Source organism: Populus trichocarpa, chromosome 2 (genome assembly GCF_000002775.5).
Source record: "Populus trichocarpa isolate Nisqually-1 chromosome 2, P.trichocarpa_v4.1, whole genome shotgun sequence".
Classification (NCBI taxonomy): Eukaryota; Viridiplantae; Streptophyta; class Magnoliopsida; order Malpighiales; family Salicaceae; genus Populus; species Populus trichocarpa.
Window position 1 is genome coordinate 17,833,848 of NC_037286.2, and position 72,089 is coordinate 17,905,936.

The 72,089-nt window shown below is 33.6% G+C and overlaps 2 protein-coding genes across 2 annotated transcripts; both read right to left on the reverse strand.

Annotated features, from left to right (window-relative positions):
• Nucleotides 1-18,971: 18,971 nt before the first annotated feature.
• LOC18111312 (monothiol glutaredoxin-S1) lies at nt 18,972-19,575 on the reverse strand. The gene has a single exon (XM_006389626.3). The coding sequence runs from the start codon at nt 19,467-19,469 to the stop codon at nt 19,161-19,163; it is 309 nt and encodes a 102-aa protein (XP_006389688.1). The 5' UTR covers nt 19,470-19,575; the 3' UTR covers nt 18,972-19,160.
• Nucleotides 19,576-48,121: 28,546 nt separating this feature from the next.
• LOC127905028 (monothiol glutaredoxin-S6-like) lies at nt 48,122-48,723 on the reverse strand. The gene is made up of 2 exons (XM_052450872.1): nt 48,637-48,723; nt 48,122-48,403 (listed from the first exon to the last, which is right to left on the reverse strand). Exons 1-2 carry the CDS (start codon nt 48,721-48,723, stop codon nt 48,122-48,124), a joined length of 369 nt encoding a protein of 122 aa, XP_052306832.1.
• Nucleotides 48,724-72,089: the final 23,366 nt, after the last annotated feature.

The following is a 72,089-nucleotide window of genomic DNA, read 5'->3' on the forward strand; positions in this document are numbered from 1 at the left end:
AGGACGCAAATCCCTACTAATTTGTAGTAAAAAAGCGCAAAAAGGAAACTGCAATATTCTGATTTTGTATTGGTGCTTTACGTCTGATTTCTTTCCAGTTTTAGAGGATGGTGTGGCTCTTTTCTTTCCTTATATAGGGCCAGCTGCTCCCTTTGAAATGAGGCAACAAAAACGTGGTCTTCAGCTCCAAAAATCAGGCGTGATGAGAAAGGAAAACAACAGAGAAAAAAAGGAAAGAAGTCAGCTGGAGGGTGCAGCTACAAGGTCTTATTTTCCTTATTCGGTGTGGTAAAAATCCTGTCAATTATGATGATCCAACCCCCCTCTCCAGCTTTCAATATCATTCTTCAATTCAATCCCTCATTTTAACACTTTTCGATTCAGTCCTTGGTCCAAAAAAAATCCTTCGAATCAATCACACGAACTTGGGCTATATCCTTCCCGCGACAGAATTTTCTGCCCTCATGTTAGATATTCAAATGGGAATATCTTGAGCTTCTGATATCGAAATCAAGTGATTCAAAAACCCAAATTCATCTACGCGTCTAGGACTAAAACTTTGATGAAGGAGTCGAAGTGAGATAAAATCTTTTTATAGAACAGAAACTGGCAGTAATCTAGTTGGTCAAAAGGGATCTCCGGGTCTAACTCAAAAACTGACGAACGCCGAGAATCCTGATATGACTAAGAGTATTAACTAAGAACAAAAATCACAAAAACTAGGCCAAAAATAGAGTTTTTTTAGTGCAGAATCGGGTCAATATCCTTCTCGCGGCAGAATTCTCTACCTTCACGTTAGATATTCAAACGGGAACATCTTGAGCCTCTGATATCGAAATCAAGTGATTCAAAAGCTCAAATTCATCAACGCGTCTAGGACTACAACTTTGATGAAGGAGTCGGAGTGAGATAAAATCTTTTTACAGAACAGAAACTGGTAGTAATCTAGTTGGTCAAAAAGGTTCTTGATCTGACAATACTGAGCATCCAAATCTGACTGAGAATCTGCTCTAAGAACAATGATCCCTAGGACCTAATAAAGGTGTACGTCAATTTTTCAACATGTAATGAGTGACAGAATATACCTAGGATGGTCAGATATCGTACGAAACTGAGTTAGAATCAGAGCCTAAGTTGGAACAAAAAATTACGACAACAGCAGAACCGTTTTTTAGTGCAAATTCTGAGGGATTTATTCAACCTTAAAGACTAGATAAAAAAAAAACGAATTTAGCATTATGAAGACTCCTGATCAACCTAAGAAAACCTGATGATTTTGGTAGTAAAGGGGAAGGATAAAAAGAGCAGAAAACAACTCAAATAAGGTTTAAAAAAAACAAAATATTTCTTTCTGTGCTTTTGTCAATCTTCTGGCGAATATGAGCTAAACTCCTACACTCTGTTCAAAAGAGGTATACACCGTCTCCAGCACGTGGGGTCCAAAATTGAGTAACAACAGATGCCCCCTCTTTACAATGCTTACGAAGCAAAACTTGTCAAGCACTTCGCGTAGTAAGTGTTGTAAAGATAAACCGTCTGATCCTGCTAAATCTCACTGCTTTTCCTAAACAATGGTCTCCCTATCAGATGACCTGCCTATTTAAGATTTCTAGAAAAACTTCAATTGTTTTTTTTTTGAAATGGTCTGATTATCGGGTGACGTACTCATCCTAAAATTCTTGGAAAACTCCACGCTTTCCTAAGAAATGGTCTCAATATTAGGTGACCGGCCCATCTTAAAATTCTTAGAAAACTCCACGCTTTCCTAAGAAACAGTTTCAATAGCAAGTAACCGGCCCCTCTTAAAATTCTTTAGAAAACTCCACGCTTTGCTAAGAAATGGTTTCAATATTAGGTGACCGGCCCATCTTAAAATTATTAGAAAACTCCATGCTATTCTAAGAGACGGTTTCAATATCAGGTAACTGGCCCCTCTTAAAATTCTTTAGAAAACTCCACGCTTTTCTAAGGAATTGTCTCAATATCGGGTGACCTGCCCATCTTAAGACTCTTAGAAAACTCCACGCTTTTCTATGAAACGGTTCAATATCAGGTGACCGGCCCATCTTAAAATTCTTTAAAAAACTCCACGCTTTTCTAAGAAACGGTTTCAATATCAGGTAACTGGTCCCTCTTAAAATTCTTTAGAAAACTCCACGCTTTTCTAAGGAAGGGTCTCAATATCGGGTGACCTGCCCATCTTAAGATTCTTAGAAAACTCCACGCTTTTCTATGAAACGGTCTCAATATCAGGTGACCGGCCCATCTTAAAATTATTAGAAAACTCCACGCTTTTCTAAGAAACGGTTTCAATATCAAGTAACTGGTCCCTCTTAAAATTCTTTAGAAAACTCCACGCTTTCCTAAGAAATGGTCTCAATATCGAGTGACCTGCCCATCTTAAGATTCTTAGAAAACTCCACGCTTTTCTAAGAAACGGTCTCAATATCAGGTGACCGGCCCATCTTAAAATTATTAAAAAACTCCACGCTTTTCTAAGAAACGGTTTCAATATCAGGTAACTGGTCCCTCTTAAAATTCTTTAGAAAACTCCACGCTTTCCTAAGAAATGGTCTCAATATCGAGTGACCTGCCCATCTTAAGATTCTTAGAAAACTCCACGCTTTTCTAAGAAACGGTCTCAATATCAGGTGACCGGCCCATCTTAAAATTATTAGAAAACTCCACGCTTTTCTAAGAAACGGTTTCAATATCAGGTAACTGGTCCCTCTTAAAATTCTTTAGAAAACTCCACGCTTTCCTAAGAAATGGTCTCAATATCGAGTGACCTGCCCATCTTAAGATTCTTAGAAAACTCCACGCTTTTCTAAGAAACGGTCTCAATATCAGGTGACCGGCCCATCTTAAAATTATTAGAAAACTCCACGCTTTCCTAAGAAATGGTCTCAATATCGGGTGACCTGCCCATCTTAAGACTCTTAGAAAACTCCACGCTTTTCTAAGAAACGGTCCAATATCAGGTGACCGACCCATCTTAAAATTCTTAAAAAACTCCACGCTTTTCTAAGAAACGGTTTCAATATCAGGTAACCGGCCCCTCTTAAAATTCTTTAGAAAACTCCACGCTTTTCTAAGGAATGGTCTCAATATCGGGTGACCTGCCCATCTTAAGATTCTTAGAAAACTCCACGCTTTTCTAAGAAAGGGTCTCAATATCAGGTGACCGGCCCATCTTAAAATTCTTAGAAAACTCCACGCTTTTCTAAGAAACGGTCTCAATATCAGATGACCGGCCCATCTTAAAAATTCTTAGAAAACTCCACGCTTTTCTAAGAAACGGTTTCAATATCAGGTCACCGGCCCCTCTTAAAATTCTTTAGCAAACTCCACGCTTTTCTAAGGAATGGTCTCAATATCGGGTGACCTGCCCATCCTAAAACTTCTTAGAAAAACTCCACGCTTTTCTAAGAAATGGTCTCAGTATCGGGTGACCTGCCCATCTAAAACTTCAAAAGAAAAAATCTTACCTCGAGGAAATAAAGCAGTGCTGGTTCACAATTCCTATCCTTTTCCGTAGTTCTGTTGACCTGAGATTTTGGACCTCAGTGGTTTTCCCAAAAACTTTGAACTATTTTGGCCTTCGTCACACCTTCTCCTGCCAGGTTAGTGTTATGACAATATAGCATGCATGTTTTTTTGTTACCTATTTTGGAAACATAGGTCCCCCTTTCTGTTGTAGACTTATTGAGCTCTTGTTTCCATTTGTTTGTCCGACTCGTCCTCTTGAAACAGAATATGCTCCACGCGCTATACTTCCTATCCTCTTGGTGAAGAGCTCTTTGGTTCCTTATGGGGCCCTTTCTTGCTCCATTGAGTATTGTCTTTTATTATTATTTTAAAAGGAAAACTCAAAAGATTTGGTTTTGTTCATGAAAACTGAAACTTTCAATGCAATTGGCAATTCTCATAAAAGATGCTTTTTAGAAGTTTTTATAATGATACCCCTTTGGGCTTTGGTTCACTATGGACCCCTATGTGCACTTTGTACACTTCTAGCCCCTAGTGTGGTGTGCATAAATATGTCAAGTTTAGATTTGATTTGGTTCCCTCCAATTGATGGAGTCATTTTCTTAGTCATGTGTAAGAAAAGAGTTTGTTTAAGTAAAAGATTTCAAATGCTATGAGATCATGCTTTTTATGAAGAAAGGTTTTTTTACAGAGAAAATTCATGGCCAAACTTTATTTTATTGATTGGGAGATTACGGAATACATCAAGCGTAATATTTCCTTACAGAGTCAGAATTCACTGGCCTAACTAGATCTTCTCCATCCATTCTAGATAACAGCAAAGCTCCTCCCAAGAATGCTTTCTTCACCACGTAAGGGCCCTCATAGTTCGGTGCCTATTTACTCTGATCTTCTCCTGGTAAAGGCGATATTTTCTTCAGTACCAGATCTCCTTCGTGGAATCCTCGAGGTTGAACCTTTTTGTCGTATGATTTGGCCATCCTTCTTTGGTAAAGTTGATGATGACAGATTGCGGCTATCCTCTTTTCACTGATTAGATTCAGTTGTTCATATCTAACTTTTGCCCATTCTACCTCTTCCAGCTCAGAGTCTACCAGTACTCTCAATGAGGGGATTTCCACTTCTAAAGGCATAACCGCCTCCATTCCATATACCAACGTATACGGGGTGGCTCCTGTTGAGGTTCGGACTGCGGTGCGATACGCATGAAGGGAAAATGGCAACATCTCATGCCAATCCTTATAGGTGACTACCATCTTCTGAATAATCTTTTTGACATTCTTGTTAGCAGCTTCTACCGCACCATTCATCTTTGGTCTACATGGCGAAGAGTTGGAATGCTTGATTTTCCATTTAGCGCAGAGTTCTATTATCATCTTGCCATTGAAATTCTGGGCATTATCAGTTATAATCTTTTCTGGTGGACCATATCGACAAATCAAATATCTCTCAATAAATTTCTTCACCACTTTTTACGTCACATGAGCAAATGACCCGGCTTCTACCCATTTTGTAAAGTAGTCGATAGCCACAAGAATAAACCTATGACCATTGCTGGCTTTTGGGTTTACTGGTCCAATCACATCAATTCCCCACATCGCGAAGGGCCATGGAGATGTCAAGTTAAACAGAGGAGCTGGAGGGGCGTTGATTTTGTCACTGTATACTTGGCACTTATGACATTTTCGGACATAGTCGATGCAATCCTTTTATATTGTCATCCAGAAGTAACCGGCTCTTTGTATCTTCCTAACCATTATGTGTCCATTAGCATGGGTTGAGCAAATCCCTTCATGGACTTCTCGTAACGCGCTTTTTGTCTCAAATTCATCCAAACATCTCAACAAAGTCCCGTCGGATGATTTCTTATACAAAATATCCCCATCAAGATAAAAATCCATTGCCAACCTCCTCAAGGTCTTCTTGTCAATTTTGGATGCCCCCATGGGATATGCCTGGTTTTGGATGAAATTCTTGACATCATAATACCAAGGGTTTCCATCCATTTCTCTTTCGACTGAGCAATAATGAGCTGGGTTATTTCTGATATTGATGTGTACTGGTTGTACCTTGTACCCAAAGTCTATTTTGGCCATAGATGCTAGTGTAGCCAAAGCATCTGCAAACTGGTTTCCTTCCCTTCCTAGATGGGTGAACTCTATTTCCTCAAATTCTTCAGCCAGTTTAGACAGGTATTCTTGGTAAGGCCTTAACTTCTCTTCCTTGGTTTGCCATTCTCCTTTTACTTGGCAAATGATCAGCATTGAGTCTCCATACACATCTATCTTTCTGATTTTTAGCTCCAATGCAGCCTCTAAACCGAGAATGCAAGCTTCATACTCAGCCGTGTTGTTGGTGCACCCGAACTGCAGCTTAACTGAAACCGGATACTGCTTCTTCTCAGGAAAGATTATCACCGCACCCCCTTCGTTACCACATACATTTACAGCACCATCAAAGTACATAATCCACCAATCTGATTTCTCTTCCTCGATTGCAAGCACATCTTCATCGGGAAAGTCAAAGTCTAATGACTCATAATCTTCCATAGCATGGTCAGCTAGGTGATCGGCAATAATACTCCCTTTCACGGCTTTCCTTGTCATATATACTATGTCATACTCAGCCAATAGAACTTGCCATCTTGCAATTCGGCTCGATAAATAGGGTTTTTCACAAATGTACCTCAACGGGTCTAATTTGGAAATTAACCATGTAGTGTGATACAACATATACTGACGTAATCTCTTTGCAGCCCATGTCAGTGCGTAACACAGCTTTTCAATCACAGTATACCTAGACTCACATTCAGTGAACTTCTTGCTCAGGTAATAAATGGCCCTTTCCTTCCTTCCGGTTTCATTGTGTTGCCCAAGCACACATCCCATTGTTGTTTCTGTTACTGTTAGGTACAATATCAATGGCCTTTCTGGTACAGGAGGAACAAGCAGGGGCGGATTCAACAAGTACTGCTTGATTTTCTCAAAAGCCTCTTCGCACTATTCATTCCAATTTCCAGGGTTCTTCTTCCTTAACAAACAAAAGATCGGGTCACAAGTCATGGTTGATTGGGATATAAACCGAGAAATGTAATTCAACCTTCCTAAGAAACCTCTCACATCCTTCTCAGTCTTGGGAGGTGGCATAGATTGAATAGCCTTTACTTTGTCGGGATCCACTTCTATCCCTTTGTCACTCACCACAAATCCCAACAACTTCCCAGATTTCACCCCGAACGAACACTTCGCCGGGTTAAGCCTCAACTTATATTTCCTTAGTCTTTCAAAAAATTTCTTCAATATTTGGACATGATTCTCTCCCTCTCTAGATTTAGCAATCATGTCATCCACGTATACTTCAATCTCTTTGTGCATCATGTCATGAAACAAAGTCACCATAGCCCTTTGGTAGGTAGCCCCAACATTCTTTAAACCAAATGGCATGACTTTGTAGCAAAATGTTCCCCATGGTGTTACAAAGGTTGTCTTCTCTTATCCTCTTGCGCTATTTTTATCTGATTGTAGCCCGAAAATCCATCCATAAAGGAATATGTGGAGCTGCGTGCTGCATTATCAACTAACATATCTATGTGTGGTAGAGGGAAATTATCTTTAGGGCTAGCCCGGTTTAAGTCCCTAAAGTCCACACAAACTCTGATTTTACCTTCCTTTTTGGGTACCACCACTATGTTTGACACCCATTGTGGATACTTGACTACTTCCAAAAAACCAGCGTTCCATTGTTTTTCAATTTCTGCTTTTACTTTGATTAAGACCTCCGGATGAGTTCTCCTCAACTTCTGCTTAATCGGTTTGCATCCTTCCACCAGTGGTATCCTATGTAGTACGATATCCGTATCCAAACCAGGCATATCCTCGTAGGACTAGGCAAAGACATCTATGTAATCTCGGAGCAGTGCAATCAATTCTTCTTTCTCTTCAGGGGTGATCAAAGTCCCTATTTTCAGCTCTCTCTTGATTTCTTCATTACCCACATTTATGGTTTCAAGTTCCTCTTTAGCGGGCCTCCAAGCCTGTTCATGTTGTTCTATTAATTTTGTGAATTCCCATATGTTTTTCTCCTCCCACTCCTCATCTTCTACAGCTACTATGTATTCTTTAAAGTTTGGCCATTCATTCTCAATGTAAAGTGCAGGTGTTGTTGTGGAGGATCCACTTTCAGGGTTCCTGAAAGCGGGAAGTGATGTGTAAATGCATAGTAAGACATCAAGATGAATTTTTGAAAATGCATGATCTCATTAAAAGGAAAAGATTGGCTCAAAAACAAAAATAAAATCCAATTGACATCTTGAGCTTCGATTGTCAATGAATAAAAACAAAATAGAAAAAGGTAAACAACATAGATAAAACTATAATCCAACAATCATTGTTGATTATATTTTGTGAACCAATGGAGCTTCTTGGGTCTCCCAATTCTGGAACTTCTCTCCTTCGGCTAGCTTTTGAACAAAAGTCTTGGCGGTAAATTCTTCTAGAGTGTAGATGGTTAATTGCGGTAGCTCTTCATCCCTTCTTCCAGATTCAATTTTCTTAGCAATATCCTCGACTTGATCTTCCTCCAAAGTGTTTATGTTCATTGAAAAAAACTTCTGAAGAAGGTTTCCATGTCCCTTATCAGGTTGTATCACATATGCGACCTCTGGAAAAGAAATCCTGATTGGAGGGATGGCTAAACTTTCTTCTTCAGGCTTCCTTCCTTCAATCCTAGCCATTCTTTTCTCCCTTCTTGCACCAGCAGCTCGCTTGTAATCCTCTTTCTTGGGCTTATATCCAAGCCCAAACCTCTATTCTGCAGCTTTCAGCTTAATTATATCAATCCATTCAAGTCTGCCTTTCTCGATGTCATATGGGAAAGGAATCTTGTGCTTCAAAAAGCTTTTAGCGGCCATTTTGGTGGCCTCTGAGATTTCTGGTTTCCTCACCACAGTGTTCTCGGGCACCCACTCGGTATTCACAACTTCAAATGCATGAAGGTTTCCATCCTTACAATCTTCAGCTTCAATGAATGGAACCGCCACATTTCTTACCATTGATATAGTCTCCTCAGCCTTAACAGTAACCAGAACACCATTGGCAATGTACTTCAAACATTGATGCAGCGAGGAGGAGGTGACAGCTCTCGCAGAATGTATCCATGGCCTTCCTAACAACATACTATAGGAAGGGTGGATATCCATCACTTGAAGGGTTACTAGAAAGACTTGTGGACCCACAGCTAGTTCGACCTCAGTTGTCCCTATCACTTGCCTTGGCGAGCCATCGTACGCTCTAGCCATCATCATACTGGGTTGCATGTGTGAGGGATCTACCGGCATTTCATCCAGCATATGCCTTGGTAACACATTAAGGGCTGAGCCATTATCGATGAGAACTTTACCAATGAGACAATCTTTGCATCAGACTGTGACATATAAGGGCTTGTTATGTCTCGTTCCTTGAGCGTCAAGTTCATCTTCCGTAAAATATAAGTAATTGGCAGCATGGATCCTCCCTACTAGATGCTCCATAGTTTTTTGTTCAATATCTTGGGGTACGTAGGCTTCATTCAGTACTTTTTGCAAAGCATTACGATGCGGCTTGGAGCTGAGTATTAATGACATGATGAAGATCTTGGCAGGGGTTTTCTTCAACTGATCCACTATACAATACTCACTATGCTTCATCAATTTTAGGAACTCATTTGTTTCTTCCTCAGTCACAGGTTTATTTACCTCAAGCTATTTATCGAGGTCCAACACCTCCTTGCCTTTAGCCTTTCTTTGCTTCTCTAGTTCTTCGGGTGTGAAACAACGACCACTCCGAGTTAGCCCACTTATCTCATTTCAGAACAACGACAAAGGAGTTTCGATATTCAAGGTATAACCATAATCTCCGGGCATCGCTCCATAGTCTACTTTGTTTGCATATGAGGGCTTAGTTAATACCAATTTCGAGAGCCCTTCTCTAGTTCTTCGGGTGTGAAACAACGACCACTCCGAGTTAGCCCACTTATCTCATTTCAGAACAACGACAAAGGAGTTTCGATATTCGAGGTATAACCATAATCTCCGGGCATCGCTCCATAGTCTACTTTGTTTGCATATGAGGGCTTAGTTAATACCAATTTCGAGAGCCCATTAGCTGTTGATTGGACTCTGCATTTCCCCCGATTCTCTATCATCTCTATCTCTTCGTTATCTTTTGCAGCCTCAATCCTTAACTCTCCTAAAGTCAACATTCTCACAACCTTTTGATGAAACTCAATGCATTAATCAATGTGATGCCCTTTCTTATTATGGAATGGGCAAAAATCATCTTCCCTCATGCAATGTTCAGATGGTTTCTCCAAATGTCCAGATTATACCAACATTTCATACAGCCTTGCCATGGTCACTTTTAGCACCTTCTTTTTGCTACTGACCTCCATAGTATTCACTCCACTACCACCTACAACATGTTTGGGTAGAGGGTTCGAGTTCACATTAGGCGAATCTTCAAAAGTGACCCATCCGATTTTGATCAGCTGCGATACCCTCTTCTTAAAAGCTATGCAGTTTTCGATGCTGTGACCCGTATTACCAGCATGGTATTCACAAGTCAACTCGGGGTTGTACCAGGTAGGGAAAGGCGGTTGCATAGGAGGTAATGGTAGGGGAGCTATTTGCCCAATACTTAGCAACTTGGCATATAACTCCTTTAGGGTTATTGGCGAAGGTGGTAATTGTTCTTCTAGTTGTCGGTTGTCTCTCCTTTGGTAATTGTTTTGGTTATTGGTGGGGAATTTTGTTTGATGGGGTTGGTTTGGGACGGAGGGTTTGGAAAAGTTGATGCTCGTGATTTGGGAGGTAGGTGTTTGGTAGTTTTGGTAGTTTTTGCCTTTCCCTTTATAACTGTCTTCTAGGTTATTTACCTTAATTTCCTTCTTCTTCCTAAAAAAACCCCCTCTTCTCTATAGGTTCCGCAATTCTCCCACTTCGGATTCCTTGCTCAATCCTTTCAGCAATTCGCACAGCATCATAGAAATGCTAGGCTGAGCTACCCATAAGATGTTCATAGTATGGGGCCCTAAAAGTATTGGCAAACAGTGTTACCATCTCCGTCTCTATTAATGGAGGTTGTACATTGATAGCTTGGTCTCGCCACCTTTGAGCATATGCCCTCACGGACTTTTGAGTTCCTTTCTCTATGGTAATCAGACTGGTCCTATCAGGAGCAATCTCAAGATTGAACTTGTATTGTTTTAAGAAAGCATCCGTCAGATCTGTCCATTTCTTGATCCTAATGTTGTCCAGCCTCATATACCAGCTGAGGGCCGATCCTGTCAGGCTATCCTGGAAGAAGTAAATTAGCAATTTATCATCGTGGATAACTTCTGCCATCTTGTTATAGTAGGAACGAAGATGGGTCTTTGGGCACTCCATTCTGGTATACTTAACAAACTCCGACACTCTAAACTTCTTTGGAATTACGATGTTAGGCACCAAACATACTTCAGCAGCCCTAATTGGGTCAAATAAATCATTTCCTTCAACTGCCCTTAGCCTCTCTTCTAGCGTAGTCTATTTATCATACCCTACATGATCAGAGAATCTAACGTCCTGTGGATCCTTGCTTGTTAAATCAATTGTAATAGGGATTTGGATGGGCCGAGTGGGATTAGGATGCTGCTTATATGGTGTATTTGCCCCCACGTTTATAGGTGCGACAGAGATTTGAGCTGCTGGTGGTGCTTCATCAGGTTGAGTAGACGTTCCCTCTCCATATTTGGCTCTCAACATTTGCTCGAGCAAACTGGTCAGGTGCGCTACATCATTCCGAACTCCTTCAATCTCTCTTTGATACTGAGCTTCTAGTTGTGACCTTTCTTTGTTTTCAATCCTTTTTCTTTGTTGAGTGTTGTGGATTCTAGAAGGGGGACCTATGTTTCTTAGTCTAGAGATGCGTGTATAGATGTATGAGAAAATGCATGATTGTGATGAGAATGCTTTGTATATTGGGTATGGATGCAGCCTTCTTGTGAACGAATAATAGCCACCACAACAACATAGATTCTCTTGTCACATTGCTAGGAGTACTGCCTTTCAAGTCGTTTGCTTGAATCATATTTACCAAGAGACAGATTTTGCATAAGAAGATGGGTCAATGCCCTTTTCATTAATGCTTGATAAGTTTATTACATTTATAAATAAAAAAGGAAATACAACATATTAATCCCTTTCCTCCATAAACTCTCTACCCAAAGGTAAAAAGGCAAAGTCGCGGTTCTCAATCTTCCCTAGAAAGGCATCGGTTTCAGCTAGGCTTCGGCGATAGCGAATGATGTCCCCTCCCACATTTCGCGCATTGATTCTAATAATCCGAGCATGTGCAGCAGCTTCGTCCATTTGCTCATCTGTCTTGGTCATCTTTTCTATGAGAAACATATTGGTTCTGTTTAAAGCAGCGTTGTTGGCGTCGATTTGATCCTTGTGTTTTTCCATTGCTGCTAGCTTCTCGTCCAAATACTTCACCTTTTCACGTTCCTTGTCAAGTTTTATCCTCATAAATTTTATCTCATTCTTCTTAACGGCTAATTCTGTTTCAATATCCTCAAAACCTTTCCTTTTACTTTCTTTTGCAATCCCCATCGAACGGCTTCCCAACTCCATATATTTGTTGTTCAAATCCTCATACTTCCCAATCCTATCCATCAATTCGAACTGGACTTGTGCAAATTTTTCTTGGAAATATTTTGCACTTCCCTGGCAATCGTTAAAGTCAATCTCCATTGCTTCAAGTTCAGAGCAACTTTGCATCCAATCCAAACTCATCCCTCTTAGCTCTTTCTCACTTCTTTCCCTAGTAATCTTCTCCTCGCCCAGCTTTAACTCAAGCTTTGTTATTCGCGCATCTTTAGATTGTATTTGCTCATCTAGAAATGCTCTCCTTTTATCTTCTTTTAACATCATTTCTTCCAACATTGCCTTATCGTTTCTACTTTTGCTCAACTCTGTTCGAAGTTTTTCCACTTGTCTTCTCAACTCCTCTTCATTATTGACCATTTTCCTCTTAATAGGCTCTTCTACAGTTTGGGGAGATTTGACTCCTACACAAGGCATGGCTGAAGCTGCTAAATCTCTCCATCTTGCATATCCTTCACTTACACTTGGATCCTTTAAACCTTCTATCTCAACCAAAACTAGATGCTTCCAATCTTGTTTGATGATCTCCAAAACTTCTTGTGCAATGGGATCTTTGAACAAACCAAAGAATTGAGCAATTCCCATAGTCCTTGGAACAAACTGCATGCCCCCAAGTTGCCTTATGACCAGGGCAAGAGCATAACTCACATAACCTGTAATCCCCACCAATGGCACCCAACGTCTCTGTCCACAACTCATTAGGACTTCCACTGTCGTTACCCATGGGGCTCTCCACTTGAAATCACTATTAGGCAAACCTTTTAATTTGTCAACCCAACCTTGGTTGTCTAGATCTCCCCATTCTTCTTCTTCTACCAACTTCAGGGGTCTTTGGGTGAACCACCAAAAATTATTGAAGACAGGTTTTTTTGTTTCGACATGGCTAACCATCCAGATATACAACAACTGCATGCAACATCTCATTGCTCCTTTTCCGGTCCTCCTACAATGATTAAGCGTCAAGATGGTTTCAACTAAAATAGCAGCCACTGGATTGATTTGTGTATTCTCATACTCTATATAAGCAGCAACGGCCTCCAAACTCACTACACTCGTCTGACTTGGGAACAACATAAGGCCAAATATGCACAAGGCAATCAATCTCTCTTTTTCTAATCCTGACTTCTTTTCCAGTTCAATTTCTAGCATCCTCCATTTCAGACCGGTAGCATTCTTTTCCAAAAACTTTTCCAAGTTTGAGATTCTGAGCAGTTTTGACAGTTCGGGAATGATCTTGTCAGATCTCAAAGGCAAATAAATCCGATACAGATTGTTTGGAAACTCAGTCAACATCCCATATTCCTCCATAGTGGGACATAGGTCTATGCTTCCAAAAGAAAAACACCGGTAGTATGGATCCCAAAAATGAACTATGGCTCGCACAGCTGGGCTTAAAACTTATACCCTTGCAATTTCCATCAAACGTCCGTATTTACTAAAAAATGCATCCTTATCCACATTCTGAAAGTGAGTCGTTAACTTGTTCACCTCATTCATAATGCAATTCAGGTTCTTGATTGGTGACATCTTCTTAGCATCGCTTCTAAGACAGTCTCCTTCAGTCAATTGTGACAATTCAGAATTTTGCCCATACTCTATGATGGAAGATTTAGTGATGGTGGCCATTTCGTTCACAAGTCCTGCAATTCAAGATGCTTTGGGGTTAGACTTGTTTTGATGCAAAAGATATTATGGAGCATACAACCTAATGATAGGTTCTAGTTCCTTTACGTGAGACATAGGGTAAGTTTACTACTTGGTCTCTAAAAAAGGGTCTCTTGCTGTCCCAGTGATTGCCCTCGTAAAGGCAATATGGGGGTTCAGCAGATAGTGGGATGGCACATGTACCAATCACTATCAGTCTAAACACTCAGCAAAGAGTTGGGGTTTACACAAACTTAAACCTTGACTCAAGTCATAAGGCAAGCTGCTAGTTCCCCACTTAACTTAAAGTTAAATGTGTGTCCTCAAAAAGATAATAATAATAATAAAGTGATGCATAATTATACCATGTATGACAGAATGTAAAGATGCATGCTAAAACTTTTAAAACAAAGTATCATTCATATAAGAAAACAAAAACCAATAACACATAGCATAAACAAACAAATTATCAAGCCTAGTCCTACGTCCCCATTGGAGTCGCCATCTTGTCGCACCCTCGCGAGCGGAGCGCGGTGTCGCGACGATCCTCAATTGATTTCGGGGTCTTTTGTTTTATTGTAAAAGGGGAGTCGCCACCTAGTATTTGGTCACTAGGAACCCTAACTGGTCTTTCAGAGATTCTAAGGTAAGGGACTGGTTGCGTAAAGGGAAGGTATTAGCACCCCTAGTACGCCCTACCTAAGGTAAGCTGCTTGGTGTTTGGTTTGCTTTATAATCTGCTATGGTGTTGGTGTTTTCTAATCCCATCAGTTTTTCTAGGTTTGATTCTCACTAAATTTATTAAGATAGAAATCCAAGGAGATTCCATGTGCTTAACAAGCTCATTTTTCCCTTGGTATTTCAAGAGTTTGCAACTCGTAAATCACAAGGAGGAGAGACAAAAATTTAGAAATCTAGGGTGCTTTAAAAATCTATTTTTTTTGTCTTAGTGTTTTATACTCTCACGGCTCGTGAACCGTGGAGTAAAAATTGAAATGTCCTCGATTATAATCAAGGCTTCTTTCAAGGATGTGTGCGGATTTATTATTCCTAGAAAATTATTTTGGATATTTACCACTCCGGGTTTCTTTATCCAAATATTAACAGTGAATAATAACCAATTATTCCCAATAATATTTTGGATATTCGTCCTTTAAGGATTTCTTTATCCAAACATTAGCGGTGAATAATAGATGAATTCCCCCCTAAAATAAGATTTTTATATTTTTTGGAATATTGGCCAATACCCTTTGGAGTTTTACAAACATGTTGTAAAATCCAGAAATGCAAGAAAATAATTTTTTGTTGTGTTTAAGAAATCCATGCGAAAACACATTTTTTTTAAAACTTCCAATATTTTTTGTATATAAAAAAACGTTCAAAACATGTTAGGGTGTTGGCCGTATGCAACACACAAGAAAACATTTTTTTTATATATTTTTTTGTCAAAACACAAACATCATAATTAGACGTAAACACCAAAATGAAAAGTAGCAAGCCATGATTCATATTACAAGAACTACGAGAAACTTGAAACAATTCGTAACAAAAAATCGTTCAAAGCCAAATCAACTTAAAATGTTGTACACTGGAAAGGACTAAACCCGTATGCATGAGGGAGCCAAAGTTTTGAAACTGAAATTTTTAAATCAAAATCCTACTGCATGTGACCATGACTCATGACCTATTTTCTTTTTAACAAACCGGGAGAAAAAACTTCCATGCTAGTTTCATACCAAAAAAAAGAAGAGCTTGGGACGGCATGCTTTTATAACACATATATATATATCATGGACTAGAAACCAAAGCAAGACCTGGCCGGCTCTTTCAAATAAAAAAAATGGAAGGACACGAACATAAAAGGGAGTTGCTGATGAAGAAAACAACAGCCCCCTTCCCCGGTTCCTTAATTCTGAACCAGCGAAAGAAAGGAGATAAAAAAAGAACACCAAAGGCTAGCCAAATCTTAACATAGTCACCCATCCAAAACTCAAAACTACGGCAGGAACAACACAAAGCAAGTGGGCATTGTACAGTCTAAAATTGAAAACTAATGTGCAAAACAAAAACAAAAACAGGTACAAAAGATTTAAAGGCAGCAAAGGAGGGGAAAGTTAAGACTTACCTGCAGGTATCACTGTGTTCTTTTCTGCAGAAGATGAAATAAAACCAAGCAAACGTTGCTGTCAAGGTTTTAGCAGCAAAGCTCCCTCTCCGTCTTGTATTCTTTCTCTCCTCTTTCCTCACAATAACACCAGAATGCAAGAATGAAAGCTCCCTCTATTTGCTGCGTTTTTTACTCTGCCTCTCTTACGTTTTTCTTGTCTGTCTTTGGCTGTTTCTTTCGCTGCTCTTTTCTCTCCGTTTTTTCTCTTATTTTTCTGCTCTCCTCCCCCTAGTTAGGTCATTAGAAGGGCTTACATATAGTCTAAATATGTCTCTATTTAGGAAGGATTCAATGCATTAATCCTAGGATGCAAATCCCTACTGATTTGCAGTAAAAAAACACAAAAAGGAAACTGCAATATTCTGATTTTGTGTTGGTGATTTACGTCTGATTTCTTTCCAGTTTTAGAGGATGGTGTGGCTCTTTTCTTTCCTTCTATAGGGCCAGCTGCTCCCTTTGAAATGAGGCAACAAAAACGTGGTCTTCAGCTCCAAAAATCAGGCATGATGAGAAAGGAAAACAGTAGAGAAAAAAAGGAAAGAAATCAGCTGGAGGGTGCAGTTGCAAGGTCTTATTTTCCTTATTCGGTGTGGTAAAAATCCTGTCAATTATGATGATCCAACCCCCCTTCTCCAGCTTTCAATATCATTCTTCAATTCAATCCCTCATTTTAACACTTTTCGATTGAGTCCTTGGTCCAAAAAAAAATCCTTCGAATCAGTCCCACGAACTTGGGCTATATCCTTCCCGCGGCAGAATTTTCTACCCTCATGTTAGATATTCAAATGGGAATATCTTGAGCTTCTGATATCGAAATCAAGTGATTCAAAAGCCCAAATTCATCTACGCGTCTAGGAATAAAACTTTGATGAAGGAGTCGAAGTGAGATAAAATCTTTTTACAGAACAGAAACTGGCAGTAATCTAGTTGGTCAAAAGGGATCTCCGGGTCTAACTCAAAAACTGACGAACGCCGAGAATCCTGATAAGACTGAGAGTATGAACTAAGAACAAAAATCACAAAAACTAGGCCAAAAATAGAGTTTTTTTAGTGCAGATTCGGGTCAATATCCTTCTCGCGGCAGAATTCTCTACCTTCACGTTAGATATTCAAACGGGAACATCTTGAGCCTCTGATATCGAAATCAAGTGATTCAAAAGCTCAAATTCATCAACGCGTCTAGGACTACAACTTTGATGAAGGAGTCGGAGTGAGATAAAATCTTTTTACAGAACAGAAACCAGTAGTAATCTAGTTGGTCAAAAAGGTTCTTGATCTGACAATACTGAGCATCCAAATCTGACTGAGAATCTGCTCTAAGAACAATGATCCCTAAGACCTAATAAAGGTGTACGTCAATTTTTCAACATGTAATGAGTGACAGAATATACCTAGGATGGTCAGATATCGTACGAAACTGAGTTAGAATCAGAGCCTAAGTTGGAACAAAAAATTGCAACAGCAGCAGAACCGTTTTTTAGTGCAAATTCTGAGGGATTTATTCAACCTTAAAGACTAGATAAAAAATAAAAGAACGAATTTAGCATTATGAAGACTCCTGGTCAACCTAAGAAAACCTGATGATTTTGGTAGTAAAGGGAAATGATAAAAAGAGCAGAAAACAACTCAAATAAGGTTTAAAAAAAACAAAATATTTCTTTCTGTGCTTTTGTCAATCTTCTGGCGAATATGAGCTAAACTCCTACACTCTGTTCAAAAGAGGTATACACCGTCTCCAGCACGTGGGGTCCAAAATTGAGTAACAATAAGCCCTTCTCTCTTTCTCTTTTCTCACATATTTCTCTCTTCTTCTGTTATGTATTACTCACCTTGTGCTGCTCGTTCAGTGCCTATTTATAGGCAAGAATGGTACCCTCAACTCCAGCTCCTATTCAAAAATGGTAGCTGCCAAACTTTGACATTTGGTAGTTTGCACATGAGCTTCTACATTTGTCAATGGACGGTGCAGTCCTTAATGGTTGCTGCACATTAATGGCAACAATCCTAACAAGCAATCCTATAGCTTGATGGAACCAGTGCAGATTAAGAACGTTAGGATTTTGTTCAATATGTTAATGAATTAACATTAAAAGCTGCAGCCATTGCTGGTTTTATCGAGCTACAGGATTTCTGAATAAGTAATTGACTAAAGAATGGGTGCTTCATGGGCGACAACTTATAAGAACGGTAATCCAAGAAAAAATTGATACCTGTTTATTAATAGAATCTTTGTGCCTTTGGAAGGCTCCCATTGAGTAATTCAAGATGAAAATTGGGTATTTATATAGAAGAAGAAGAAGAAGAAGAAGATTGGTGTGACTTCAACAAGATCTGATCAAATGGATATCTAGGAGGCATTTGACAACCATTTTCAGCCTTGTTTGGCAATAAGTGATACTATAACCTGGGATTTTAGCCCCGATTGTAAACAAGCTACTTTGAGGGCAAATACATAATCCAAGACATGGTTTTATTGTCTAGCAAGCCAGTCGGTTACTAAAAAAGTATTCAATCAACGATACTTTGAAGACAAATGCACTCTCCATGGTTCATATTATGCTACACTTGGAAAAATGTGCAGTCTGCTCCGTACAGATTGTATGGCTCTAACCATCTTCAGGAAGGAATGCTAAATACTTCATACTCTAACTTGTGGTTTTTTTGCAATGAAGAACAGTTTTGTTTTTCTTGTTTTGTAGTTACTTTGCGGCGTAAGGTTTTCACCTGTTTTGAGGTAAGATAAGTTGCTATTTCGATAATGTAATTTCTCATTTATGAAAAAAAAGGTTGAAATGGAGTACAAGTCTTCCCAACCCTTTGTCACCATCAGCACAAAACGCTCATGCTTTGCATCTCACACACATCAGGCACCTGTGCATGCACCGAAATGCTTGATTTTGAGCCCTCAGAAAGAAACAAAAGTAATTCATCCTTATATTAAGGATAGCATGGATGTGTGCAAGTTCATGAACTTAGTACGTACGTACGTAGTTAACAAAAACAGAGTAATCCTCTCAAGATAAATTAAGAATAGAGCCATGGGTCTTATCATTTTCTGCTGCTTGAGGAAAAAGAAAAGTGAAAAAAAAGGTGGTAGTAGTAGCTAGCAGCAGCAACTTACCTAAATTTTGAGATGCATGACAATGATCCATGTCCTATGTCAGTGAGAAACTACTTATTCTAAATCCAAATAGCACCGGCTTGTATAAGCAATGGGACCAGCTGGTTCTGGACGTGGAGGCTCATCACCTGCCTTTCATTACCAACCAGCCGTTGGCCTATGAACACAGCAGGTACGCTCTGTCCAAACCCCAGCTGCACTAGTGCCCTTTCAATTTGTTGTCCATTTGGAATCCTGTCGAGCTCATAAACTGTTGGATTTGCTCCAAATCCACGTATAAGCGACTTGATGGAGTGGCTCATGCAGCAAGAACTCTTGCTGAAAATCACCACTGGCTTTTCTTGTATCATCACATTTAACACATCCATTTAATGTCACAGAGCGTTCAAAGAGTTGGTGTGGTTGTTGAGAGAGACTTTAGAAGGTGTGTGGGGTGGGTGTATTAATGAAGTTTGTTGAGAGTCTGAAAGGCTTCGCTATGAGGAGCTTGAGCACCTTTGCAGGCTATTTATAATGTTCTTTTATAATTGTTAATTTGCTCACAGTTTCCTGCAGGATAGAACATAAGAGATTCCCCATTTGCCTAAATTTTTGAATTGCAATTTGCATACGATCGAGAAAAATGTGGTTTTCTGTGCTATGACGAGGACTTGCATGACGTTTTTTTTTTTTTTAAAAAAAAAGACAATTAAATTGTGCCTCATCCACTTTGGGGACGGATGTCGTCGCTATAAAGCAAGAAAAGGCTACGGATTTCGTCGTCTTAACTATGAGAAAATGACGAAACAAGTCGTTTTTTAAACAAACGAAATGGGAAAGTGATCGGCTTAAAAAAAAAAGTGCAACCATTTAAAATACTGTTTATTTAAAAAAAAGATAAATATTTATTCAATCAAGACATAAAAAAGTATCTTGTAATATATCAACAACATGTGTAATATGCTGTCAAACATAAATAACTTGTCATATATACTATTATACTACATGGAAACTTTGTTGACAAAAATAAAGCATCAGGCAGAACTCTGTTTTAGAGTCAAGGAAATAACTACGAATAGCCATCAACTTATGATCCAAGAATGAGATTTATTATAATCATATAGTAGTGGTTCAGTGGTAAAAGCTTGGAACTAAGAAGTTTACTCCTTCTGTGATCTCAAATTCGAGCTTTATGGTTGCTAATATGATGGTCACTGGAAACTTACATGGTCGTTAACTTTAGGACTCGAGGGATTAGTCGAGGTGCGCACAAGCTGATCTGGACACTCACATTAATTAAGAAGAAGAAGAAGAAGAAGAAGAAGAAGAAGAATGAGACTTATTATGCAATGTATTACAGCTGAATAATCATTAATTAAGCTCTCTAGTACTCCATTTTCGGCAATTCATTATAACCATCTATATATATTGAAATCCTATGACATTATATATTCTATTAAATGCATAAAATTCTATTTTCTTAACCCACTTCAATTCCTTTCATTAAAAAATTGAATCTAAATAAATAAGATAAAAAAATAATATGTGAAATCTTCAAAAAAAATTTCTTTTTCACTTTCTTTGTGGATCCCATGGATACAAAGAATCAATATTGAACCTCCTCTTTCCTATTAGAATCGATATTATTACATTCCAATTTTTCTCCAATATTTTTCAAGGAAAATCACAAATTGAATCCTAAATTGACAAGTTAGTATGTATAAGCTTATCCATGTGTTTATGTATTTTTTTAATAAAATTTTATTTTCTAAAAGATTTTATTTTTTTCTTTGGTTAATTGAATTTATTGATTATATATAATTTTATTAAGATATTGTATGAAAATATTAATTCTTACTCTTTTTTAGCTCATAATTAAAGGATTTTTGATTGATTGAGTTTTCCATGTTAACTATATTTCATATCAATTTGTATCCATTTTTATAGAATATGACATATTAATAACTCAATTAAAATACAATTATTTTCAAGAAAAAAAATGTTTATTATGGTTAATATTTTTAATTTGAATTGTCTTCAAAAACTAAAACAAATATTAAATATTTTCTTAATTTTAAGTAACATTTTTATCTCAGCTTTCCGAATTAATAGTTGATTAAAATCAATATATTTATTATTATTTATTAATATATATAATTCTTGATTTATTGATTAAATGCTTATATAAATTTTTTAATTTACTATTAAAATTATAAAAAACTATTAATAATGCGCACATTTTTATTATGCATGGAGAAAGGAGAAACAAAGAAGCTTCATCCCGCAGTAGTTTCAAAACCATTTTAAGATATAAAAGTTTTTAGCATTCGTTTACCATCGATCCAAAGCTTTTAGATCACACAATCATTATTATTTTTTTAATATAACAGAAGAATTTGAATTAAATATTTATTGAAAAAGGGTGGATATTAATTCCTGTTGAGACATAATTAATTTATTGGTATCATTTGATTTTGTTGAAGTGTAAAAGAACCTACATCGAAAAAAATAACATAATATAAGTGGAAAGTCATAATACTAATTAAGCAGATTAACTCTATTTCGATCGTGCAATTAAATCTGCACCCAAGTTGAATTAAACTTGATTGGATCAGTATCCAAGTTAGGTTTAATTATAGCGTTACCTTTTGTGTTACCCAAACTAAAAAAGTGGAGAAAAAGTGGGCATCCGTACGAAACAAAACCCAGACAAATTTCAAACCCTAGCTCCTTAACCTAGTGCTAGGCGTTTTTTTTTTAAGAAAAAAAAACGTGGGAAGTCCACAGAATAAAACTTTATGTTATTGGCTTCTCATGTCGGAGCCGCCGGTTTGTTATTATGTTTTGAGGGTATTTAAAAAAATAGAGCTTTTTTATTGTTTTGTTTTAAATTATTTTATATATATATATATATATATATATATATATATATTTAGATTGGTGTGATATGTTTATATTAAAAATATTTAAAAAAAATTAAAAAATATATAATTTTAAATTATTTTCAAATGAAAAATATTTTGAAAAGTAATCACTCCAACAATACAAAATGAGCTAGGATGATTTTTTTAATCAATCTAATTGCCTAGGTGTATTTTTATATTTTTTTTGTTTCAAAACCCTTGAGTAGTCTGATGTCTATTCTGAGCATTTGTTTAGGTGGATAAAGAATTGAATTGGACACTTTCCTTCACAGCAACATCCCCCCTCTTCCAATTTGAAGAAAAGGAAGGATTGAAAAGAAAAGATGCTGTTGTGATACATAAGAAAAACAATGGAGGGATTCGCATATACTAGAAGGAGAATGAAGAAGATACCGAGTAGAGCCACCACTACCAAATTCTACACCTTGCATGAAGCGGAATGATATACTCACAAAAACATTCTGGTCACAAACCAGAACGACTTCAGTGGTAGCCCTCATTACGGGCGGAGCTGGGATTATTTAATAGGGGGGTCAAAATAATATAAAAAGATATATTTTTTATTTATTTATTATACATGAATTGTAAAAATAAATAAAAAAACTGTATAATTTAGTTTTATTCAAAGAAATAATTACAAACATATGACGATCTTTGTATAAGATAAGAGGTTTAAAGCAATATCAAATTGAGTCAAAGCTATGAAGTTAATTTCATCTTCATAATGTATTCATCACTTTAATTTTGTTGGTCTTTGTACCTATCAAATATAAACATACAAAATATATAAGAAACATTAGCTAAAACGATGCATTATTTATGTTTGATAAAACTTTGAAATAAAGTAAAAATTAATAAAGAATGATTCTTACATATTTATTTTAATTGTGCTCGACGTTCTTTCATGGAGTAGAAATCATCAATTATCATATCAATTGTGAATCTTTTAGCAATTTCTTTTTCTATATAGACAATCAAATAATTTGCAAGAAAATCATCCTCCATCCGATTGCGAAGTCTTGTTTTAACAATCTTCATCGCTGAAAAAGCTTGTTCAATAGTTGCTGTCAAAACAGGAAGAGTCAAAATAAGCCGAATCAACTTGTCAATGAGTGGATAAATTGTTGATTTTTCAACCAATCCTTGACATAAATCAGCAATCGATGACATATTCTTTAACTTTGGATGATTGGGTACATCAAGCTCATAATGCTACAATTGAAATCTCAAATGAGTTTTTTCTTGGTCAGAAAAGTCTTTAGGATAGAACTTGTCAATAAGTAAGATATATCTTTAACACTGAATAATTTATAGTTATTTTTAGGATCTAAAGCTACGCTCAACTTAAAAAGCTTGATCGTCTGCTCATTGAATCTATTATTTAACTCTTGCAAATGTTGATCAATGATAGCTGTAAATATATCAACTCGATAGTGATGCTCAACTGTTATTGATTTTGTTTTACGGCGAGATCGTCCCACACTAGAAAAACAAGCATCCATATCAGGAACTTCAATGTTTTGATGCTTACAAAATGATGTCACTTCTTCTAAAAGAGTTTCCCAGCCATCATCTCTTAACTTCTGAATTAAAGTCTTTGTGGTAGTCACCAAATGCATAGCATTTAAAATGTCTTGAGATTTCTGTTGCAAAGCTTGGCAAAGCACATCAGTAATTCTCATAACATTCTTCATTATATGCAAGATGAATGCAAAATCAAATGACATTAGCAACTTAAATGAAAACGTTGTGTCGCCTCGTTGAGAATAAGTAAATTCATTTAAAGCGATGTTTCCAAGAACCAAGCAAGTTGCCCCATACATTTTTATCAAACTGCAAATAGATTTGAAGTGCGAACTCCATCTGCTATCTCCAGGTCGTTGCAAACCACCTACTTGATTAACTCCTTTACCTGTTTCAATCTCACCAATATCAACTAAATGTTCAATTGTAGATGCTTGAAAAGCCTGTAATTCATCATTACACTTGCAAGAAGCACTAACAATGTTAATAATAAAAATCAAGTTCTTAAAGAAAGTGTGAACATCAGATATTTCTCTAGCTACAGCAATAAGAGCAAATTGTAATTGATGAGCTAAGTAATGTACATAATATGCATAAGGGGCAATCATTAATGAATAAAGCTTGCAATCCATTCCACTCTTCATGCATATTACTAGCACCATCATACCTTTGGTCCCTAATATTTTGAACATAAGGAAATCTCTTTCTTAAAAGTTGAAGCAGTTATGTCTTTGACATGAACTATATCCAAAAATCATTCTCGTATAAATCCACTTCTATCAACAAACCTAATAACAAGGGTCATTTGCTCTCTTCTGGATTCATCTCGAGCTTCATCAACAATTAAGCAAAATCTTGCATCACCAATCTCATGATGAATTGAAGACTGAACATTTCTAGCAAAGACATGCAAAATTTCTTTTTGAATTTGATGCGAGGTGTATTTAGCATTTTGTGGAGCATTATCCAAAACAAGAGCACCTACTTGTTCATTGTATGATGCTAAAAGTTCCATCATTTCAAGAAAATTACCTCAGTTTTTTTATTCTGGACGTTCATCATGTCCTCTAAAAGCACATGCTTGAAATGTGAGCTAACGAATAATATCTATTGAAGCTTTAATACGTAATCGATTATTTAGAATTTCTTGAGAAGTTTGCCTCTTAACTACATCTCAATATGACATGACTGATTTTTCAAATTTTCCAAGCACCTGGTAGCAAATCTATGAGCTGAATTCGAACCTTTTCCCATATGAGTTAAAAAAGCAAATCGTTCCCCATCATTAACTTTCTTCCTACAATTGAATCTTTTAAAAGTAAATGTGTCTGATACTGGTTTTCCAGATGACTTACTTGAAAATAGATAGGAAGGGAAACAAATGCAGTATTTTTCTCTGAATATTCAAGCCATAGATAACTTTTGAACCAATGAGACTGAAATCGACGATGATGTTTTTTACCAGTCAGCGGATATTCAGACATCAAAGGTTGATATGACTCCAAATTAATATATGCCCTTCTACTTTCATCTTGTTGATTAACCGGGTATTTCTAAATTTGAGGACGATTGCTTGAATCTCTAATCAGATGAGCAATGTCGATTCTAGTAGGAGGCTGCTCATTAATCAATGCACGTTCTTCATAAACTGAAGCACATTGGGGTTATTCAACCATAACTTCAACATTACACATTGGAGTTGATTCACTAGGCTGTGAGTTATCGATATTTTTCCTCTTTTTCTAAAAAAGAAATCAATTCTTTTTATTTTATTCATGGTTCAGCCTAAAATCAAAACATCTTAAATTTTTATTGTTTCCTGTTTTAAAAATAAATACAAATAACGATGTGCTGAAGCAATAATCAGAATGAAAAATAAATTTTTACATGTAAACAACACTGACATATGAAAGCAAAATTGACATATTAAAAAAAGAAATTGATATATAAAAGCATATCTAACATAAAAAATGGGATTATTGATTCCTAAAAAAAAAAACTTACACTGAATCAAAGTTGGGTATGTGCTCTTCAAAGAACTCAATTTGACTAGAAAGATCGTGTCTAATTGTATATTGGACCTGGTGATAGTAAGGTACACGTGAAAAAAATTTGATAATTTTGGTGGCTCTTTTAAAAACAAAACATAAAAAAATCCAAGTATAATCGAAACAAACCTATAAAATATAACCAATTAATTAGAAAAAACAACATTCACTATAACAAGAAATAAAAAATGGTAAAACTAGTAGATCTGAAAAAAAAAATAGCAGAATTTTATATATATATATATATATATATATATATATATTCATCAAATTTTTAACAAACATAAAAAAAAAATTTAGTCACCAATTATCTTATTTTGATGAAGAATTAATTAATTGACAATTTTGTTTTAACCTTTACACATTGCTTTGTATTATTATATATTTCAGTTAGGGTTAGAGAAGGTATATTTTAAAATCAAACATAACTAATAAAATAATAATTTATTATTAAAAAGCCTTTTACTTATTACATATAAATATTAAAAAAAAAAATAAAGTTTTGCAGGGCCGGACCGCTGCTGGCCTCCCGTTAGTTCTGCCCTCGTGCTATTCTTGATAGAGTCTGCTTTAAATTTAGCTAGCCATGACTGGTCGGTCTCCCGAGTCAATGGAACCTTTTGTGTTTTTAAGTTAAATGGTAATTGCTAGGACTCAGTGGGTAGCTATAATTAATTGCTTGATTATTTAGTACAATTTATCAGAAAGACACGTTGAAACAACTTTTACTTTCTAGGTGCCGATTAATAATATGAGATGCTGTCGGGAAATTTGAACGGTGAGGGTTTTGCTAGGTGAAAAATTTCTTTACGTGGTTGAAACGGAATTTAAATTGGATAGCCAAACCAAGCCTTAGACGCCGCATGAGACTGTTTGAAGTGTAATTAATTATTTTTTAAAATATTTTTTGTATTGAAATATATTAAAATGATATTTTTTTATTTTTTAAAATTATTTTAAAATTAGCACATCAAAACAATTCAAAACATATTAAAAAAATTATTTTTTTAAAAACACGCGATACAACTCCAAACACTCTCATATTAGCTTTCCTTTAAACTGTTATATAAATTAACCATAAACACAGAGATAATTTGCAGGTTCATGAGATATACTGATTCTCCACATCGCCACTGTGATGTCAGTTAATATTGTGCTTAACATATTTTAAAAATTCATGGACAAACGGGTGATCGAAAACTAATATTCCCCATGTGAAACTGAAAACAAATATCTTGAGAATTCAAGCGCATGCATGCATCTCTATTTACAAAGAGTACAATTCAATCAATGTCACTTTTTCTTTATTGATTTACACGATTGCATCTCCTCCTCTTCTTTTTCTAGTGTCACGAAAATTGACAGAAAGTATACAGGATCCGCTTGCATAACATGGCTTGATCATGAAATAAAGCGAAAGGCTACATTGGCAGGGTGGCTTGAATATATATTTTGCCTTCACTCTTTGCTACTAAGTATTCATTATTATTCTCTTAACCTAAAGGCGATGTATGCTATGCAGACATAATTATTGAGCCCTGCAATCAATCTTTATTAATAATAAGCTTTGTTGCTGCGTACATCTTACAGGGCTATAAAAATCATTTTAAAACATCATGTATACGAGAAGTCGCTACGTGTTTGTTTTTAATGATAAAAGATAACTATTGTACATACATGCTAAGAATTTGTCTAAACTAGTATAAATACACTTGTTATTGATGTTAAAGGACTATTAAGACCTAAGATAGTGATTTGAAATCTAGGTCTGATAACAAAACTAGATTATGAAATTGTCAAATAGCGGAACATGTGCGCCTAATCTTTTTTGGCCGTATAACCACCAGCCTCCGCCAGGATCTCCTCCTCCTCCTCCAGCTCCATCATCTTTATATTAATTTGTAATCAACATTATTTACCTTTAAAACTTCATTTAATATTTTTCTTGAAACATATTCAGTTTGTAATGAATATTATTTAACTTTGTTTTTTTTTTATGTTTAATATAAATTTTATTTGCATAATTGGTTTGTATTACAATTAATTTATATAGTTTTATATTATATATCCTAAATAATTTTTTAAAAACAAATTAAGAAAAAAACTATTACCAAGGATTTTACCGACGGATGAATTCGGTCGGTATTTTAAACACTCACCGACAGACTTACCGACGGAATTAATTCGTCGGCATTTAACAGTAGCTTCCACAATTACCGACGACTTTACAAACGACCATATTCTGTCGGTATTTCATACACTCACCGACAGATTTTCCGTCGGTCAATCACAATATACCGACGGACTAAAAATCCGTCGGTATATTTCAAGCGGGAATCTTTTTTTTTTGGTGCGCAAATTCCGTAAATAAAACCATCGACAAATGGTTTTTTTTGTTTTTCCGACCGATATAGCGACGGAATAGGGAATCACCGACGAAGGGAAAGCCGATGGACGTAATCCGTCGGTGATGACGTCGGTAAAAAAATCACCGACGAACTTCTAATCACACACCGACGGAATTTTCCGTCGGTAAAACTGTGAAATCTTGTAGTGCCTTAATTCTCACTTTGAAATATGTGAATTGGACCCTAGGGGTTGGTAATGATTAATTAGGCTTTGGTCCATCGTCTTTAATTATGTTTGAAATGGAATTAGAGGCCATCACTCATTCATAATGGGTCTATATAGGATCACAGTGACCCAATCCAAATTCACTTTTTATATCAAAAGGGTCAAGAACATTAAAATAGATTCGTGCATAACAATAATGGAAATAAACTTGCATACTCTTAATGCAACTTTAGAGAAAAGATTTAATTAGGATTTACATTTCATGTGTTGATTTTGAATTACAAGAAAGATACAAACTATATCAAAATAAAGAAAGACAAGAACACGAAAATCAATACTTACATACAAAGTTGATTCGTTTACTTTTAATAACATCCAAGAAAAAACCTAATTAAAATTTATAATTTCTAAACTGAATTTTAAGTTACAAGACAAATATAAATCATTGAAAGAAGCAAAAATATGAAAACATGAAGTTGATTTACCCATAATATGACATCCAAGAAAAAACCTAAATAGAAATTACAAATCTTGGGCTAATTTTAAGTTATAAGAAATCTAAAGCAGTTGTCATGCTGAACCTAAAACAACAAAAATAAATACACATGTCAATCAAAACAAACACATATTCATCACAACTAAAAAACTAATAACATGTTAAGAATTATTTGAAATAAATAATTCAATGCATTAGGGTTCGTTCATCACAACTAAAAACCACCACGAAGGTCAATTGAAAACTATTAGAAATGATCTGCCAAAGATATGGCGTGTGGCTATCACAAGCTGGTGTGTAAGGATGATTTGAGTAGTGATGACATGTGTACTCCACGCTGAACTGATAAAAAAACATAGAAATAACATATTTTAAAGACTGGGTTTTGAGATTATGGATAAGATTATGGACTATTTTAGGGGTTCATTCTCATGGAATAGGTCTAGAATTTATGGTTGATTCTGGGTGAGAGAGGTTGCACTTGATGGTGCTATTTGGAGAACATGCATGTTTGTTTAATTGAGAAGAACAAATAGGTGAGATGTGCTATCTTGGATATGGCAAAGATGATGGTGTTTCATCGATAATTGATATTAGGTTAAATCAGGGCTATGCCTTTCAAATCATGGGCTACTATGGCTCATTTTTTATTCAAATAAAGAAGAAAATGAGGTTGTGGTTTTGTTAGTGGTTCAATAAAAGTGATGGTGTTGTGGATGGCTAGTAAGGAGGGGCTAGTTCGGTTTCATTTGATGGTTGTGGTTGATCCAGTTTGGTAAGCAAGGAGAAAGAATGTGATATGAGGAGGGTAAGATTGACGCTGGTATTGTGGTGGTTTATGATGGCTCAAAGGATGTGGGGTGGTGGGCGTGGTTGGCAAGTTGTTAGTTCAATTGCCACTAGTATCACCGGATTTCAACAATATAATGAAAATAACTAGGAAAATAACTAGGCAGGGGTTAGGTTTTAGTGTTAGCAGAGAGGGAGCAAGTCTTATGGTTGATTCTTTTATTTTTTTATTCTTTTTATTTTTATTCATCTTTTTTTTTTCTTGAGTATCTCTAAGTTGGCTAATGTATTTTTGATGTCTTTATTGTGTACTTTTTACCTAATTTATAGTTTTAGAGTTCCTATTAAAAATGAAAAAAAAATATTGAAAGATTTCTAAATTCTTTCCCTTTTGAATGAGATTTTCTAGATATCTTCTCATAATTTCAATTTTGCTTGAATCTCTATTTTATAGAAGAACATCTCTCTTTAGTTTTTTTTTCTTATTTATCTGATTTGTTATTATATTATTTGACCATTTTTTTTCTTGCTTATCATCTTACTACCCAACATTGTTATATTAGTTTTTGTTATCATATTTATGTCTACTCCTGCATAAGAAACTCTTCTTTTCTTTTTTAAAGAAGCCATAAGTTATACCATATTATATTGAATACATTTATGTGTTATGATCCAAGTAAGTCTTAGGAAAAAAAGAGAAATTTTTCTCCATAAGATTTAAAAAATCTTGTTTTTTTAACATGCCATTTTAATTTTAAAAAAAAAACATGTTGAAAAAATGGGGGGTGGGGGTCGAAAATGAGTTATGACATCTTTCCTCTCTTTACAATACTATATTATACAAAAACATTGAAAAATTCATCTTTATTTGACTTTATATTGTAAAGTTGTAAGTAAAAGAAAATAGTTGAGGAGTTGAAATAAAAAAGTGCTATTTGAAATAACATTGCCATAAGATTTGTTAGAGCTTTGCTTTGAAATGAAATGATTGCTATCATATTAGTGGGCTTTATTTGAAATAAAAATGATTTCTAAAAGAATATTGTCATTTAATTGAAGGGCTCCACTTTAAATGTTATTTGAAATAAAATTACAATAAAATACTATTTGAAAGAAAAATTATCATTTGATTAATGAGCATTACTTGAATTAAAAATGCTATTCAAAAGAAAATTTATATTTGAAAAAAATTATCATCAGATTAAAGGGTTTCATTTGAAATAAAATGCTATTTGAAAGAAATTTTCCTCTTCCTGAAGGGTTTCACTAAAAAATTCTATTGTTTCTAATAAGCTTGAAAATAGTCAAATTGAGAGGTAAACAACCTAAACTTCAAAAGAGAAACAAGAAATTTATTGTAGAAAAGAAAGTTAGAAACTTAACAAATCTAATCTATCCCTTAACATGGATTAATTGGATGAGACTTGGATTCCTTGCTCAAATTATAGGGTAGAACAATGTCAATTGGGAACTTCCCTAATCTCATCTTCCCATTAACACAAAGCTAATGGGAGGAGATTAGGATTATGGTTCCTTCTCTATAGTAGCAACCAATTTGATGACACCTACTATGATCGAAAGGAAACTACAATTTGTACATTTTGAAAGCCCAATCTTTCTTAATGTCATTTGTATATTTATAGACTTCTAAATTTGAAAATGTATTGTTGCTTGCTTGAATTGTTTAACTGACATCTATACTTTCAATCCTCATAACGAGTTTTTCTTTCTATGTTATCCATTTTTAATCGATTGAGCATGGCAAATCCATCATTTTAGCTTGGCCCACTTTAACTCTACTTATCATTGCCTCAAATGTAGTCTGAGAGTATATGTTCATTACTTCTCATTTTTAATCATTAATATGAAGAGATTGTCTCCTTAATTTGTAATGGAGTTTATCAAATAATCATTTAGTTATTATATTTGTAAATTATCTCTTTGAATTCTCTAGTTGATCTAGTTATGTGCATCTTTTTAAGTAGCCATCATAAAGCACACATGAATCATCATCATCATCATTTTTTTTATGAACTTTACAAATTTAGTTAATGAGAAAATTTTGTTAGAATACATTTTTTATGAAATCATCTTTCTTGTTTTGAGACCAAGTCATAAATTTTAATAATTGTATTTATATAGTTCCAATTATTACGATGAAATCATTGATATATAAATTTGAAAGTATTTTTCATCAAGTGGACATTTATATTTCTTGGTCAAAGACCCCGAACATGTCATTTAAATAATATGATGTAATTTTACAAGTTTATATTGGTATATGATGAAATGATAGTTGGTTAGGATTATGAAAAAGAAAGGTCATCCCAAAATCTTGGCTTTTTTTTTAAATGAATGGCTTAGATAAATCCTTCAATATGAAAGGCTATTTTGAAAAAGTAGATGATGTTTGAGAGTATTTGTTCAATATTTCTCATTTTTCACCATCACAATGAAGAAACTATCAACTCCATCTATAATAGAGCTCACTATATCATCATTTAGCTATTCTCATCATAGTTGATCTTTTTAAAATAAATTGCTCCTAACTGGTCTAGTTGTGTTCATCTTTTTCATTAGCCATCACAAGACGCACATGCATCATCATCTTTTTTGTTACGAACTTTTTCTTATTTTGTTATAATACATTTTTTATAAAATCATCTTTCTTATTTTGAAACCAAGCTATAAATCTTAATGATTATGTTCATGTAGGTCCAAATATTAAAATAAAATCAATGAGATGTAAATTTGAAAGTATTTTTCATCAAGTAAACATTTATATTTCTTGGCCAAAGAACCAAAACATGTCATTCAAGTGCTATAATATAATTTTAGATGTTTTTGTTGGTGTATGAAAATGGGTGTTGGTTGAGATTCTGAAAAAAAAGGCTATCCCAAAATTTTGGCTATTTATTAAAAATGAATGGATCAGATGGATTCTTTGATAAATGGAAGGTTATTTTGGGAAAACAACGTTGGATTCCAAAAGGATAGTTTTTACTTTCTTAAAAAAGAAAGACACCTTACTTTATGTTGTGTTAATCTTTCCTATTTATTGGTAAAAAAAAAACATGATACAATGTCAGAAATAATGATATGAAACGTATAAACAAGTCATGTTTTTTTCTTGACAATACTTTTTTCTTTTTTTGGAGGCTAAAAACTTATCATCATAAACAATTGTTTTGATTAGAAAAGGCTTCCAAAGAATGTAATGTAAGCTAAGATTCATACTTTATAAAAGAATGTGGTGTGTGTGTGTGCGCGTGTGTGTAAGGCTCAAAATATATTTAATGGTTTAAAGGGAGTACATCACTTATTCATAAATGGAGATCTTTTAGGCTTGACGCTTTTATTTTTTTCATTTTAACAATTAATCTCACTATAATCTGAATTCTCCAACTTAGATCTCACACTTTGTCATTGATATCTTGTCTTTAATTCTAAACTTTTCATTATCATTAGGGATGCTTTAGAGAGCTTTTTTTTTTTTCTAGTCATTTTCTTGCTCACTTTTATAATACTTTTATGTCCCTTTCATATTTTTTTTTTTCTATTTGATTAATTTCATTGATCATCTAAACACTTTCAAAACATGCCCTAAATATAAAGGGTGATTCAAGTTTGGGTTACATATCCAAGAAAGATATTTTATACTAAAACAAGACCCTAAAGGATATATCTTATTCATGGAGGATACACCAAATATGACCTTTGTTCATCTCAAAATCAACTTTGATCATGTTGATAAGTCTTAGTCTTATTAAAAAAAATCATCATTAATTAGAAAAACAACATAGTTAACCTTACAGAAGAAGCAATGAGATCATGATTTATATGTATATTATTTGCTACCCATTTTAGAGCCCCATATAAATATACAAAAAAATTAGGAAAGAGAAAAAAAAACAAAAAAATCAAGAAACAAATACAAAAAAATTGAAACACTTGAGAAAAAAAATAAAAAATATATATCAGTGGAGGAAACATGAAGAACACCCAGAAAATTACCAAAGACTAGTTGAGGAGTATCGAGATATATAAAGTTGGAAAAATTGATTATTCAATTGTGATTGATGAAGGCCTTATTGACAAGAAATTGTAAAGTTATAGGTTTATAAACTCAATTGACATTTTCAAGGTTTAATTGAATTTATTGATGGCTTAATTTCAAGAAAAATTAGTTTTTGAGTTTAATTTGAGCTTTAGTTAGAAGAAATTGATGTCTTAAGTTGAATTGTAATTTTGAAAAGCTAATTTAATCAGATAAGAGGCTTAATTGCATAATTCTTAAAGTTTGATAGGCAATTAGGAACGTGATTGAATAAATTCAAAACTCAGGACCAAAGTGCAAAAGAAGCTTGGATGTAGGGACTACAATCGACGAAATCAAGGGCCAAATTGAATAAAATTAAAAGTTAAATGGTCAATTAAGGCTCAACTTGCATAAATAAAAAAACTGAAGACAAAAATGGAAAAAAAACACTGAACTGGGTTGGTAATTAAGTTTGATAGGGGTAAAATTACATGAAATTAAAAGTTGAAAGGCAATTAAAAGAAATCAAGAGATTAGAGACTAAATTGAATTTTAGTCAAATCTCAAATTAAAATCTAATTAACCTAAGGTTATCAAAACAATTTGTTTTTGTTCAAAACAATGATGTTTTGATTAGTCTTGGACAAATCAAAAAGCCCTGAAAAAAGGATAAAAAGAGGGCTAGATGACTTGTCGTCTGGCCACTACTGATCTTCTTCCCCCAAAAAGTCCTGAAAAGAGCCTTGTTCTGCTACCACCTTGCAGAGTCTATTTCTCCTTTATCTCTTCTCCAAACAAGTAAGAAACATACCCCCTTACACCTTGTATTTTGTACTAATACCAAGATAGAACAACAACTCCTTTGCAACCTTGAATGCGTTGTTACAAAAGGACAAAACCCACACCCTAACCAATTATGTCTGCTAGTATACTTTCATTGTCAGCTCTGAAACACTGTAAAGGATGATCCTCAACCTCAATGGATGGCTTGGATTCATTATTCAACATTAAAAGGTGAGGGTGGTCCAACTCATGACCTATGAATGATCCCTATTACCCTTTCAAAACCCATACCAAAGGCCATGGAAAGGAAGGAAAGAAAAACTAGGGAAAAAAACACACTTTTATAGTGTAAAAAACAAAAATCCTAAATTATTTTTTATTGTATTACAAAATTAATCAAAATTAGTTTGATGTTTAGAATTATTATTAACATGATAAATGGTAAATTAACACATGTTTTAACATGTTTTGATGTTCAAGATAATCAATAAAGTTATTATAGTAGTTTGTTTATGATGTTCTTAGACCATTGTTAGTGATTGGTTATGATTTCTTAAGCCAAATGCATGTTATTTATGGTTAAGGATGTGAAAAATAGCTAATGAAATAATGTTGAAATGTGTTTTTTTGGTTTTTTATCAGTATGTAGACTTTTGTTTCTTTTGATTTTTTGTTCCTTGTTGTTTTGATGGTTCAAGTAAATTATTTGGAGCATGTTTAAGCTTTGGTTGTTAGGTTTAGCCTATTTTCTTTGCTCTTTGTGTAATTTTGGGTTTCCTTGGTTTTTATGGGTTTTCAGTTGATGTTCATCTGTTGAACATTGCTTTAGGTTCTTGTTTTCCAAGTCGTTTTGGTTGATTGATGGTTCTTATATATACATGCATGCTTTTTAATCATTAATCAAGGGTTTTTATGGTTTAAAAACATTGTTTTTATGGTTATTGATCTTCGATTCTTTCATTTTATTCTTCACATAAAATCAAATAATCATGATGTTTGGTTGATTATCTTGTTAATCCAGCTCCAAAATCTTGTTTGAATGTTGTTTTTACATACCTTGGTGCCCTTAATTTGACATGATTTGGTCTGAAATTAGATTCACGTTGTTGGGTTTCTTCAATATGTTCTTCATGAATTTCAAACAAAAACCTCTTCTTTGATCTTCATTTTGTTTACGTTATAGGTTATGTTATTGGGCTTGGGCCTTGGGCTAGGAAGCCTAGCCCATGTGGCTAGGCTAAGCCCATTCTTGAAAAAAAAAATGTTTTTTGTGTTCTTAAGGCATGTTTATCAAAAACAATCTTAAGACAATTTTTAAGCCTCTTATTTTTAGTTATGCCCTATTGATTTTCTAGCGAAGTTTGTTCTCTCTTTTTTTGTGTTTTTTTCAAACAAGTCGCAAATAATTTTTAAAAATATTGAAAAAATTCAGGGACTATTTTAGAATTATATATAGGTTACTCGTGTGTTTTTCCAACAACTTTACTCAATATCAAGCAGTAGACTTACACTGTAAGATACGAACCCGATATTAAAAAATACCTACTTTTCTCCAAAATTTCAAACAAATAAAAATAAAACATTAAAAAAAATTCTTGATTTCAGAAGTACAAAAATATGTTTTTGTTTGTGTTCATACAACCAAATTATAAAAATTTTCATGCATATTTTGATGAAAACAAAATTGTATTTTTATCATACTTTTAAAAATACAAAAATCAGTCAACAAGAATCATAACTAGTTTATGATTATCCATTAGAACTTGACCTACATCAAAAAACACTAAATTTTTTTAATATACGAGATTATGAATTTATACGTAAGACATATTCCTGATATTAAATAAAAAAACAGTTTCTTTTATTTTTATGTTTTAACTCTAGAATTGCTAGATTTGACCTCTAATCTTTTGTTCACTCTACTAAGGTGTACCAAATTTAACCATTAGATAGACAAGCGGTTATAAAACACAATATTACCTTAGGTATGACATAATATGGATGCTAATACCATAACCAATACCTCATCAAATCATTTGCTTACATATGAGGCTTATTTTAAGATATTTCTCTTTTTAAGGTTTGTTTCGAGTGAAAAGGGTATTATACAGTTTTAAAAGAGGGTTTGAAGATAGACTTCATCCTTTTAAGACTTATGCACTTTAAGATTAAAAAAAGAGATAATCTAGTCACAACCTTTTAAAGTTTATCAAGGGTAAAAAAAAAAGATTTTATGATTCAAAAAGAAGGGTTGCTCCCTAACATTTGCATGACATGTCTCAGAATTTGACCAATTTTGTATAAATTTGACAAGTTAGTTTTAAATAAACATCTACTGGTTTTAAAACAATAATAAGACATAAAACATGAAAACTACACTAAAAGATATGGTTTGAACTAAAATAAGTGTAAAACAATTTAAAGTTTTGATATTTTTAAACAAAAAAGATAAAATGATCTTAAAGTTCAATCACAAAAATAAGTTGCGAGCGCAACACTTCTATTTTCACACCAACTTATTCCATTATACATTTTTAGGTTTGACGACATTCCTTATATGTTATTTTCATCTTATTGGTCTTGTATCTAATGTTGATAGTGGAATAATGATGATATGATGTGCACCATTTTCCTCCATAAATACAATATGGTCGTTGGTTACCAACTTTTGGACTTTATGTTTGAATTTTTTTTAGCTTTTAATTGAATGACCCAAGATCCCATCATGATATTCGTATTCCATATTTGTATCGTAAAACCTAGGATATGATGATTATACAAGATTTGTCGAGCAATGGAGTAATGTGTCTAGTTTTAAAGAGTGTTGGTGTTGCGATGTTGCGATCACACAAATTAATTACTCTAACTTAAACAAATAAGATAGTATAAAGCAAGTAAGGGGTCGATCCCATGAGAAAAATTTAGTTTAGTTCTTTATACTAAATGATTCAAAGTTGGAAGGTTTTGAGGTTATCTAAGCTATGCTATAGTAAACAAAATAAAATAATCAAAGTAAAATAAATAAACTGAAAATAATCTCTGGCCACCCAATCAAAGTAAAATAAATAAACTGAAAATAATCTCTGGCCACCCCCTTCTCTTTCTTTTTCTCTATCGTTTTATTTGATAGGAAACCCTAATCTCCACATCCCTCCAATCCATTTATATCCTTTAAAATAATAATTGTCCTTTTCAAAGTAGACAATGTACATTTAAGTATTACAATAATTATTTTCCTAAAAAGAAGAAAAAATAGTCTTGCATAAAATCTTCAAGCTTTGACTTTGGACTTAGAGAAGTTAAATTTTTCAAATAAAGACCTTTTCCATATGGAGAAATAATTGTCATGTTAGTTTGGATGCTTAGGAAGTAAGTTGGACTGTTTCTTCACAGAACCTATCTGATGACAGAATTTATGGGTTATCTTAAAAAACTCATATCTCTCTCATATGAGATTTTTTTTCTGCTGAAATTTGGTAGGTTGATAGGTCTTTGAGTCAGGAATCCAAAAAAATTAAGTTTGTATCAAATGAACTTCTCTAACTCAAGATATTCAAGTCAAATGGTCGAATGTCAAAACTGGGAGATTACAAGACTTGTCTTTGAAGGCTATGATTTCCATGCTCTTTCTTCTTTTTTTTTAAAAAAAAACATTTTTCTATCTATATTTGTATAGAAATGTATGGATGTTAGCTTTCTAATACCACTGGAATCACTTAACTTCAACCTCTACAACTCAAGTTCTACATAAAGCATCGATCAGAGGTCAAATCTATCAATATTCAACACAAGTTGGCATATGGTCTGAATTTTATCTCCAATTTACTTCTTTTTAAATCTTACATCCAAAAGTACCTTCAAAACATAAAACAAAGATTATTAAGGCATTATATATATAAAATGTGGGTAATATACCAGGTAAATGTTGGTAAAACTATTAAATAATATGGTTGTATTTGTTGGTAAATAACGTTGAGCAAAAGAGGTATGTCAATCTTGGGTAATGAAACTTGAAAATATGTTGATTCCATGAAACTCAATGATAATTAAGATGGTAGGATAAGATGTTGAGGTGACTAATTAGAGTGTTTGTGGTAAAGATTCCTAATTTAAGGCCATATTTTGATTTGTCTTTTAATATGGTACCGAAACTCATTGTTGGATTCCCAATCCTTCCTGATTTTAGACCTTGATCAACCATTTCTACTCTGGTCACCAGATCCATAAAATGGGATGATGAATTACAGATTTTGAGTATTCATAATATAGAGCCTTAAAGTGTTAATGAAAATAAAGGTGAGCTTTTCTTAGAGTAAAGAAGGGTGTGTTTATATTGCTACTTTGCTTAACCTCAGAGAATATTCCTTGATAAATTTATTTTTTATTTTCTCCATTCTTTAAAGGTCAAACCTACTCCAAGTCACATCAAAGTTGAGTTTAAATTGTTTTAAATAGATGTTGACTAAATATTTCTATTATTTTGTTTTGGAGCCATTAAACCATATGTACTAGCTAAGAATAATTCCAACCAAGATTGTATAAAAATAATAGATCAATAGTTTATCATTATGAAAGACTTTAGTCAATTTATTTTAGTACACTTTAAGATGGGTTTCTATAAATTAAGACCCTATATATTTGACAAATTCAAGGACTTTGGATTTGTTAAAAATGCAAACATCTAGTGCATAACTCATTTCATCAGCTGGAAAAGGATCATATAAGCCTTATTTTGTAATGCTTTATTACTCCTTTATGGCTATATTACATACACCATTTCTGTATTGAATTGATAGCCATATGTGTTGAATCAACTTATTTATCTGTTTCTTAAAACCTTTATTACTCCTTTAGGCCTAGAATTTATGGTTGATTGTAGGTGGAAGAGGTTAGAGTTGATGGTGCTATTTGGATATCCTGCAGGTTTAATCAAGAAAAATATATGAATGGGAGGTATTGTTCCAGGTATGGCAAAGATGATGGTGTTTGGTTGATGGGTGTTATTAGGTCAAATCAGGGATGTGCTTTTAAGATTTTAGACTGCTATGATTATTTAGCTTTTTTCTGATGGGAAGAGAAGAGGAGAACATGGTTTTTTCTAGTGGCTTGGTAGGAGTGATGGTGGCACTATGGATGGCTAGTAAAGATGGACTAGTTTGATGGGTTGATTTGATCTACTAGGTAAGAAGAAAGACTGATATATAGTGGTCGAGATTGATGTTGTTGTTGTGGTGGTTTATGATGGTTCAAAGAATGTCAAGTGGTAGGTATGGTTGGCAAGTCATTCATTTGACTGTCACTTTTGACAAAGCAAAAACCTAACTAAATAGAGGCTAAGTTTTTTTTTTTTTGGGGGGGGGGGGGGGGGGGTTTTTTTTTGGGAAAGGGGAGAAAGAGAGAGAGTTGGTTTGGTTTAATTCTTTTATTATTTTATGTTTTTTTAATCTTTTCTTTTTATAAGAGGGAGAGGGAAAGGGAGAGGGGGAGAGATAGTCTTTTGGTTTGGTCTAATTCTTTTATTCTTTTATGTTTTTTTTTTATCTTTTCTTTTTATGCATTTCTCGGGTTGGCTAATGTATTTATGATGTTTTTATCGTGTACCACATGCCCTAATTTATAATGTTAGGTTCCTATCAAAACTAGAAAAAAAACATTGGAATATTTTCTTTATTATTTGCTTCTTGAATGAGGATTTTTATTATGGTTAAATAATAAATTATTTCCTTTTCATGACTGTGCGTGTTATCTTTATATATATATATATATATATATATATATATATATATATATATATTATGAAAGAAGGATTTTTATTATTTATTTGATCTTTCATTATATTTGACAAAGCAAAGAAACTAATTAAATAGTGACTAAGTTTTAGTGTTGGTAGAGAGGGAAAGAGAGAATGCAAATTTTTTGGTCTAATTCTCTTATTTTTTTGATGTTTTTTTCTATCTTTTTTTCTATGTATCTCTCAAGTTGGCATGTATTTATGATGTCATGATTATATACCCTATGACCTAATTTATAGTGTTGGGATTCCTATCAAAACTGAAAAGCATTGGCATATTTTTTATATTATTTTCTTCTTCAATGAGGATTTCTATTATGGTCAAATAATAACTTATTTCCTTTTCATGATTGTGCATAATTTCTTTATATATATATATATATATATATATATTATGAAATAAGATCCATCTTTATTATTTTTCTTATTTATCTCATCTTTCATTATATTTGACAAAGCAAAGCAAAGAAACTGTAGGGCATGTTTGAGATTGTAATAGTGGTAGCGGTTCAAAATGTTTTTCGCCTAGAAATGCATCAAAATGATGTTTTTTTAATTTTTAAAAAATTATTTTTGAGATCAGCACATCAAAACGATCTAAAGACATAAAAAATATATTTTTTAGAAATTTATTTTAAAAAAATTTGAGGGATTCCCAAATGATCTCTAACTAAATAGCGGCTAAGTTTTAGTGTTGGTGGGGAGGGAGAGAGAATGCGAATCTTTTGGTCTAATTCTTTTATTTTGTTTGATGTTTTTTCTTTCAATATTTTCTTTCTTTATTTTTTTTTCTATGCATCTCTGAGGTTAGCATGTATTTATGATGTTTTTATTGTATACCCTATGACCTAATTTATAGTGTTAGGATTCCTATAAAAACTGAAAAGCATTGGAATATTTTTTATATTATTTTCTTCTTGAATGATGATTCGGAATATTTTTTATATTATTTTCTTCTTGAATGATGATTTCTAATATGAAACTTTTATGGTTAAATATTAACTTATTTCCTTTTATAGATTGTGCAAGATCTCTTTCAATATATATATATATATAAAAGAAGATCCCTTTTATTTATTTCCTTATTTGTCTAATCTTCCATTATATCACTTGATCCTCAGTTTTTCTTGCTCATCATCTTAACTTTAATTATTTTATTTTATTTATAATATAATGAAAAAACAAGGGTAAAATATAATGTTCTAAATTAGAACATTTATAGATTTGATTATAGCTAGCTCTTTTCACTCGTTCAACTTAAAATGAATCCAATTTTTCAATGGCATATGGAACATTAATGTTTCTTGATGTATGATGCAAATTTTACTGAATTTTTTGTTATCATGCTATAGATAAGAAAATGATAGAGAGTACAAGTTTTAAACTCATTAGCAATGTAAACCTTGATGAGTCATCTAGGATCATCAAAAAATAAAATATGAGAAAAAAAAATAAGCAAAGCGCATGTTAAATTAGTAATATATAGTGGAAAGATAGGTCTTGCTATTTTTCAAAAAACACTCTAAACAAATACAACAGACATATAGAGAGAAAACTCACCATTGCTGATCCATTTTGAAGATATAAAATCTTATTAGTTACTTCTTGTGTATTATAAAATTTTCTCTTAATACATATCATATATCTTTTAAAAGTATTTTAAATTAATAAAAAAAATAAAATGTTATTTAGGATGCTTGGAGATACTTTAAAAATGATTTTCTATAAGTGTTCGATTCTTATGTATGCTACATTGATAAGAATTCAACTATTTTTAGGAATGAAGGAATATGTTATTTTTTATATATTTAAACTTTAAATTAAAATTAATGGAGGCATAAAAAGTTTGTTGGGTTTTTCACGGGCTGGCTAGAGTATTTGGGCTAGGTTAATTGGGCATGGTTCATTAAAAGAAATACAATAGCATGGTTTTTACATACAATATAATTGGGTTATTAGATATGAATTCAACTCTAAAATTTTTTCTCTTAATCCATACCATATAATAGCATGGTTTTTACATTCCACGGGAGAATGAAGTCGTTACCAGGATGAAGGTGGACTTGTGATTTTTGTCTGTAGCTGTGAGAAGTGTGGGCAGCGGTGGAGCTGAAATTATATAATAGAAAGTATCAAAACTCAAGATATAATTTATTATTAAAAAATTTATTTATTTAAAATAAAAATATATTATATTATTTTATATTTAAACACTAAAAATACAAAAAATTAAAATATTTTACAAGAACCCGGCCCTACTTGCCTCCCCTGGTTTCACCCCTGAGTGTAGGTGCACATCCTCGTGGAGAGTTCCTCCGATTGATTTAATACTTTGCTTTCTCTCTTTATTGAAAGGAAGAGGGTGTCATACAGTTGATTAAAATATTTCTCGATGTCGTGCTGCTGGGTGAGGGATATTTTATGGATGAAAGTGAATACTGTACATGTGCTTTATCTCTTTTTCTTTGCGATTTTCTTCTTATTGACATTCTTTTATTTTCTTTGAGGAGGGAGCATCTTATGGAGGAAAAAAATGAGAGAGACCGAGGAAGATGTCAAATAACCATCTCAACCCAATAGCTTAAGCTGTTAGGTAAGGTCCAAGGATATGATTTATATTATTCTCTAACACACCCCCTCAAGTGAAAGCCCTTTGGGCTTGAAACTTGCACAGGCCCACATTACCTTGTGCTTAATTTTTATCAAATAAATGGGGATGGTGAGATTCGAACTCGTGACCGCTTGGTCATTAAAGCTCTGATACCATGTCAAAGAACCATCTCAACCCAATAGCTTAAGCTGTTAGGTAAGGTCCAAGGATATGATTTATATTATTCTCTAACAGAAGATTCATCTTTTAAAACAAAAAGAAACTTGTGATCTGCTGTTCACATTCAAGGACTCCTCATCTTGCTTCTACTCTGATAGAAATTTTTTATTCTCCTCCACCACCATAGTCTCATGTCCTACCATTTCTACAACCATTTTATCCTAAAAAAAACTCTAGCTCTCAGGCACTACATATAGGTTATGCGAGCCCGACTCAGGTTTTTAAATATTATACACGCAATATAAATAATAAAATAAAACTATTTGGGAATTTTTCAAATACCGTTAAACAAATTTAAATTTTTTTAGAAATTTATTATCTTAAGATTTGATTTTTTTTGCCTTAAATAATTCTTTAAAGGTTACGTTGTTACAAACTACAAGTCATCTAATTATCCGGCTTCCAACGATAATCTACACGAACTACCAATAAAAAATCTCTTAAATCCTTATTTAGAAGAGAGAGATTACTATGCCTATAGTGTTAGCTCTAATTTTGTATTTATGTAGTTTTTTTGTCTAACAGACAACCTTACCAAAATAAAAGATGTAGTTTATTATTTATAGGGAAATATGAAAAAACCCTATAAAATAAAAAATATCAATTTGTTCTCTAAATAATATCCATATATTAATTTAGGATAATTTTAGAAATTAACTCAATTAAGTCCTTGATTTTTCTAAGTCTAGAAATATAATCCTTGTATTAATTATATTTTAGTCCTTAATTTCTAAAATATATTTTAATCAAGTCATACATAATTAAATCATCTCAGTTTAATTTCTAGATAATGGTTCCTAATATGCTGGCTCATATATAAATTAAAATTAAATTAAATAGAATTAAATTAATTAATTTATTATCAATTCAACAATTAATTAATTTATATTTGAAGATCAGATGCATCATCTAGCAACGTGTCATGATCCTCCAAATATTAGAAAGTCATTAGTGGTTTGACTTAAGCTTTCAGTGACCGGTTTCTCAGTATAATTAATATCATTTCATAAATAATGTTTTGATTTAACATTAAAACATGAAGTATATATGTCATGTTAAATCATATTTTTTCTCTACATAATAGTCATTGATCGTCAGAATAAGATTTAGAACTCTTTTTAAATCTCATTTCACCTTGGGCAAGAATTTTTCAGTCAATACTATTTGAGAACAAATGAAATATTTTTCTTAATTCACTTAGGATGATAAATCCTCTCTTGATCGCTCATGTACCTTTATATAAGATAACATGTAACATGATCAAAGTATAACATTCTTTATATAAGATAACTTAGTAATCTCAAGTCTAAGGATCACTTACACAATCGTTACGTGAACATTTCCATAAACATAAGTGTTCTCTCCATATGAAATTCTCATACGGATCAGTTTAGTGTACATGTCTTATGACAAACACTTGTATATTAGTTTTAGGTATTCCTTATACCTCAATTTATGAGAATAACTACTTCCTGATGCGAATCTCGTAATCACGTGGTCACGCAACCTACAATCAAGATTGAGATCTGATCCGGGAAAGTTGAAATAGGTCTAATAGGAGTGTGACACAATGAAAACTTGCCCCAAGGTACCAACACTATTGGAATGAAGTAGAATAACGCCACAAAACTAGTTAATCTTTGATAAGTTAGATTCAGTTCGTTCAAGAACTGAAGAATGCAGAATCACTCTCACACGATAAAACTAAAAAATTCAAAAGTAATATTCATTAATGACTACTGAAATTTAGGTTACATGAGTTTAAATAATTCTTAAAAAATTAATCCTAATGGATCTATTCTAGTTGACTGATTCAGCCCACTTACAAAACTGATCAAAAAACCCTAAACTGAAAAGCCCATAACCTGATCTAAACAAGTTTTGAATCTTAACTGAAAACAAAGTATTAATTAAACCAAAACAAGTCTTGGGTTGTAGCTAACAAAAATAAAGATAAAGTCCATAAGTCCTAAGAAATCCAAAATTTTCTACTATAATCATCAATAAAAAATAAAATTTATTGTTACCAAATGATTATAGATTGATTGTCTGCATATATTAGTATGAAAAAGTTGAAGTGGCATTGTTGCTATTGACATGGCTTCTTTTAGAAAACTCCTTATATGCTTGTCCATGAGAGATGCCTTATATAATTGATTAGAATGATTAATGTGAGGCATGCCTTTCACCATCTTCTTTACTCCTAAGGATTTGAGAGATACAAAATACAAGTTACTGAACCTAATATACCAACACCATATTTCATCTCCCATGCAAGATTCCAAGCACTTGCAATAATGGTATAGATTTTAGACATAAACATTTATTTATTGGATATAAACACCTTAGCAATCAAAGTATCGTTTTGATCTTTTAGCCAAAGACAACAATCTTTCATATGAATTTCATACCCTTTTCCAAGGAGTTGTCCCAAATTCAAAATGTTACTTTACAATTTGGTGGGTACTAAGTAAACATAAATGATAAGTCTACAACTATCATGCATCTTTTAAGAAAATTAAAATGATACATTTCTTTTGAATTTGTAATTTTGAAAGGTATCGAAATGAAACATTTCCTTTTATCTTCTCATCAAGTTCTATAAATTTTTCTTTGCCCCACACATGTAATTGCTTGCTCCCTTATCAAGGTACCACAAGTTTTTTTCCATCTATCTTTTCATTCTTGTACGCTAGCAACAAGGTTGACTCATCTACCTCTAGCTTGTCAATAATGAGATTTTTATTTTCTTCAACATCATTAGTAGCATTGCAATGTTCCCGAGAATAATGATCAAATTTATGACAATTATAACATTGACCATTAGAATTTTCATACCTTCTCTTGTTTACTCTATGATAGTGGCCTATTCCTCTTGATCTCCAACGTCCTAAAATTGATTGATGGCTTTTTTTCACTGCTGTTATAATTACAACAATTACCTCTTCCTTTTCTTTCTTGTCATGACCACTTCCTCTTTCTCATCCTCTTTAGCTCTTTTTCTTCAACATCATCTTTCAAAAAAGCTTTGGGATTAAGGACTTGCTCCAATGATACATCTTGCCTCTTTTTAAAGTTGTCTTTTTGGGTTTATAGTTCATCCATTACTTGTTGAATTATCATTGAGTCTATATCTTATGATTCAATAACATAAACTATATAATTAAATTTTAAAATCAAGGAGTGAAGAATCTTTTCAATGACACAAATGTATTGTATCTTTTCTCCATATCTCTTCATTTGATTCAAAATCTAACAACCATAAATAATAATCCATAATTGACCTAGATTCTTTCACTCTCAAGGTTTCAAATTCACCTGTAAGTACTTGGAGTCGCATCCTCTATACTTTGTCAGCCCATGGAAAGAGCTTTGCAAAATCTTATAGGATTCTTTCTAGTGGTTCTATTAGCCACCTTCTCAAGCATTGATTCATCCAAAAATTGATGAATAAGGGTGAGGGCTTGTTGATCCTTCTTCCTTATCCTTACCAAAGCATCCGATGCGAACCTCTTGAACGAGAAGTATACAGATGACATCACAAAGTCAGTTGTTTTTTGATAAGTCATTTCAGTTTTTTAGAGAACCAAGGAAGAGAGAATATCTCACTAACTCACATAACAAGGTGCGACAAATAAGTCTTATTAATCTCAAGATTGGGTAACCCTACATGTTTGATTATGGTTTTATTTATACTGACTCTAGACTGAAATAAATCTTAATGGGTCTCTTATGTGGACTTATATGAGGTTCACTTACAATTAAACCCAAATATAACCCAAAACATAAAGAAATAAAAATAACACAAAGCCTGGTATTGTTGTCGCATATAGCAAAAAAAAAAAAAAAAAGCTAAAAAATCTAATTTCCCTAGTTTATAAGTTGTTATAGCTAAATAATCCTTCCTTGCATTCATAGGAGTAGTTGTCGCTACTATCAGTCCTTTGTAGACTAGGAAAATTCTGACCTGATTTGCCTCCCCTTTAGTTCTTTGTTTAGCTTGGATTTCCTTATATAACTTGGACAAATAATAACACTAATTTTTTTCTTTGTTGTTGATTTAATTACTTTCTTTTCTTGTTTAGGAGAATAAATTATTGACTTTCTATCCTTGTAACATTAGGAAAAACAAGCCTAACAAAGCTATTATGGGGCCGGACACATCACCACCTTGATCCACATGAATTGGGCTCTTTTTGGACTTGGATTAGATGAGTTAGAGGCTGCCATTCATGCTCCCTAGACGTCCCAAGCTTCTCTAGATTCATCTTGCTCTATATGTTCCACTTGACACCTCCAATAGGTTTTTGGCATGATTAAGCATGGTGTTGGACTGATACTCATCAACATCCTTCTTATTTTGAGATATTAAGTCCTCATTTTATGTTTGATCTTAACTTTTTTATACAATCTTCCAAACATCTTGTGAGCCAAGCAAAGCTCTCATACAAAAACACCACCAGTACTTATCATAGTTTCCTTTTGTAAGAAGTGGAAATTAAAATGAGTACATTCTATTACTTTCCATCACTAAACCCTTTATTAGAAATAAAATGATGTTTTGTAAGAGAAAAAGGAAGTGCTTTAAGGAAGAGATTTTGTATTTTCTCACTCATATTTACAATTATCTAACAAGAGGTATTTATAGACATGCTAGTAATCTCTTGATATCTTACATGAACTCCTATTAATACCTAATACATGAACCACACTAATTTACATGAATTGCAACACTCAAAGTACGTACATACATATAATTTACTCAAAAGACATGTACATGGTCACATAGAAAATGCCAAATTATTTATTTCCCCATATAATTTCATTAGGTTAAGCAACAGAAATGAACAGTTTTGATAGATACTAGCACTCTAACTTGTGTCAAGTCAGGAATAACGGTAATGAACAGTTTTGATTAAGAAATTTCTTATTTACTGAAATAAAAAAAGGTTTGGAAATGCTCATGCTAGTAATTTCTCGATACAAAATGCTCATGCTTTCTACCTCACACAACCGCAAATGCTTGATTTTGAGTCCGTAGAAAGAAACAGAAGTAGCGCATCCTTGTTAGGTACACCGTAGATGCGTGGAAGTTCTGAAACTTTATTCAAGAAAATTAAAAACATAAAGAGGTTCTGAGCCGTGCCTCTTATCATTTTCTCCTACTCGGGGAAAACAGAAAATAAAAAAATGAACAGAAGTGGTGGTTTTATCTAAATGTCCAGCAGTCAGTGAGAAACTACTTATTCTAAACCCATATTGCAATTGCTTGTATAAGCAATGAGATTAGTTTGTTTCTGGACGTGGAGGCTCATCTCCTTCCTTTCGTTACCAACCAGCTGTTGGCCTATGAACACGACAGGTACACCCTGTCGAAACCCCAGCTGCACCAGTGCCCTTTCAATTTGTTGTCCATTTGGAATTTTGTCGAGCTCATAAACTGTTAGATTTGCTCCAAATCCACGTATAAGCGACTCGATGGAGTGGCTCATGTAGCAAGAACTCTTGCTGAAAGTTATCACAGGCTTTTCATGAACAGAGCCGGCCAGAGCATATAGAAAATAGCCCAAGACTCCAAATAAAGATTGTTTGTTTCAAAATTATTTTTTATGAAATGAAAGTTATCTCCGCTTAATAAAAAAACTCTAAATAAAAAATAAAGATTGTTCAAGATTTCATTTGTCAGATATACATAAAAAAAAAAATTAAAATATTTTAAAAAGTCCCATTTATAATTTTGTGTAAAACTTGTATTCACCTCAAGCCGGTTATGTTCTTGAATCAATACATTCATCACAGATTCACATGCATTGCCACATTGTTGTTGAGAGACTTTAGAAGGCATGCGACGTGAATACAATACAGAAGATTGTTGTCTGAAGGACTTTACTATGAGGAGATTGAACACCGATGAAGGTTATTTATACAGAGTTGTAGTGACAGGGAAGTTTGTGGTGGTAGTAAGGATTCTGCTATGAGTGTAGGATTGGAACCGTTTAGAATGATTGGATTGCACACTGTTTCCTGCAGGATAAAATGTCGAAGGAAGACTGAATAAATTGTTAAAAACATGTGCTATTAGAGTCACAGTTGCCTATTTTGATGATTACTTGCTAAAGAGCAGCCTAACTGGATTTTGAATGGCAATTTGTAAATGTGAAAATGTAGTTTCCTGTGCTAATGACAGGACTTGCAGGAGATATTTCTTGATATAAAAGTACTGTACTAATTAAATTATTCATGCATAATTGCTTGTAATTTACTATACTAATCATATACTAGTCATTATTCTACAGATATAAAAGCTTTTGGCATCCACCTACAATGTAGTACGAGACCTCTTTAGACTACCAGGAAGCTTTGGGCTGAGTAGTACGCTGAAATTTTGATAATCAAGATATTTCTTTTCTTTGTTTAGAAATCAAAGAGCTCCAGTTCTGTCTATTTTGAGCATCTAGTGAGGTGGTTGAGTTTATCCACTCGAATATGACACTTTCCTCTATAGTAAGATTCGCACGAGTCCAATTTGATTTTTTTTTTTAAAAAAAAAAAAAACCCGAAAGCTTGAAAGAATGATGCTGTTAGGAAGACAATATATACTCTGCCTTTATTAGCATGGATACGTAACAAAAGCCATGCAAGGGTTCCTTCATACAAGAAGGAGAAGAAGATACCCAGTGGAGCTATCACAGTATTAATTCCAAACACATTGCAGAACCTGGAACGATATACACGAAGACGTTCTGGTCAGCAAATAAAAAACTTTGTATTAGTGCTAATTAATTATTTTATCATTGCTCTCATGTTATTCTTGATAGGAAGTGGAAGGGACTTCCACTTTCTAGTCCACTATCGTTTGCTTAATTAAGAGATGCTGTTGGTGGATTGTACCCACTGTTTAGCATTACTTTCCTTAACTGTTTAAAATTCTGATTCCTGGTAGATAGCCGACAATGACTTGCTCGCAGAACAAGAAAATTTTGTTCAAAGCAATAGCATTGTGCTAATATCCTAATATATCTCTTTCATACTAAAATAAAACTATATGTTATAAAATCAAATATTTTATATGGATGCCTATGTCTTTCTAGACCCATTCATCATCATCATCAAGTTCATTTGAATCTCTCCAAGTTCATTTGAATCTACATCTTCTTATAATCTTGAAGCTTACAAGCATTTATGTACACGTGCCTATAAATAGGATCGTATTGTTGAGAGAATACAATAGACACGAATATAACTACAAATTCATATAAAAGTGTTCTCTCTTCATCCATCTAATCTTCATTGTTCCTATATATTCTATGTACTCTTTATTAATTATATTGTTTTATTATTGTATACTTCTTAAAACATAGTTTTATTATAAGTTATTAGTATGAATTGCTCCTCGCTTTCATCTTGAAGCAAACAATCATATTTGGTATAAAGTAGAAGCATGAATTTCTCATCGGTTTCATCTTGAAGCAGATAGTCATATCTGGTTTATTGATAAGAAGTAAAAGCTATGTTTTTCTATTGTTGTTTTATGTTCTACATTTTGTTTTGAGATCAAGTATATAGGATAGAAACTGTGACAAAATCTTAAGATTATTCTCAAGTTTAACAACGCCATGTATTGATCTTTATTTTATATTTATATTTTTATAAATATTTTTTATATTTTAAAATCTATTTTTATATTCCAATATATATATATATATATATAACCAAATTTCTAACAATATGGATTTTTTTATGAAGTAACAATGACAAACCTTGCCAAACTTGAGTTAGTGGCACTTGAAATTATAGGTAAGAATTATTTGTCATGGATCCTTGATGCCAAAATTCACCTGGATGCCATGGCTCTTGGAGACACCATTAAAGATGATATGAAGCATCTAGTCAAAACAAGGCAAAAGCTATGATTTTCTTACGTTGTCATCTCCATGAGGAGTTAAAGATAGAGTATCTAACAATCAAAGATCCTCTTATTCTTTGGCATAATTTGAAAGAAAGATATAACAATAAAAAACCATTTATTATCTTAAAAGCTCGTTATGATTGAATACATTTACTATTGCAGGATTTTAAATCAATAAATGAATATAATTCTGCAATGTTTAATATCAGTTCTAAATTGAAATTATATAGAGACAATATCACCGATGATGATATGTTAGAAAAAACATTCTCTATTTTTCATGCCTTGAATATGCTCCTGCAGCAGCAATATAAAGAACGAGGTTTTAAGAAATATTCTGAACTGCTTTCATATCTCCTTATGGCTGAACAAAATAATGAGCTTTTAATGAAAAATCATGAATCACGACCAACTGGTTCAACTCCATTCCCTGAAGTGAATGCTACAAGATATAATAATAATTATGATTGTGATCGTAATAGAGGCCGAGAACGTGGCCATGGGAGACGACGGTTTAATTATCGCAACTATAATGGTCGTAATTCATAAAATTCTTACAAACCCTCACTAAATGAGGAGAAACAAGAAAGGGGGAACAATATGCATAGCAGAGATACCAAGAAGGTAGAAAATGCATGTTATTGATGTGGAATGAAAGGACATTGGTCTCATACTTGTTGTACGACCAAACATCTTGTTAATTTATATCAGTCTTCATTGAAAAGAAAGGAGAAGAACATAGAAATAAATTTTGCTCACCCACATCAAGGTAATGATGATATTTATCTTTTGGATATGACACACCTTGACATTGCAAATTTTTTTAAGCAAACTGATGAGAAGGTTAATATTTATCGTAATGATAATAATTAGTTAATATAACAATGTTAGAATTTAAAATCATGTTTATCTTTTCAGTGTGTTTCCTTTATGCGAGTATATTTCAATGTATTTTGTTTTCTTCCTTTCATTTTGGCTTGTTTAATGAAAAAGATTGTGTTATAATAATTATGTCTTATTATGAACTTATTATATATTTATTTCTTTTCATCAAGAGAATATGGATTCATGTCATGCTATAAATAAACTCAATATCAGTGGTGGAGATATATGCTTAGTAGATAATGTAATGATACATACCATTCTTAGGCATAAGTTATGCAAACCATATTATTCAATAGTTTCACCCACATTTAACTAGTGTTTTGCCTATGTTTTACATATAAAATGTCTTGATATTCTTTGTTTTATGTTTTGAAGGCACTTTTGGATGAAAGATGCAAAAAGGAGTAAATTGGAGGTAATTGCAGATTAAACCTTCAGTCGATGTTTTGGATGATCAAAGCGTGAGATCTAGAGGTTAAAATGCAGTGATTCCAGTGGCATTAAAAAGCTAACATCCATACCTTTTTGGACATCTAAGGCAACAAAATAAAATAAAGAAGAGCATGGAAATCGCAGCCTTCAAAGTCAAATCTCGCAATCTGTCAGGGTTGACATTTGGCCATTCCGACTTGAATATATTGAGCTACATAAGTCATTGCAAATTCAATTGTTTTAGATTACTGACTCAAAGACCTATCAACGATCTAAATGTCAGCCGAAAACTATGTCATATGAGGGAGATATGATTTTTCAAAGATGACAATTGAATTCTGTCAGCAAACAGGTTTCATGAAGAAACGAGTCCAAATTACGTACCAAAGCATCTAAACTGACATCCAAGTTTTTATTTTAGCAATTTAGCTCCTCTAAGTCAAAGCTTGAAAATTTCATGCAAGGCTATTTCTTCTTTTTTAGGAAAATAGTTATTGAAGTACTTAAATGTAAACTGTCTACTTAAAGGAGGATTATTTTGTAAAATATAGACTAGGGTTTCCTAGGATATAAAAAGAATGAGAGAAGAGAAGGGAGAACAACCAGTCAAGAGAGAAAAAACACCCCTTCTCCTCCACAAACCCGAAATTATGTTTTCTTCTTTCTTTTTGATTAGTTGTTCAATAAACATGCAAGGGTAAACTCTTTTTCTTGGTTGCAAGGATATAGAAACTTTCGGATTTCAAGAACTGTGAGATTTGTTCTACCTTTTCTTTTCAGCTTATATGATGAATGAATATGTTTGTTCTCCTATGCTTATTTTCTATTATTGTTTATTTTAATTGCTAGAGTGGACTTTAAGTTATTATTGTGAACAATCTATTGCTATGTTTGCTATCGAAACCGGAGTTGTGGTATATAAACTTGTGAAGCAACTAAGATTAATAATTGTGGCAGATCCAGATTAGTAATCTTAGGAAGAGCATTTGATTAATCAAATTAAACATGGATTGTGAATAGTTATGTTATCTAGATTAATCAACTCATCTAGTTCTTAAGGCTACCATTAAATTAAATTACTAGTGCGGACACTATGGTTGTTTGATGATTAGGATTAGTTATACAGCGGATCTGTTAACTAATCAACATAAGAAAAGATAGATATTTAAAGTATAAATTGACATTTCGTTTCCATGATCAGTTCTGATTTTTGTAGGTGGATGTTTACTTGCGACCAAGGCTTATTCTCTTGATCATTTTCTGATTTTATTTAATTTCGCTTGATAGTTTTCTATTTTATTTTACTTTAGTCTAGATAACGTCCAAATCCCCCCCTAAATTGCATATCATATAGCATAAAAATCTGACTTGAACCTTCCTCGTGGGATCGACCCCTTGCTTGCTCTATACTATCTTGTGTATTGTGTTTGAAGCTAGGGTAATTAATTTGTGCGACCGCGACATCGCAACAATAAGCAATATTTTTCAAATATGAGAATGATGAAAGCAAAAATGAATACAATATCAGGTTCAACAAACTTGATTGAAGGCTCCAGAAAAGCTAATATAATGCTTCATAATGGAACAAGATTTATTATTGATAATGCTTTGTTCTTTACTAAATCAAGGAGAAATCTACTAAGTTTTAACGATATATGACTTAACATATTGAGACTGCTAATGACAATGGTATAAAATATCTTTACATCATATCAAATGTCTCTACTGGAAAACAAATGTTGGAAAAATTTATTGTTTTATCTTCAGGTTTGTATTACACAAATATTAGTACAATCGAAGTCAATGCAATAATAAACTAGAACTTCAATGAACCAAATCATTTTATTATTTGGCATGACCGCTTCGGTCATCCTGGATTAATAATGATGTGAAGAATTATCAATAATTCACATGGTCATCCATTGAAGAACCAGAAGATTCTTCAATTCAAGGAATTCTCGAGGAATTCTCGTGTGCTTCTTGTTCTCAAGGTAAATTGGTCATTAGACCATCACCAGCTAAAGGTGGGACTAAATCCCCAAGATTTCTAGAACGTATCCAAGGTGATATTTGTGGGCTCATTCACCCATAATGTGGACCATTTAGATACTTTATGGTTTTAGTAAATGCATCTACAAGATGGTCACATATGTGTTTATTATCAACTCGCAACCTGGCGTTTACAAGATTACTTGGTCAAATTATTACATTACGAACACAATTTCGAGATTATATAATCAAGACTATTCGCTTTGACAATGCTGATGAATTTACATCTCAAGCATTTAATGATTATTGCATGTCACTTAATATAAACATTGAACATCATGTTGCTCATGTTCATATTCAGAATGGTCTTGTCGAATTACTTATTAAACATCTCTAGTTAATTGCAAGATCACTGCACATGAGAACAAAACTTCTTGTCTCTACTTCAGGGTACGCTGTTTTACATGTAGCAACACTTATACACATTAGGCCAACAACGTACCATAAATTCTCCCTATTAAAATTGGTTTTTCGGTCATGAGCCAAACATTACCCATCTAAGAATATTTGGTTGTGCGGTATATGTTTCAATTTCTCCTCCACAACGTACAAAGATGGGTCCTCAAAAGAGGCTAGGAATATATATTGGGTTTGAGTCCCCATCAATAATTAAATATCTTGAGCCCTTAACAGGTGATTTATTTATGACATGATTTGCCAATTGTCATTTTGATGAGATTATGTTTCCAGCATTAGGGGGAGAAATTAAACAATTGGATAAAGATATTTCATGGAATGCATTGTCATTATTGAATTTTGGTCCTCGTATAAAACAATGTGAACAAAAGTTTAAAAGTACTTCATTTGCAAGACATTGCAAATCAACTACCGAATGCATTCAGTAACTCAAAAGGAGTAACCAAATCTCATATACTAGCTATAAATGCTCCAGCACGAATTGAACTCCCAGTAGGACAATCCACTAAAATTATAGGAAATAAGTCTATGGCATGCCTGAAGCGTGGTGGACCAACTGGTTCAAAAGACAAAAATCCTAAAACAAAAGAGCAAATAATCAAATTGGCATTATTGAGAAATAAAATATTCATGAGGAGATAGACATAACTAATCATAAAACCCTAGAAGGTACTGAAACAGTAAAAATAAGAAGATCTCAATAAGTTATGTCTCTACAAAGAAATGATGGAACTGTAATGAAATAATTATCGACAATATCTTTTCATATAATATATTGCTTGATATCATTAATAAAAATAAGGATCTTGAGCCTAAATCTGTCATAAAATGTCGAAGTAGAAATGATTTGCCAAAATGAAAAGAAGCAATCCAAACAGAATTAAATGGGTATTTGTGCGAAAACAAAAAATGAGAAAAATAAAATTGTAAGATATAAAGCACGACTTATGGCACAAAGGTTTTCACAAAGACCTAGCATTGATTATGATGAAATATATTCTCATGTAGTAGATTCAATTATATTTTCGTATCTCATTAGCTTGACAACTTATGAAAGGCTAGATATGTGTCTAACGGATGTAGTCATAACCTATTTATATGGGTCAATTGATAATGATGTTTATATGAAAATCCCTAAAGGATTTAAAATGCCTGAAGCATATAATTCAAATCCCGAAAAAGTTTACTCAATCAAGTTACAAAGGTCCTTATATGGGTTAAAGCAATCAAAATACATATGGTATAATCGTCTTAGTGAATATTTATTGAGAGAAGGGTATAATAATGATTTTGTATGCCCATGTGTTTTTTATAAAGAAGTCAGAATCTAATTTTGTTATTTTTGTTGTGTATGTTAATGATTTAAATATTATTGGAACTTATGGAGAGATACCAAATACAATAAATTATTTAAAGAAAGAGTTTGAGATGAAAGATTTGGGAAAAAACAATTTTTTTTCTCAGCCTGCAAATCGAGCATTTAGCAGATGAAATTCTCATTCATCAGTCAACTTACACAGAAAAGGTCTTTAAAAAACTTTATATGGATAAAGCACACCCATTGAGTATATCAATGGTTGTTCGGTCACTTGATTTGAAAAAAGGATCCTTTTAGACCTCATGAGGATAACAAAGAATTACTTGGTCTTGAAGTACCATACCTTAATGCAATTGGTGTGCTAATGTACCTTGCTAATAATACGCGACCTGATATAGCATTCTCTGTGAACTTGCTAGCAAGATATATTTCTTCTCCTACCTGGAGACATTGGAATGGAATTAAACATATTTTTTGTTATTTACGAGGAAATACATATATGGGTTTATTTTATTCAAATGTTGGTAATCATTAGTTGGGTATGCTGATGCAGGAGTTTTATTTGATCAACATAAAGGTTGATCTCAAACAGGTTATCTCTTTACGTGTGGTAATATTGCTATATCATGGAGATCTACAAAGCAAATATTAGTTGCCACTTTATCTAATCTTGCTAAAATACTTACAATCCATGAAGCCAGTCATGAGTGTGTATAGCTGAGATCAATGACTCAACATATTCATGGAACATATGGTTTATCCTCCAATAGAGGAACTCCAACCATACTGTATAACGATAATATTGCATGCATATCTTAGTTAAAAGGAGGATACATCAAAGGATATTAGACAAAGCACATCTCACCATAATTCTTCTTCACACATGACCTTGAAAAGTGTGGTGGCATTGTTGTTCAACAAATTTGCTTGAAAGATAATCTAGTAAACTTGTTCACTAAAGCATTACTAACTACAATGTTTGACGAATTCCGGCGCAATATTGGAATGAGACAGCTTAAAGACTTGAGATGATAAATTCCGGCGCAATTTAACTATCACAAATTGAACTATGCCATTCTAAAATAATAGATATTTTGAATATAGTATTGTGACTAGTCTATTTATTCACAAAGTAGCATGTATTTGATTTGTTTACTGAAAATATGTAATCATCATTGTTACTTTACAATTTGTATCTTTTATTAATGAAATTCTTTCTTTGTTGACATGTGAAAATCCTTTCATGACTTTCCAGTAAGGTATGCTCCCATGTGTCATTCATTATGTTACCCAAGTCATGTTTGTCTCTTTATGTTGAAACATCTTCCTAGCTCTTTGCTTATTTGTACTCAGCTCGTTATCATCATTCAAGCTAATTTTTTTTTGTGAAAGCATAATTCTTGCTTTTCTTCGGCTCATCTCCATCATTATTAGTGATGTATCAATATTTTTTGGTTTTACTTGGACCTTTTTTTCTAACAAAATAACCAAAGACATGGTAATAACCTAACATCTTTAGGCACAACCAAGCACTAAGCCCAAACATGTATAGGTATGTCGAGCTGTCAGACCCACCGTCTCTAGGCACAACCAAGCGCTTAGCTTAGACATGTATGGTTCTGACAAACTATCACACCCACCGTCTTTGGACTCAGCTAGGTGCCAAGCTAATGCTTTTTTTAGCTCTGCAGAATCTTAGGCTCAATGATTATTCTGATAGGTCAAAAATATTTTACTCTGATAAGTAAGTGATATTTTACTCTATGATGAGTTAGAGATATTTTATCCTAATAAGTCAAAGATGTTTAGCTTACACTTTAGCCCCATTTTTTCTAGAAAGAAACAAAACTCATGAGCTATAATTAGACCATAAATCCTTCAAACACGAGGTTCAGAATCTTTGTTTTCTATGGTATATATATTTTCAGAGTCTTTCTCTAAAGTATGATAGCTTTTTCACTAAAAAAATATATTTATTTAAGCATCGAAAAGTCCCTAAATTCATCAAAGAGGGCCTTTGTAAGTATCAAGCACTGACCATTAGCCACCAACCACCTTGGCTAGGGAGAATGGATCACATTGTCAGAACCAAGAGATTAACCGATTATCTAATTGCCCTCAAGTTACTTGGATTTATTGAGATAACATTAATTAGTATAGTGTAAAAGGTTCATGCCTATACTTGTCTTGTTGAGGTGAGGATGGTTTAAGGAGTTACCATTCCAAAGAATTTGAATTCCATTCTATGAAGAATTCTTGAGTTATGTCATGCTTTAATTGAAGCGCTTTATATCCTTTGTGGTTGACTTCGACTTCAAATTAGCTTTGGGATCATTGATTGCATCAACTAGTTCCTTATAATTAGAAGATTTGAGCTTTATTTGTTTATACTCGTAATCTAAGAGAATAAATCTATCCCTTAATAATTATTTCATGCAGCAACTAACTTCAAATACACATCTTAACTTTTACTAACAAAGTATCTTGGACTTGTTTTTACCATGAAAAAGTTGTTCATCTCAATAACATCTTAATAGACTACCTTATTTTCTTCTTAGACAATCTCATTTATTCCATCACTCTATCATAATTAGTAAGCCAATCCATAAATTACTCAATACTAAAATCTCCATTAAAAGTTATGACATAAATCTTTAAACAAAATTTAATCCTCTTATAAGAATGTCTATTAGGCCTAGTCTTGCTATATTTAGAAAAACCCCTATGACCTTTATCAATATCTTCGTTACTGTCGCGACGATCGTCCACCCTCAGGGTATATGTAAGTTTATCTGGCAAATATAGAAAGACGAGGAATTCTTGTCTTTTATCAGTGGAAAATTTGAATGGGAGTCGCCACCTAGTATTCTGGTCACTAGGAACCCTAACTGGTCTCAGAGATCGGGTACAGAGACTGGTTGTGTAAAGGGAAGGTATTAGCACCCTAACTACACCCTATCTAAAGTAAGCTGCATTGTTTTGTTGTGTGATAAAATCTAAGGTCTTGTTGTGGTTTCTAATTATCGGTCTGCCTACGATTTAAGAAAAGTCCTCCTCTGTAAGGAGATCCTTATCTTATCGGGTAATAACCTAACTATTCTATGTCATCAAAAGAAATACCTTTTTAAAATCGAGAATACATTTTACATATAAATTCGTAATCCCTGATACTAAAACAAAACAAAAATATATATTTTTTGGAATTTTTGAAATATTGGCCAAATTCTCGTGACTTTAATAAACTGGTTATTAAAGCCAAAATGCATGCTAAAACATATTTGTTTTTTGAAGTTTTCTTTATTGTATGAAAATACAATATGATTTTTAGCTTTGACACTTGGCCATATGCATAAAACAAAAATTTTTTTTTTTTACGTTTTGACAGAAACCGGGTATTTTAATACCGGATTTGTATTTTTACAGTATAAAAATACAAACTAATATCAAGCAAAATTTAGTAGAAAAATACACGGAAAAATAACAATTTTTCAAAAAATGATTTTTTTTGAATTGGTCCGGACCCGGCCCAACCATTTAGGCTGGGCCGGCAGTAGTGGGCCTCTCCACTATTCACATACAACGTGAACAGTGGAGAAGAAAACACAGAAGAAGGAGCAGGAGGTGGAAGAGGAGGGGGAAGCTGACCTACAGTGGCTGTTGTCGTTGGCGGTGATGCTGGTGGCGAAATGGCGGTGGCTCCAGGCGGCGGTCCTTCTTCTTCTCTCATCTGCTTCTCTACTTTTTCTTTTCTTTTCTTCCTCTATTATTATCTTCCTTTTTCTTTCGGTCTTCAGCTCCTTCCCTCTTTTGTTCTGCTCTTTCCTTTTGCTCCCCCTTCTGCTCTCTCTCTCCCTTATATTTATAGGCAAAAAAACAGGGGAAGAGATAGCCCTACTACCCCTGCCCAGTCTTCGTGCAGGGGTAGGGTGGCCGGGGCGGCCACTATGCAACTGCCCAAGGGGTACATCCCCTCTATTTTTCCACCAAGTGGCAAGCAAGTGGGTAGTTTTTGTCGGTATCTTTTTAAGTTATTTTGGAGAAAGGGGGAAGAGAAAAGCAGGGGAAGGAAATCTTCTTCTTCCCCTGCTTCACGTGTCCAGGGGAAGAAGAAGACCCACACTGTCGTTCAAAACGGCACCGTTTGGGTCTTTTTTTAAAAAAACAGTGGATGAAACAACATCGTTTTACCAAAACGCGCCGTTTCATTTAAAAGAAATGGTTCCAAAAACATGTCAGTATCCAACTCAGTCCTCAATTTGTGATTTATTCAATCAAGTCCTCAATAGCAATTTTGATTTTAAATATCAATTCAATTGCATCCTTGCCAAATTTAATTTTCGACCCTAAAGTTGGCCACCTTTTTCACATTGATCCTTGGTCTTGAATTTATGCAATTGAACCCTTAATTGATCCATAAACTTTCAATTTCTTCAATTTAGTCCCTGATACGGTCAATTACCACCTCTTTATTTACGCGTGTTTTTCATTTTGGTCCTTGGTTTCGGATTTCTTCAATTAAATCCCTAATTGCCCATCAAACTTCAATATTTGTGCAATTAAGCCCATGATTTGACCTACCCAAATGAAAAATCTGAAGTGGTCTCATTGTAATGGGTGACCTGCCCAGATAAAAAGGAAAGAGTGGTCTCATTGTAATGGGTGACCTACCTAGAAAAAATAATGGTCTCATTATAATGGGTGACCTACCCAAAGGGAAAAAGGAAAGAGTGGTCTCATTGTAATGGGTGACCTACCCAGGTGAAAAAAGGAAAGAGTGGTCTCATTGTAATAAGTGACCTACCCAAGTGGAGGAATGGTCTCATTGTAATGTGTGAACTACCCAGATAAAAAAACATTGATAATTTTTCTAACAATGAAGATGATTCAGATAGTGATGGGGATGTTTTGCATGGAGATGGTGGTACAACCCTTATGACCATAAAGTTTCTTGACACCTATAAGTGATTCAAATGAGGATTAAAGGCATAAAAATATTCTCCACTCTACATGCACCATCAAAGACAGTCTATAGTTTGATCATAGGTAGTGAGAGCTGCGAGAATGTGGTATCCGTAGAGGTAGTAAAGAAACTTCAGCTGGCAACTAAAAGTCACCTTAAACCCTACAAGCTAACATGGATAAATATAGATACCGAGATAATTGTGAATAACCACTACCTTGTTTCTTTTTTCTATAGGTCAAAAATACTTTGATAGTGTTTGGTGCGATATGGTAATAATGGATGAATGTCATATTCTACTAGGGAGGTCATGGCTATTTGATAAGATTGTTGTTCATAATGGTAGAAAAAACATGTATACCATTAGCATTAAAAGAAAGCATAGAGTGGTAGCATCTATATGGGAGAAGGTGGAGATTAGGTTGAAAATGAAAAGAATTTGTTGTCCTTATCACGGTCTATAGAGGAAATAAGGAGTGAGCGAGTGGTGTATACCCTAATGCCTATTAGTATTATAGTTATGGAAGAGGAAGAAGTTGATGACAATCCTAATGAGGTATAGGGTGTCTTGGTAAAATTTTCAGATTTGATGTCAGATGAGTTATCCTAAGGGTTACCTTTCATAAGAGAGATACAATATTGAGTTAACCTCATTCGATGTTCTAGCCTACCAAACAAGCTAGCTTATAGAACCCAAAGTAGGTGGGTTACCTTGTTTGGTACTATACACACACATGTGTTGGGATTTGATACTTTCTATAAGCTTTATTTAGGTAATTCCTCATTTGGGAAGATTTATACTTAGTTATTGGAGGGAGGTAAATGAGATAACTTTGTGCTTATGAATAGTTATCTTTTTCATGGTTTGCAGCTATGTATTCCATTTTTTTCTTTGCATGATCATATCATTCATGAGTTACATTGTGAAGCGTATTTTAGATAGGATAAGGCACTAGCTCTAGTGTTAAAAAATTATTATTTACTTAAGTTGCCAAGTTAGGTTTCTAATTTTGTCAAAAGATATGCTATTTGTTAGAGGTTTTAGAAAGCCTTATTGAATGCTGGATTGTACACCCCATAACTAGTTCCTAATGCTCTATGGTTAAACATGAGCATGGATTTTGTATTAGGCTTACCCTATACTCAATGGGCTATGAACTCTAATTTTGTTATTGTTGACAAGTTCTTAAAGATGACCCTTTTCATTGCCTGCCAAAAGACTATAAATACATCTTTGGTAGCTTGACTTTGCTTCAATAAGGTAGTTGGTTTGCATGGCATTTCTAAGTCCATCACTTCATATAGGGATGTAAATTTCATAGTTAATTTTTGGAAGAGCTCGTGGGGAAGGGTAAGAATTCAGCTAAACTTTAGCAGTGCTTAACATCCTCAAACAAATGGTCAGATAAAGGTGGTTAATTACAGTCTTAGCAACTTACTACGAAGCCAGGCTAGAGATAAACTGAAATAATAGGATATGACATTGCCATAAGCAGAGTTTGCTTATAATAAGTCTCGAAATCAGACCAAATTGAATCCCTTTTATATAGTTTATAGACATAATCCATTTGCAATACTGAAACTAATTCATATTCCTCACATCGAACGATAGAGCGTCCAAGTTGTAGATATGGTGGATTTACATGCATAACATTCATGAGTAGGTCAAACATACAATCAATGACAACAATGCCAAATAGAAGGCCTTGACTTATACTAATCATATGAGAGTAGTGTTTGAGGTTGGTGATTTTGTAAGGGAAGTCTTTAAACGTGACAAGTTTCTAGTGGGTGAGTATAACAAGTTGAATGAAAGAAAAATAAGCCTTTATGAGGTGTTTCAAAAAATAAATGAGAATGTTTATAGGATTTATCATTCCTAATTAATTGAAGTCTTTTAATGCCTTCAATGTCCAACACTTGGCATCTTATTTGAAGGAGAAACAGAACTCAAGAACAAGTTATCTTCAACTTTGGGAGAATGATATAGCCAGGTTTGAGATAACAGGTTATTCTAAGTAGTAGGATGTGAATCTACCACAACTAGATGAGAATCTACCATAGACATATTATGTGGATGGCCTAATAGATGCATTTATGGACCAATAAGATAGGTCTAGGCCCAAGAGGAGGTCTAATTGCTCTATAATGGCCTAAGAAGGCCGTAACTTTTTATTCGACTGTTGGATCAAGCTCAAATTTCTATAGAAGTTTTTGAAAGGTGTTTCTCTTATCATAGCCCTTATTACGCTACATAGATCGTAAGTTTTTCATATAAAAAAATCTCACTTCAGGCCTCGATTTGGACCAATTTTGTTAATTTTTTTTGGATTTCATGCATTTTTTTTTCTGATTTCATGATTATTTCCTTTGCATTTTTATTTTATTTAGTAGTTGAGGTATGGTTTCTGACCTAATTAAGGTTTTGTAAACCTCCTAAGGAGGCATACTTGATGAGTTTTATTTTGGGGATATGAGAAAGTTGTGAATTTGGGATTCACATCTGCAGCCCTTTTTGCTCATCAAATTTATATGTTTTATGTTTGTTTTTTGTCTTAAATTTCCACTTGCATCAAGATCCCTAAACTAGAAAAGAAAAGTAAAATAACTAGGGCAAAAAAAAGGGTGCACATGTACCATCCATTTGTGATCTAATATTCATGACCATTCAGCGGAGTTCTTCATATTTTTTAGTCGAATGGGTTGTATGATCTTGCAAAGCTGCAAACTTCTAATGATACGATCAGGGCAATGAAAAAACAATCAAATTCGGATTATGACGTAAAATGCACAACTATCATGTTTCATGACAACAATCATAATTCTCAATCCAACTGTTGGATCGGGCTGACATTGTATGTGGAGTCTCCTGACATGTTGTCCTACCTTCGATTAAAATTTTAGGTCAATCGATGTTCAAGAAGACATTGCAATACTGGTCAACAGAGGCTGTAAGAATTTTGTTATTTACTTTTGACTTGTGAACTTCCTATTTGGCTAGGATTCTTTTCCTACAAGGATGTGGCAGTTTGTTTTGGGAATCTTCTTGTTCTACAAGGATTTTTAATGGGCTGCAATATAGTTTCCAAATGTGGTAAGGATTCATAAATGTTTCAGAATCCTTTTCTTACAAGGATTCCTTATTCATCCTAGCTACAACAAGGAAAGAGGACTTCAGAATTAATTCTACCTTCATATCAGATTTCTTAGTCTATTTGGAACTTCTTAAGTGTGACAAATCTGATTCTAGCATTTTTAGGATAATAATTTTTAGATTTTTATTATTTTCTTCTTAGTCTTTGGGATATTATTACTTATTTGGGTCAATTGTAAATGTGCCTCATATAAGTCCACCTAAAGGGAGTCCATTAGGGTTTATTTAAGTCTAGAGTTAGTATAAATAAAGGCATAACCAGATATATAAGTTAGACAATTCAAATTAATAAAACTTCTTGTTTACTACACTAGTTGTATGTTGGTGGGATAATCTTCCTTCCTTGGTTCTCTAAAGAACTAAAAAAGAACTTATCAAAGAACAATTAACTTCATAGCGTCATCCTTATACTTCTCATTCATGAATCAATATTCGTTGGGTGGTGGTTTTCATTTCCAATAGTGTTGGTGCCTAGGTACAAGTAATCTTTATGTCACACTTCTATCAAACCTGATTTATTTGGCTTTCTAGGAATTGATATCTTTGCATGTGGGTTGCATGATCACGTGATCACGAGGTTCGCATTACCTGAGATTGGGTGCTTGATAATTTTGCGAGCTCCTAATGGTTGAGACACTATGAGTCGTTCGCAAGTTCTCGGTCGTAGTGTTGGAGAGTCTGTACAACCAATTCCTATCAAGTCCACCAGATGATCCTGGCTCCATCCATAAATCCGGATAGAAATTTGGGTGGGTCGAAGGATCGTCCCCATATCTCTCCCTCAAGTGGTTGTTATGTCTCCTGGAAATAAAAAAATGAAATCATCAAATTCAATTCAAGAAAATAATAACTTACGAAAGAAAATGGTTGAACAAATATACCAAAAAGTGTTGAGCACAGTTGTCGATGAACTGTTGCACCCTTTTTGGCGGTTTTCACTCCACACGCGCGTCTTCACAAAAAGCTCCATTGGGCTTAACTCACGTCCTAAAGCTGTAGCCTCTAAGAAAACAATGTTGCTAGTTAAATATATCTATCAATAACAAAAAAAATTAATTAAAGATAGATGTGATGAAAATTAATCTTACCATCCGCTTCGCATGTAAAACAAATGGACAGAGCTGCTGGTGTGCATGGTAACCAAACTATGAATTTCCCGGCTCCGGTTCCCCACACCAGATTATGAGTGTCATGTGAAACGCTCGAAAGTCATGCACTGAATATATTCTGCCATATATTTTTCGGGATGTATGGCGGCTTGAAATCCTTCCAAACCGCCACGTCATTCCAGCCTCGTAAAGCGTTTTCTCTAGCATTTTTTTTATTTGTTTTGCGCTTCATACAAAAACTCACGCAACCTACATGATACAAATGTTTTCTATATGAGTTAATGGCAAATGAAATTTTAATATTTAAAATTAAAAAAATTATTGCATTGTTTTTTATGTTACCTAGTTGCAGTGTGATTCTCTCAAACCCTCCTCGCAATATTATCATTTGCTCTATCCCACTCAAATTTAGCCTTGCATTAAAAATTTTAAAAAAATAAATCAATAATTTCAATAAAGTAAAGAAATTAACATAGAAAATAGTAAAAATTTTAAGTTAACACTAACCTTAAATCTTGTAAACCATGCATCGACATAAAGTTTTTAATCAGGATGTTTGGAAACCTAACTCCATTCAAACAATGAAATTTCCATTGACGATTTAAATGTCAATATTATTACTCGGGTAGCCTCAATGTTTGTGAACCTGAAAATTGATAAATTTAATGAAATATTATTTGTTCATAAATTGTTAAACACAAACCAATTTAAAGCAAAACAAATTTACATCGAAAGGTCGTCCTTCCAATGTGCCTCATACTTGCGGGTGTATGGATCCCGTTGTGAAGGGACACCGCCTCTACGTTGTGGAACTACACTCGAAAAGGCAGCGTCGTGAGTCAACACAAATGCCTCTTCTTTGTCGGCACCTAATGACACGTTGTTGTCATCATCATTGCTATAAGAACTAGCTCCGATCATATGCTCATGACATGCAATTTTCCCTTATGCATCTAGACAAATTTGATGAATATTTGCATAAACAATTTTGATTTTTTTTAAAATAATTCAGCGGCACCACCCATGTACTGAAAACTACTCAGAATTTTCATTCCTGCAAATATACAACATATATGCCACAAACTAGTTGATTTTATTTTATTTTATTTCATTTCTACCAACAATTTTGGATTATTCAATTTCATCTCATTTTAAACGTGATAATAATATTAATCGTAAATTGAAAACAATTTTTTATAATTAAATTTAATCCTATATGTTCAATTGACATTTATACTACAAATTTGTCAATAACAATTCAAATTCAACAAAACAATAAAATATTATTGTAATGTAGACAAAAAAATAATACGAAAAACAAATATAGGCCTTAGGAATGAAAAATTCTTACCTTAATGACATGCTTAATTTCAGAGTTTATCTACGTGTGATACAAAAAAAAACAAAAATATATTGTTAATAAACCGATGAAAAGAAGAAAAATAAGGAGAAAATACATCAAAAGATTCACCATATATATATGTTAATTCTGTTGAGAGAAAAAAAAACCTTAATTTCTACTAATGTTTATTACAAATTTGAGGAAAGGATTTGAGATAGTGAGAGTGATGTGAGATTGAGAGAAAAAAATGAAGTTCTAATGCCCTTGTTGGGTTTTATACTACGTTTTATCGAGGAAATCACGGATGGACTATTAAATATTATGATTTTAAATTAGTTCGTCGGTGATTCCCTAGGTAACTTCATCTTGAAATTTTCATCTCGCACTAAAAATTTCAGAAAACCGTTCAGATTGTACAATGTTCGTCCGTGATTCCATTGGTAAACTATAAATAGTAAACAATCAGAGATGCATTAATTACCAACACATTGGAATTTGCAGTACGTTGGTAATTTCCTCAGGAAACCTGCCACCGACTCAGTGAACTTTAATTGCCATCACCGACATGAGAAGGGGAACACTTGCCTTCCCCTCTGGAATACACTGATGATTTTCAGTTCGTTGGTATTTTCATCGGTGTTATGCATAGTGAACAGTTCTAGGGGGAGGAGAATAGTTCCCTTCGCCTCTAGAATACACCGACGGACACGAAGCATCAGTATTTCTATCGGTGTTATGCATAATGAATAGTTCCGGGGGAGGGGAACAATTCCCTTCGCCTCTAGAATACATCGACAGACACGAACCGTCAGTATTTCCATCAATGTTATGCACAATGAATGACACCAGATTGTATTTGTATTCCCTATCTATCCATCCTACAAATACTTAAATCCAATATTGCACGCACAACACAATAACACAAGTTCATATAACAATAAGAAAATAAATACTTCTTTGTTGAGAATTTCGTGAATAACTATTACATTATAGTTTATGGCATTGCACTTTCATGTTTTAATAGTTAGTCAGAATTGTCTTCTTCTTCTTCAATTGACTCGTCATCAGCTCTATTGCAATCTTTTACGTTGATATCATTGCTACCATCATCTTCATCGACTTGTGCTTCTCCATTGGAGCTCAAAACAACATTCAACTCCTCAACATCAACATCAACATCAACAAAAATATTATAGAAGATGCGAAAATTTGAATTTCTTCTAAGTCAATATGGGGCAACTCGATATGGTTCAACCAACTCTCTAACTTGAAAGACATCATCTCCCACATTTGAGTCATCGTTCTCATCCTGAACAACCTCGACACGACCCTTGGGTTAGGTTTTCAATATTGATAACCAATCAACTTTTAAACAATTCTTTCCAAAGAAAGGGGTGTATGTGTAATAAACTTGTCGGCGTTGCTTGGTAAAAACAAAGACATCATTGACGTTGCCGAGTCTAGCTTTTGAGCTAATTTCAACCAAACCATGATGTGAATCTACTATGATTTCTTTGTTAGTGGTGTCATACCAATAACATTTGAATAAAAACACTCTATTATATTCGTTATGATATTGCAATTCAATTACCTCTTCTAATTTCCCATAATAGTCAACTTCAAACTCACTAGAAGTTGATCCCTTAACATAAAAACCATTGTTATATGTCTTTCTACCCTTCTCATACTCTTTAGTATGAAACACGTATTCATTAACAAAATACACATTGTAACACTTCACTTTTCTTTCAGGACCCAAACTTAGTAAAGACAATGTAACATTATCATTCCTTCTCGAGTTGATAAACTTGGAACATCAAGTATCACAATGAACAATGAATGAGTTTGTGATAGTACTTATATGTGTTCTAAACCACGTGAAAAATTGTTCATGTTGTAATTGAAAGATTTAAGATTCGATCAGCTGTGAATTATTAGACAATAAATATTGACGATGTTGCCTATGAGGTATTCAACAATATATGAGCTTGTGATATTACAAGAGATAAATAGTTCATTTATAACAAAGTTAAAGTAGTATATATATTTATTAAATAAAAGGTCTCAGTTCATCATAGTTAAATAACACATAATTATATGTTTATCTGAATTCTATTTCAAACAAATATCTTCCCCTAACATCATTTTTTGGTACGGGTCGTTTAGGATTGGAGAATATTTCTAAGTTTTTATTTGAAGGCACTTCACCACCATCTTCATGCTTTGGAACACAATTGATTCTTGTTCTTAAATGAGGCTCAAAATAGTACGAGATAAATGTTGAGTTATCCTCAACAATATAGGCCTCACATATCGAAGCCTCAACATGCGCCTTGTTTTTAACTTATTTTTTAAGATTGAACAAGTACTTGCTTGGAATTAAACAAATGTTTTCAATTAACAAAAACAATGAAAATACATTTTTAATTACATTGCAATTGTAATCTCTAACCTCTCAAATGGATACATCCATCTATACTGGATTGGGCCTCTAATTTTTGCCTCAAACAGTAAATGTATGGGTAGATGCTTCATCGAGTTAAAAAATGATGGAGGGAATATCATCTCAAGTTTGTATATTGTCTAGATGATATTCGTTTCAAACCTCTCAATGTGTCATGTCAGCAACTTGTTCAACCAGCATAAACCAACTCCATATTTTTATGGTAACAAAATAACGCTATATTCATTCTAGCTTTGATGTTGTCCTTTGTCTTCCCCTTTACGTCCATGATTGTGTTGAAAATGTTCTCAAACATGTTCTTTTCTATGTGCATGATGTCAAGATTATGATGGAAGAGATTAGTCTTCCATTAAGAAAGCTTCTAGAAAATACTTCGCTTTACCCAATTGTGGGTCAAACCAAAACCTGGAAACTTCTGCTTACCGAATTGAAAACCAAACACAATGTCACCGTTCTTGACACCATGTCATACAATTCTTCACAAGAAAGACGCAGAGGTGCAACATTCTTTTCAACTTTACCAATAAAAAAATCATTTATGTTCCTTTTGTACTTGTGATCTATTAGCAAGAAACACTGGTGGTAGTAAAAAAAAGACGTTTTACCCCCATTTATTAACGTGAATGCCTTGTTATTTTCTATGCAGTATGGACATACTAGTTTTCTATGTATGCTCCAACCATAAACCATTCTATAAGCTAAAAAATCATTGATAGTCCACATCAAAGCTACCTTTATAAGCAAATTATGTTTCGTCGATACATCATAAGTCAAAGCCCCAAAGGACCACAACTGTTTCAACTCATCAATCAATAGTCGAAGATAAAAAACTATATCCCGGCCCGGACTATTAGGATTGGGTATGACCGTAGATAAAAACATGAATTCCAGCCTCATACATATTCCTGGTGAAGTTGTAAACCATAAGTATAACCGGCTAACAAGAATAAGGAGCAACAAATGACCCAAATGGATTGAATCCATCTCTATATAATCCAAGATGCACATTCCTTGATTCAGTTGAAAAGTGAGGATGCACATTGTGAAAATATTTTCACACTTCACTTCATCTACCGCATCATGTGATTGGTGCCATGTCATGTGCTCAACAGTTTTTGGTGACATGAATAACGTTTGCAGTCTATATGTGATTGGGAAGTATCTAAGTTTTTTTTTATGCATTATAATAGTCTTTTCCCTACCAGTTCTGGGTTTATAATGGGAATACCCAAATGTTTTGCATTCGGTCAGCTCAGCATTTTCAAAGTAGTACAACATGCAGAAGTTTAGACACATGTTAATTTCTGGTATCCTAGACCAAAGGGTTTCATCATGGACTTAACAGCATAAAAGTTCTCTTTTAGCATGATCCCTTCATGTAAAATGTTTCTTGCCCATTCAACAATTATGTGACACGATCAAAGAGTTAAAGTTTTATCCCAGGTGCAGGAGTGTCGAAGTAATAAATAACCCGGCAAGACCGGGGTCGAACCATAGGGAGGTGAACTATATAAAATTATAAACAATAAATGAAAAGGAGTTGAAGAGAACTTTTGAGATGTGATATTGATGTAAGGATTAAACAAGGATAAAACAATTGTCAAGGTTAGAGGATCCACTAATGGTATTTCAAACAAGTATAGTATAAACTCTTTTTATTACTCAACTAGAAACCACACATAAAGGAGGTTCCAATCGAATTATAAATTGTTAACATGATTACATTAATTATCTTATTCGAGTAATTCCAATACTTGTAAATATTGTTAGGTATTCATGGTGATAACTTATGTTAGCAACAAATCAAGTTCCTTTCATAGCTCAGGTGTCCGTTATACCATACAGTTAGCTATGAAAGTGCCAAGTATTTGTTGTACCAAGGGTTGTATAACACAAATCTAGATTAACCATTTAACAAGCAAGGCATTAAAAGTGAGTAAGATAACAAATACAAAATATGTTAGTATCAAACATTAAAGTCCATGTTGAGTTTATATTATACTTATTCTTACACTATTAGTGTAACCATTTCACCTTGACATAATTAACTTAGCTAAACATCATGAAGAAGAAAAACATAAATAAACAATATAAGAGATTAATATAACATAAAATAAAACTTGAACATTACAAAATACAAAGAAAGAGAGTGATCTTGATCTGAACACCAAGATGCCTAAATACATGGCAAATGCCTCCTTTTATAGGCCAAAATTCGGAACTATTGATTTTATGACTAATTATTGAGTGGGTGACCACATTTTGACTTGGTGACAATTCTTATTTTCTTGTCTAAACAAAATATCATTGCTAACAATATAAGAGATTAATATAACATAAAATAAAACTTGAACATTTCAAAATACAAAGAAAGAGAGTGATCTTGATCTGAACACCAAGATGCCTAAATACATGGCAAATGCCTCCTTTTATAGGCCAAAATTTGGAACTATTGATTTTATGACTAATTATTGAGTAGGTGACCACATTTTGACTTGGTGACAATTCTTATTTTCTTGTCTAAACAAAATATCATTGCTAACATCAAAATTTGAACAAATAATCTTCATGAAAGTTCTGGAAAATTGTCTCAGCTTTCCAATAAAACAAGAATCGGTATATTTGGACTTCTAGAACTCGAGATATGGTTTGAACACTGAACAGTGTCTGGGTCGCAGGACAGATTTCGACTTCTCCGTTGTTGCTACCATTTGAACTTGAAAATGGCACTTTTAAATCTTGGACTCCTCATGAAAGTTTTAAGCCTATGTCTTAGCTTTCCATATATATAAACCAGACCTAAATCCAAGTTCTACAGCTCTAGTTATGATCCAATAACCGAATGGTGTTCCAGTTTGGACCGAACCAACATCTCTTTTCTAAGCTTAGCCCTCTCTTTGTCTTCTCAATTTCAGTAGTTAAGCTCATCAATCAATCCTTTGATTTATGTGATAGGCTTGTATTTAAAATGAACATTTACTATAAATTAATGGTATCTTATATTATTAGACTTCTTGTTATAAAATATGCTATAGTTAAGGAGTTATTGATACTTCAAGTGCAAAATGATGATATAAAACCTTAATAAAAATGCACTTTTAAGTACTAATCATTATGTCATCGGCTTCACTCAACCTCAGCAACGACTGATAATTTACTATGATTTGTGCAG

Excerpts from the sequence above, each read along its gene's own strand:
- LOC18111312 (XM_006389626.3), bottom strand. The coding sequence starts at position 19,469 with ATGGATGTGTTAAATGTGATGATACAAGAAAAGCCAGTGGTGATTTTC.
- LOC127905028 (XM_052450872.1), bottom strand. The coding sequence starts at position 48,723 with ATGCCTTCTAAAGTCTCTCAACAACAATGTGGCAATGCATGTGAATCT. Across the intron at positions 48,404-48,636 it reads AAGAACATAACCGGCTTGAG|CCTGTGATAACTTTCAGCAA; the intron begins GTGAATACAAGT and ends GTTCATGAAAAG.